This window comes from Antechinus flavipes, chromosome 4 (genome assembly GCF_016432865.1).
Source record: "Antechinus flavipes isolate AdamAnt ecotype Samford, QLD, Australia chromosome 4, AdamAnt_v2, whole genome shotgun sequence".
Taxonomy (NCBI): Eukaryota; Metazoa; Chordata; class Mammalia; order Dasyuromorphia; family Dasyuridae; genus Antechinus; species Antechinus flavipes.
The window spans coordinates 30,997,712-31,069,800 of NC_067401.1; the positions used below are offsets into that span (position 1 = coordinate 30,997,712).

A 72,089-nucleotide genomic window follows, 5' to 3' on the forward strand; every position below is an offset into this window, starting at 1 on the left:
TCATCAAGATAGATCATGAATCATCTCATTCAAAAGATCTTGAATTTCCCAGATCAACACCTCTTTAAAAATATTTTATCCTTTGACCCTCCTCCCCTTCCTTCCTCCTATTCTCTCCCACTAAAAAAATGTTATTCATTAGAAAACTAACAACAACAAAAAAAGGATGATCAGGAAAAGGGACCAAAGGGAAATTTCAAGTAAGGTCACTTTTGCTTTGAAAGAGAGTGTTTCTTAGTAAAAGTTCAGTAGGGGGAGGAGGGGAAACTATGGGCTAAAATGAATCTGAGAATAATTTTAGGTCAAGATGTATTTATCAATTATCTACTATGTTCCAGGTACTGTTAGAGGTTCAAGGAGATAGGGGAAATGAACATTGGACGTGGAGCCAGAGAAACTGTATTCAAATCCCTCTTCATCAAACATACCATTAACTCCTTGAATGTTTGACTTAGGCAAGTCATCTTTCTGAGGCTCAGTTTTCCCATTTGTAAAATGAGAAGATCGGACTGAATGATCTATCAGGACCCTTCCTGTTCTAAATTTGTGAAACTGTGAAACAAAAATTAAACAGTGCCTACCCTCAAAGAGCTTACATTCTATTAGAGAGAAATAGCACACAGAGAACTCATTATAAAGTACACTGTCCCCAAAGTCTTAGTGTGTAGAATAATAATAGCTAGTGTGTATGTGTGGTTTTTACACCACACACACACACACACACACACACACACACACACACACACATATACATAATATATATCTAAAGTGCTACATAAATGCTACCTATATATGCAAAAGATACATTTATATAGTGCTTTATGGTTTGAAAAGCACTTTATAAACATCTTTTTAAATTCTCATAACAAGCCTATAAGGTAGGTAATATTATTTATTGTTATCTATTATTACATTTGAGGAAACTGAGGCAAATAGTAGTTAAGTCACTCGCTCAGGGTCATACGGAGAGTAAATGTCTGAGGCCAAATTTGAATTCAAGTCTTCCTTCTTCTGAGTCTAGCACTCAATTGCCTGTACCACCTACAAAATAATTCTTAAAGGGAGGTAGGAGGATATTAAGAATTTGGGGTATTAGAAAAGGAGTACTGATGTGTGAAGTGGACTTGGGTTTCACTTTGAAGGAATGGGGAGAGGCTCCCGTTCATCCCCGTTTCCCCCAGTTTTTGTAAATAACTAAGGGATGGTACAACTGCATGCAGGATGAGTCTACACTTCCAATCACCTCCCCCATTTCTGGCTGTTACCCACTCACACATGAGGTGAAGAGAAGCTAAGTGTACCAGGGCACAGGAGCCATTTGATTGTTTGCTCTGAATTGATCAGTCAGCCCAGTTAAACAATTGGTTATTTCAGTTAGAGGGAAAATCAGTTGGACTGAATTGATGAATTGTCTGGCTACTTCTCCCATTTGACTTTGTCTACGTTCTTAACAGTGGAACCGGTTGTGTGCAGCCTGAGTGAGATCATAGGGTTATAGCATGTTAGAACTGAGTGAATATTTGGGTTCATCTAATCCAATTTCTTCATGTTGCCTGTGAGGGATTCTTAACCCTATTTCCCTAATTTAATTTAAGTCCCAATTTAAGGAAAGAGCAGGGAATGGAGAGCCATAGCAGAGAAGTGGCTAGAGGGAGCCTGAGTCTCTTTCCTTCTTCAATTCCAATTTGTGACCAAAAGCTGGGAGTCCAAAGATCCACTTAACAACTCTTAATGCTCTCTACAAACTTTTTGCTCAAACTATCCCTTGTTTCCATGAAGGGTTCTGTGAATTTCAATGTCTGCAGGGCTTTGCTGTGCCCTTCCTTCTCTACTTTTCTCTACTTCTAGCTAACTGAATACTGACATCTCTGTCAGTCTTTTTTCTCCATAAAGCTTCCCTAACCACTTCAGTCTAGCCCCCTGGTTTGAGAAAACCTTGTGCAAGAAATATTGGGCAAAGCAACAAGGGTCAGAAAGCATTAAATGTCAAAGGTAAAAGAAGTCAATCACCTCCTTTACAGATTCCTGTAAATTTCCTTACTGAGATCTGGAAAAAGAGTGACTCACCTAAGATCACATTGTTCATAAATGTTGGGATTGGCCTTTGAATCCTTGGCCTCCAGATCCAGTAACTAATCCAAGGTGACTGGTGGAGCTGTGATTAAAATTGAAGTTTGGGAGCAGCTGGGTGGTGCAGTGGATAGAGCACTGGGCCTGAAGTCAGGAGGATTGGAGTTCAAATTTGCCTCACATGCCTACTAGCTGTGTGACTGACCAAGTCATTTTACTTCAGTCTCCTCATCTCTAAAACAGAGATCACACTAGTACCTGAATACTAAAGTTGTTGGGAGGATCAAATGAGACTATATCTGTAAAGTAATTGGCATAGTGCCTGACATTTGGATACTTAAAGATGCTTATTCCCTTTCCTTCCCTTTTCCATCTGTGATGCTCTGATCTCAAGGACCTGCTGTTGCTTTTGTCCCTACTATGTTTATTCTCTCCTGCTTAGGTAAAAAAGTGTTTAAAATGGAAAGGAAGTTGGATGAAACTTTGTAAGCTTGGAAAAGTTGTGGGAGGTCCAAGAATTGGAGCCCTTACCAGAGCTCTTGGGTAGTCAAGCCCAGTTTGGGAGGACAGGTTTACCCTTCTGATGTCACTGTATCTTCTCAGTAAATATCTCTTTTGTAAAAGTTATTGACTGTCACTTGGCTGAATGTCATCAGGGTGCTAATAAAAGGGACTGAGGATATTGAATTTGTAAGTAGTGATTGATTTTGGGACTTGAGATTGAGCCAATAACATTGGAAAAGAACCCCAAATCCCCCAAAGGTATTCCTAGAACCTTGACGGGGAATGCAGGTGGCCTTACTTTGGTGATTCCATTAGTTACTTGGAGCAGGAGATAAGGACCCTCAGAGCTTATTCAGGCTACATGTATAAGAGGCAAGTTTTGTTTAGTTTCTGAAACCGAATGTATCATATGGTATATAGTAGGTAAAAAAAAAATTATATTGAGCAAAATTATTTACAAATTTTGTCTGCAATAATATCCAAAATTGTGCTACACATTTAGTGTGTGGTCCTAATAGGAACTAGATTTAAATCCAAAATCTCTGCCATGCCTAGAAAAAGTCATAAATAAAACAAAGGGGCTGCACTTAACTTTCTAAGGACTCTTCCAGCTCAAAATTTATGACTCTAAAGGTCAGAGGCAAGATTCAAATGCAGAGCTTCCTCATCCTGATCATCCACCACACTACACTGCCTCATTTGATCCTCTTGAAGAAGCCTCATTTGGCCCAACTCCATGTACTTCCTTGCAGTGAAATCTCATCCCTTCTAGGATTCTAGTCTTATCTTCTCTCTTTCAATAAGTCACAGAAAAAGTTCTCAGAAGGAGTTGGGTTTTCCTCCTGTAACGTGGGATGTGTGTTGGGGAGAAGGCCCCAGCACAGTAGCCCCAGCTGCTCTGAGCCAAGCAATCCCCCACCACCCTAGATGATTATCATAAAAGGAGCCCATTGATCTGGCGAATTAGGAAGCCTTCTCAGCACTGGGGTGATTAGCACAATTTACAGCTAAGCAGTTATCAGCTTCATTGCTTAATTAACAATGTAAATATCTTTCTAAATGACATTTTATAATCATGAACAGACCCTCTAGTATTTGCCCTGTTCTGTGCTAATTTCTTCCCAGATGTGTTGATAGTCTATAATCTGTCCTCTGTGCTGACCATCACATCTTGGATCCTATAGGATAAAGCGATTGTCAGGGCCCCACAGGCTCCTCTTTCTTGAAATACCAAAGGTCTGTTCTGTCCTCTCCCCAGCCCAGAATGTACAGTCTGCCGATTGAATTGCCAATTAAAAGCACTTAATTAGTCGTGAAAGGGGTGTTCTGTCATGTTCTGGATTCCCAACTATTTTTTTTTTTTATTTATGTGCTGAGCAGGATAAGTAAGTCATCTTAAATTAGCGTCACATTTTCTCTCTGAAGAGCATGCGAGAAGTGAGCTATTAGGAGGAGAGGCTTAACACAATATTTGCGTACACCAGCCGTGGACTTGCCGAGAATCATCACAAACGCATATGCTACCTTGGCAAATGGGATTACTTTTCAAATTTATTTTGCTTCCTTATCACTTCTAGTTGAATTGATGTTTGTGATTGAATTAGCCGAGGGTCATATTTGGCTCAATGGTACATAGATGTAAAGTATTTGCTGGTAGCTCTAATTTTTAAAAATTTTCAACTCTTATCTGTTACTTTGAGTAACAGTATCATACTATACCACACAACAGTACTGTAACAGTAGCATCCCACACTATTCTGTCTCTTTATCTCAGATCGGAATAGTCTATGTGCAATTAAATCTTTGCCGATCCCTGCATGCAGAAAGGTCAAAGAAATTTACCATTATGGAAAAAGATGTTCAATCAATCCTACATTATTCAGATGCTGTTTCAGCTTTTATAATTATTCAGGTTATTTCTCATCTGTCTTGTTCCAAATGTCTGTCTCTGTGTTGTGGCAAATGCAATGAGCATCTTCAGCTTCTGATCCCAAGGGAGAAAAGATTGTAGCATGAAGGGCTACAAAGGATCTTAACTACCACTGTATTCAATCACTTCCTTTGACATTTTAATAGATGACAAAGATAAAATTCAGAGCCTAAAAACTGACTTATAGGGAGTGAAGAGCAGAGTTGAGATTTGAACTCGGGTTATTTCTCTGAAATTTAGTTCTCTTCTCACTAGACCTCATTTCTTACCTATGTTTAGGAGTAAGGTCATTATCCACAGCTATCTTCCCAATGATACGGAGGCTATTAAACTTTTTACAGCATAGGAGAAAGAGACAGAGACAGAAAAAGAGAGAGAGATGGAGAAACACAAAAGAGACAGAGAAAGAGAGAGACACACAGAGAGAAACAGAGACTGGCAGAGACAGAGATAAAAACAGAGAGATAGAGAGACAGAGAAAGAGACACAGAGATAGAAACAGAAACAGAAAGACAAATAGAGATAGAGCTGGATGGCTAGAAGAGAGAGTGAAGACCAAATGGAGCCACCAGACTTGAAGTAAAAACCAGAAATCATGAATCAGGGATGGCAAAAGGGTGTTAAGATGATGTGGAAAGGACAGATCAAATGAGCAAAAGGACTGAAAGGAGAGGCTTATAGGATCCCAGGTCTTGAGCTGGAAGGAACCCCAGAGGCCATTACCTCCCTCTCATTTTACATATGAAGACCAAGACCTGGGAAAACTGACTCCCTCAGGATTACTCAAATAGATAGCATCAGAGCTGGGAGAAGAATCCCAGATATTTGCATTCTCGAGTCATGGCTTCTGCTACTTTTCCAGGCTGCCAAAGCCAAGATCAAAATAGTAGAGGAGCAGTTCAGAATTAAGGAATCCAAGAGTTCAGGATGGTCATAGAAAAGTGACATGGGTTATACAACATGGTCTCTGGCTTAGCTTTCTGAATGTCAAAGGAAATAATCTTTGGAAGGAAGGAACCCTAAGTTGCCATATGAATGGTGGAAATTATTGTAATTCTTACCTAGTTCTTAGTCATCAAATGAGTATTGTTGCCTCAAACAAACTGAGATGTGGGGAAAACATTCACTTAGAGAGGCCAAAGTCACTCACTTTGTCCCAAACCATCACCAATTGTCCTGGCTTTTGCCTTGCCACTACAGTTTCATGATCTTGGAGGACAGAGAGAGGCTGACTTTGTGTTTCTGGGCCTTGCAATTCATTCACCTTGCAATTCATTTGTAAATCAAGATATCACCTTCATGATGTCATCAGTCTTCTTTGAGAATGAAGGATGAACAACAATCAATGATTATTATTATTCTCACATAAGCCACGTCTCTCTTTTTACTTAAAGAATATTCACTTGTCATAAGATGCAGTATGGGAGTTTCGGCCAGGCAGCATGGAAGGATTTCTGTGGCCAAAGAATCTGTCTCTTAGTGATTAGTCTGCAGATAATGAGCCTCTCTATGCTTACAAAGGTTAGTCCTTGGATAGTAGAGGCATTCTGTCAGTAGAACTGTTTTAAAACCCTTTTGGCTTGATGGAACCTGCCCAAGCCTAGACTTTGAGGATCTGTAGTGTCCTCCACACCATACTGAGTCTGTGAAGGGACCCTTGCTAAACTTCTTTATCACTGTTGTGAAGGATGCTTAGGATGGAACCCACAGGGTGATCATGGTAGTGTCAGAGGAGAGAAGAGAGTATATTTGGGAGATGTTAATGATGATAAAATTGACAGGTGTAAACAATAAATGAGCCTGGGAAACTGGGAGTGAAATTTGAAAAGGGGGATGCCTTTCCTGGTCATCTCTACTGATAGTTCCTTCTCACAGCATCTAGGTGGGGGATAAAGTTCTGGACTGGGAATTAAAAAAGATGAGTTCAAATCCAGTCTCAGATATTTATTAACTAGTTGACACTGGGCAAGTCATTTATCCTCTTTTTAACTCAGTTTCCTCAATTGTAAAATGGAGATAGTGATAACACTTACTTCCCCAGGCTATTGTGAATGAAAATTGAACAAGATAATAATAGTAAAATGCCCACCACCTTATCTAGTGCATTGTAATTGCTATATGAATGTTTATTTTCATTATTATTACTATTATTCCTTCTGGGATTACCTTCCTTTCATACATAGCCTGGCCACCCATTTTTGTCTTTCCCACGACAGTGAGTTCCTTGGTGGGCAATCACTCTAGTTTTTTATTTTCTTTATATCTAGTTTTTAACTAGATTTTATTTTCTTTGCATCCCTTAGCAATTGCTTAATTAATACTTGTTGGCCAAGGCTGCTTCCAGTTTTAAATCGTAGAGTCCATCTCACTCTCATGGTTTGTTGGACGTCCCCTTGTGCTATAATTCCGTGCTTGAGATGTGGGGGCTTAGATTGAGGAAGGTGGCTATGTTGACCATCTGTTAATTGCCCAGGAATCTCTGTCGAGGGTGTGGCAGCTGTGTCTATATAACAGCCAGGCTTGTGTGCCCTCTTCTGGGCTCTGCAAGGGTTGCAGGATGGGCTAACACCTCCTCGGCTTCCTGCAGGCCTGAAAACCAGTTTTTAAAAAATATTTACCAATATCTCTGGTCAAGTTTGATGGGAAAGGTTAAAATAAAGCTCGAGGGATATCCAGCTTTTACTACTCCAGCTGACTTCTTTCTGTTCATTACCATGCCTGATCAGGAGTTAATATGATGCATCTCATGGAACATAGTTTCATTCATAAAGTAGTATGTTATAGTGTAACAGACAGAACATGGAATACGGAGTCCTAGTACTTGAATTCAAATCCTGGCTATTATTCTCATGAAGTATTTGACATTGGTTAAGTAACCACTCTGGAACTCAGTTTCCTTATCTGTAAAATAGAATGAGGACCAGACTTCTTCTGAGATCCTTTTCAATTCTCAATCTAATTCTTTGACCCAAAGCTACAGATAAATGACTTCTTATTTGTGTAGATGTAAATATGGGTTTTAGGAAGTCAAGAGTAGATGGGTTGTGCAGAAATGTTTGTGGCAGCCCTTTTTGTAGTGGCAAGAAACTGGAAACTGATTGGATGCCCATCAGTTAGAGAATGGCTGAATAAGTTATGGCATGTGAATGTTATGGGATATTATCATTCTTTTTTATTATATCTTTTTATTTATAAAACATATTTGTGAGTAATTTTTCAACATTGACCCTTGCAAAACCTTCTGTTCCAAATTTTCCCCTCCTTCCCTTCACCCTTTCCCCTAGATGACATGTATTCTAATACATATTAAAATATATGTTAAATCCTATAGATGCATACATATCCATAGTTATTTTGTTGCACCAGAAAAATCAGATCTAAAAAGAAAAAAAAAACCTGAGAAGGAAAACAAAAATGCAAGCAAACAACATCAGAAAGAGTGAAAATGCTATGTTGTGGTCCCACACTCAGTTCCCACAGGCCTCTTCTTGGATACAGATAGCTCTCTTCATTACTGAACAATTGAAACTGGTCTGAATCAATTCATTATTGAAGAGAGCCACGTCCATCAGAATTGATCACTGTATAGTGTTGTTGTGGCTGTGTACAATGGTTCCGCTCATCTCACTCAGCATCAGTTCATGTAAGTCTTTCCAGTCCTCTCTGCAAATCATCCTCTTTGTCATTTCTTACAGAATAATAATGGCATATTATTCCCTTTTTTTCTTTTTGATCTGATTTTTTTCTTGTGTAGTAAGATAATTGTATAAATATATATACATATATTGGACTTAACATTTTTTTTTACCATGTTTAATATATATTGGATTCCTTGCCATCTAGAGGAGGGGATGGAGAAAAGGGGGGAAATTGAACACAAAGTTTTGCAAGGGTCAATGTTGAAAAATTATCCATGCATATGTTTTGAAAATAAAAAGTTTTAATTAAAAAAAAAGAGTACATGGGTTAAGCAATGTGATGACCGCGTATTTAAAATCAGCCGGACTCAGGAATTCAGGTTAAGAGGAAAATCTTCAATCTTTATTGAAGTGAAGAGGTGAAAATATGGGCAAGAAGGATTGCGATAGCAATATGGGCAGCTGCGACAGGAAGCCAGCTAGCAGAGGGGGATTGGAGATGAAGGGCTGTGGCGATAGCAATGAGAGCAGCTGTGTCAAGACGCCAGCCAGCAGTCTCTCCTTCTGCTTCCCTTTCCACTCCCCTGCCTCCACCTACCAAAAATAGCATTTCCTATACAACACATTAGGACTTGCACAAAGAATGGGCGGGGGCCATTCTTTCTCCAAGCATATATATTAGTAGAGTTTGGTCCAATTACTATTTATCCTCACATGCTTGGGACCTCAGTGCATCAACTCAAGCCTCAGCCCATTACATTACCATCATAGTACAAATAAGTCAGAAGGGGTTGAAAGGGAGGGTTTTGAAAAAGACATGGGATATCTGGGAAATTGGATAAGATTAGTTAAATTATGATGGGATGAATTAAAGGCAGAAGAAATTTGGCCTTAATCAAACAGGTACTGGAACAACTGAAATAGAGAAGAGGAAATGGCAGTGACAGAGTGATAGAGAGGTCATCCTAACTAATGACTGGATGCCTAATATCTGAATTGACCCTTCTGATTGTTTCCTTCCTCTCTTCTAGAAAGGTCCTGACAATTAATCGTTCTGTGGGTGCTGGGATGTCTATACCCTAGAATTGGCTCCTGTCCTTCGAGGAATCATGTAAAACTTTCATGGATAGAATAGAACTGGGTCTCAAGTACTAAGCACTATGGTTTCCTATAACTGATGCCCAAATACTTTGCTTGGGTTCCTCTCCTACCCCTACACTCTAATTTATTTGTTGGTGTTAAGACATCCCTATGCCTGTCGATATATGGGTACTTTCTATTTTTGAGTCATTGCTTGTGCCTTGCTTTATCTTTTAGTTTTTGTATCTTCCTGGTTTTCATTGATAGGAGCTGGACACTGTGGGATGGAAAAGACATAGGGTTGCTACTGTCTTAAATTTATTCCTTTACCATCACTTGCTGTTGCTGAGATGGTTGGAAAAGTGAGTGATTGCCAATTCACAGAAGTCTTTGAGAAGTGCTGGATAAATGCAGCCTGGGGGTAGATGGAAGCCAGGCTGGCTGCTGTTAGGATGGAAGCATGGAAGGAAAGGCAGTGAGTGCCATGAATAGGAAGCACTGATCTGGTAAAGAGTCTAAGCTGGGGGTTCAATACACTGGGACTGCCTATATATTTCTTTCCCTTGTAGTCAATTCAATAGTTATTGATTAAGTACCAGTGATTAAGTGCCTGTGCCAGGCACTACATGAGATAGTAGGGAGACAAAAGTTAGCAGTAGGTGTGGGATGGAGGTCAGTCTGGACAATCACCCCCCACGCACTTAAAGTGACAAGATGGTATACCTGATAACCAGATGAGAATGCATTTTAATTTATCACTAGGTGTGAGCAAGACCTAGACACCTCCACTGAATTATCAATCAGCCAATCAACAAGAGCCTTGAATTCAGAGATTCTTTCTCTTTTTGCACATCTTTTTGCAGAACTTAAGTATTGTCTGGTGAAAGCTATGAACTCCTTGTCAGAATAATGTTTCAAAATACATAAAACAAAACACATAAAAACAAGGGTAGGGAACCTTTATTCTACCAAGGATCATTTGGATACTTATAATATCATTTGTGACCTATACAAAATTATCTACTTATAGAACTCAAAGAGTGGGAGCTTGTTATACTTCGCTTTCAGCTCATCATCACCAGCACTTACCTTAGCAAATAATTTAGTGGACCTTCTATGACTTTCCCCACCCCGATACAAAATTACAAAGGAAGTCAATTATACTGAAATAGTTGTCAAGATACATTTTAAAAAATGTATAGAATGCTAGGTCAAGAATCCCTGCTTTAGATTATTGTGTAAAAATCCTAGATCAATTGATATGCTCCTGAAATCTACCAGGTGAACTGGACTGATGGTGCTCAGGAAATCTGTTCCAGTTGAGAGATTTGGTCCCACCCTGGGAGGCTTGTATACCAGTTCATTGGCAAAGTCAAGAATGAAACATATCAGAAGCTTAGAGCTGGGGGGCTTTAGCCAAGCCCTTGAGAAGGAATAGGTTGACTGCAGAAGAAAATCCTAGGGCTTTAACTTTAGTTTTCTCCTTGACCTGAGGAAGATCTTGTTAACTTCAGAGGGTCAGAAGATTTGGATTTTTTTTCCACTAATACCTTTGCAGAGTTTGAGGGACAGTAATAGCTGGTGGTAGTATCTGTACTGGGAAGTGAGGACAGATTGAACTTGATAAAGACAAGCAGATTCAGGGCTCTACAAATCTCCCAGTCTAGCAGAGGAGCTGGCCCATATCTAAGGGAAACATCTTAGAGACTGCTGCAAAAAAGTGGACCAGGACTTTTGTGATACCTCTTTGTTGTATAAACTAATTCTACTTTTACCTGAACTCTATATATACTAGTGAGGGGGGAAGGGAAGGAACAGAGAGGGATGTTTTATATGAATTCTGTGTAGTACATGCTAGTTTCTAAAAACTATTTAAATCTGACTAATTGCTATCACCTGATCATCATGGTGGGGAGCGTACCAATGGAGGCTTATTAGCTGTAGATTGAGATAGAACTCCCAATATACACAATACCTAGAAATAAATGAGATTGTTCTGCCTTGAAAGGAGGTACATTATAATGGGGAGGAGGGGAAGGGACCAATTCAGATTTTCTGACTTAAAATCTAGCACATGATGCCTGTGACTTGGCTGCTGGAACTTTAGATAGATAGATGGATAGATAGATAGATAGATTGATAATGCTATATAAGATATTATGTAATATAATATATAAAATAATATTACATAATATATAATAAAGAGAAATGTGTGGGACAGTGAACCCAAATTAAAATCAGAGACTCTCAGAGTAAGAAAAAAAGCAAAAATGGATTTATACGACCTCGCCAGAAAGGGCATCTCCCACCTGCAAGGTGTTTGTCAGTAAAGGAGTGCCAAGTACAAACTGCAAAACACAAGATTAAATAGCCGGGACCCAGAAACCCCCACCCCTGCCAGGCCTTTTCTCCCATTGTTTGGGGAAGTCTGGGCTTATATTCTAAATATGGAAATCTATCCTAGAGACAAAAGAATAAATTACCCAAAATGCTAATTGAGGTGGGAGGAAACAGGAGGGGACAAACACCTGCAGTTTTTTAGCTGTAGCTCGACTTGTGATTGCAGAGTCTCAAGTCACAATTAGGGCATAGTTTAAGGCCATATTCCCATGAGAGGATCTTCACTCAGTTTATCCCATACATAAATATAATAGAAAGTTGCAGTAGCCAAGTCACAGGCATCATAAAATACACATATAATATGTATGTACAATATATATATATATATGCATATAATGTATACTATAAAGTGCTAGCAGCCAGGTCATAGATACATAATACATGTGCAATATGTGTATATATATATACATATAATATTATATATAATATAAAACTCCAGCAGCTGTGTGTGATATATACATATCCATATATGTATGCATATGCATGGGTATATTGTGTTTTTCTTCTGCATTCTAGGCAAGCCAGAATGAGAAATGAAAATTTATTAATATGAGAAAGCAGCAATGTCAGGGAAACAGATTCCATCTGAGAGGACAGCCAGAGCTTCCCAGCTACAGGCCGACAGACACGAATGAATAAATTCATTTCAGATGGCATCTGTTGTGTTTGATATTCCAATGTCCTATCTGACACTGAATATTAATCTGTTAGGTAGAGGTAGCAAGCCAGGGCTGACCTTTGACAAAACCAGGAAGCCCAATAACAAGCTCACCTCAGGGCAACCAGCCTTCTGGTATCTCTTATCCTCAGGTATCATTTGTTTCTTATCTCTCTCTGACGCTCAGCATCCTTTGTCCTCAGGGGCTAACTCTTGGACCACCCTTCTAGACAGCCCTGCCAGGCCAAACCTTCTACACATTTGGTTAGAGAGTCGGAATCAGAAGTATAACCAGGTAGAAAAAAGGAAAAGTTTAAGGAGACAAGTAAGGGGGCCTTTAGATTGCACAGTAAAGGGGGGCTTTAGATAGAGCATCATTCCTGACATCTGGAGGATCTGAGTTCAAATTCAGATACTTAATACTTACTAGCTGTGTGACCCTGGGCAAGTCACTTATAAAGTGACACAGTTAGCGAGTAGCAAGTTCCTCTGGCTTCAGTCGGTACTTTTTAAAAGAACAACTAGCATTTCTACAGCACGTTTGTTTCCAAAGTACTTTGCATATCTTTTTGTATTATTGCCCTATTTTACAGCACAGGAAACTGACACCGAGATGAGGTGACTTGCCCAGATGAAGCTGGATTTGAACTCGGCTCTTCTTGACTTCAGGCCCAATTCTCTTCACTGCTTTTTTTTATACTCTACTTTGCCCCTTCTCAAGGCAAAGGACATGGATTCCAGAGTCTAAGGCAGAGTAAGAAAGAGGAGCATCCTGGTGCAGGAAGCAGAAGAATCTGATTACAGAAAATTTGCTTTGCCCCTCTCCAGTTCTCTCTGCTCTAGAGGCAATTTCAGTGGCTCACACAATCAGTTAGCAACTTGTCAGCTTTTATTCACTAGTGCCAGCACTCACTGTGGATGCAAAGAAAAACACAAAAAACAACCCCACTTAAGAAGCTTACATTCTAATGGGAAAGATGATCTGTATATATTCTCTCTCTCTCTCTCTCTCTCTCTCTCTCTCTCTCTCTCTCTCTCTCTCTCTCTCTCTCTCTCTTTGTTTCTGTGTCTCCTGTGTCTCTCTTTGTCTTTCTGTCTCTGTCTCTCTCACATAGAAGATAAAAACAGAATAGTGGATGTGGGACATGGGAAAAGACTTTGGAGTCTGGGAGCTCTGTGTGTGTTACATCCCTACAGTAGCAGGAAAGCTCACTGAGGGTAAGGATTATTTTATTTTGGGCTTTGGTATCTCAGTTACCAGAACAGTGCCTAATGCATAAGCTTAATAGTAGGCTTTGAAAGGGGGCATGGCAATGTTGATAGAGCTCTGGACCTGAAATCAGATATAAATTCAGATCTCATCTTAGATGCTTACTAGCCATCTGAACCTGGGCAATCACTTAAGCTATTTGCCTCAGTTTCCTTATCTGTAAAATGGGAGTAAATAATATCACTTACCTCATAGGGTTTTTGTGAGGATAAAATGAGATGTGTGGAAAATGTTTTTTGGTGTAGTGGAGAGGGTATTCCCCTCAGAATAAAGAAGAACTAGATCAAAATCACACTTTTGATACTTACTGGATTTGTGATCCTGGGAAGGTCATTTACCTTTTCTGTACCTCACTTTTCTCACCTATAAAATAAGAGGGTTGGACTAAATGATGTCTAAGCCAAACTATGATTGTACAAGATATTCTTTCGAAATTTTTTAGGAGCCCAAGAAAAGGTTGCCTAACGTATAGAGGTTGGCAATTAGCTTTCAAAGTCAGAAATGACAAAGTGTTTCAAATAGAAGCAGCTGGATCACAGGATATAAAGGGCTTATGAGGCCCGCAAGAAACCTTCCTCCCCATTTAATATGTGAATAAACTGAGATCATGAGAGGGGAAAATGACATGAGTGGCGATTTTTCTGGTTCTGATCCATTCTTCTTTTGTGGGTTCAAACTCATTGCTCTCTTTTGGGTCCAGTTTCATGTGATTCTTTACCATAATACATTGCATCTATTGAGGAAGAAAAGAATTAAAGAGGGGGGCAAGCTGTAGCACAGTAGAAAAAGTATTATTCTGTAGCTAGAAGCTTATGTTTAAGCTATAATTGCCCAATGACCAATCTTCGCCTCGGGTGACACAACCTACGGAATTGACATATGAGCTGAGGTCATTCCAGAAGGGGGTTCAGGCAATCTTCCCCTAAATTGATCAAAACTGTAGCTTAAATGAGCCACTCTTTCTTAGGAAGCAGATGCTGGAGAAAAGGCAACATTAATTAGGGGAGACCTCATTTTCATGAATGAGGTTATCTCCCGGAAAGAAATGTGGATTCAGGGGGTAGATAATAGACCGTTTAAGCTCCCTGTGGCTCAACTTGAAATTAATGGAGAGAGAAGAAGAAATGGTACTATGTGGTCATAAATAAAATCCAGAAAGTACCAGTCCTTTGGTGGGGGTGGGGGTGGGGGATAGATGAGGGCCTGATATGCTCCAAACCTGGGATCTGCAATTGCAATCAAAGAGCCAAAAGCTCTGAAAATCATAAAAGGAAGAGTTGTGTGTCCAATTACAAAGTGTAAGTTAACCATTTCTCAAGGAAGGGCTAATTCTAGCCTTATTTATCATCACCATTGATGTTACTCTTAGGTCTAATCCATACACTTGATCTAAATGGGAAAACTGGTGGCATTTCTCCCAGTAGTACCCAAGGGGGAAGATTAGTGAGGGTGTGAGGGATTCTACCATGACATAGGTAATGACTATTTGAGTCACTATCCTTTGAGGAAGGTTGTTGATAACTTGATGAGTATCCAAAGGATCCAAAAATCAATCAATCAACCAAATAAATCAGCAAAGAGCCTAGAGAACACTTTTTGAAGGAATTGGGAATAGTTAGCCTGAAGAAGAGAAGGCCTAATGGGGTGGGAGAAACATGATAGCTACCTTCAAGAAAGTGAGAAGTTGTCACCTGGGGAAGAAAAGAGGCTGGTTCTTGTTGGCTCAATGATCAAGAGCTATGCAAATGTGAGATGTACCTGTGTCTAGAGGGCATCATTTTCCCTCACTTGAAATAAAGTCTTGATGACTGGATATGTCACAGAATTTTATTTTCAGGTTTGGGGTGAATAAGATGGCCTCGAACGTCCCTTCCATGTCTGAGATGTCATGGTTGGGTGACCTGGTCTTACTACCTACAACTGCATGACTGAGTAAATCACTTAGTTTCCCTCAACCTGTAAAATGAGAATTGATCAATCATTCAACATTTATTAAGCACCTATGTGCTAAGTGTTATGGATACAAAATAGGCATAAAACAGTTCCTGCTTTTAAGAAGCTAACAATCTAATGGAAAAGGGTTGGACTAGGTGGGTCTCCCTTCCTACATTAGATTTACAACAGTTTGCAATACTAGGTTTCATGTAGATGTCTTCTCCTCTCTCCAGGAATGTGTGTATGTGCACACATGTATGTGTACATGTATGTACATATAGATTATATACACATACACACATGCACACATTTTGTGTTGCAATGGGGGTGTGGGGTGGGTGAGTGCTTATGGCATAAGACTTTCCCTAAATGGTCTGGACATGGCCATCTCCAGGAAACAGTCGCCCCTCCACATTTTCAGATAGTCAGACAATAAAATCCACAATGACTTTATTGTGTTCTGCCCATTGGCTAAAAATTGTATTTTTATCTTTTATCCATCTGGATTGTGCTTCAGCCCTGAGCAACATAACATAGTGGGACCTTGAACCTTAAATAAAAGATGATCATGAAGAGATGTTTATTACCTTAAACTTTGGAAAACAGTTAATCCTATTAACCAGAACACTATTTACTACATTACTGGGTAATTCCACTTATTACTTTAAAATATCTATGATTTCATTGGCTGGAAACTCCCCCCACCACCACTAATCTATAATTTAGTTCTTAAAAAAGGTTTAAAGTTTATTGAGATTATAACCTAGCTCATGGCCATGCAGCTAGTAATCCCCAAACTGGGATTTGATCCTTGCTTGTTTTTTTTTTTTTTTTTAAGCACCAGATGCTCCTATGACCTAGCACTAGGCTCCATTGCTTCATTTAATAGAATTTAAAAAAAAACAAAACAACTTTTAAGTGAGTCAACATGGAAAGAATGGTGGAGCTGCACAGACTGCTAGTTCTTAGGTAAGACTGGGGATTTCGTAGACATGTTTTGTTTTTGTTTTAAATTGGAGAGAAAGTAGGGTATAGTGCACAGAGACAGGAAGACCAAGAACAAACCTGTATGGGCAGTGTAACCACTGGACAAGTCGGGTGACTTCTCAGAATTTTTGCATGTTTAAGAAAGACAAACTGGAGAGAATGTGGCGTGACCTTAGAACCAAGAAGACCCACATTCAAGTTCAGTCTATGGCATTATTAGCTGTGTATCCTCTGGGTAAATCACTTTACTTTTCAGGGGTCTAAATCAGTGGTATCAAACTCAAATAGAAACCTGAGTCACTAAATCATCATTGCAGGTTGCATATTGACTTAAAAAACCACATATTAACTTTATCTATGTTCTATTGTATTTCTATATTTTTATAGATTCCCAAATACATTTTGATCTGGTTTGGGTTCCATCCAAGCACTGACAACCACAATGCATCATGGTGCTCCTCTCCAGGTAAGTAAGATTCTTAACCTAGGATTTTGAATTAGTTTTTTTTCCCAACAATATCTTGATGATTGCACTTCAACATTTTTGATTTTCTATATATTTTATTTCATGAATTTAAAAATATGTGAAGATGTCCACAGGCATCCCCAGAATGTTAAAGGAGTCCAGGATACAGACATAAAAGAATAAGATTAGATTGCTGACATGTATGACTTCTATCACATTACTTACCATTTCAGAGAGAGAGAAGAGAAAGAAAGAACTGACAGAATTTAGAACTCAAAACTTAAAAAAAAATAATGTTAATGTTGTTATTATTATTATTTTGGGAAAACAAAATATTATTTTTTAAAAGACAGTTTCAGAGAAGGGAGTTTCATTAGCAAAAGGAGTTTACTTAGCTGGGAGTTCTCTAGATCCTTGCAATTACTCATCTAAGATCTATCCTTTAAAAAAATATATTTTTAAATCCTTATCACTTCAACCATCAACCAGTTTTTAGTAAGTTACTATTATGTAGCAAGCACTGTGCTAGGCTCTGAGAGACAAAAACAAAAGGAAGCATCCTTTGCCCTCAGTGAGTTTTCATTCTAAGATGCCAGTGGGAAAGATACTAGAGATCTTGGAGATTTTAGCTGATTTAAAAGCCAATAGTAATAGATACTTTAATTTGAGTCTTGCCACTATCCTGTGAGTTAGGTGGTTTGCCCAGAGTCTCACACAGCTATTAAGAGCACCTAGGTGGGGGCAGCTAGATGGCCCAGTGGATAGAGTACCAGTCCTGACATCAGGAAGACCTGAGTTCAAATTTGGTCTCAGACACTTGATACTTCCTAGCTGTGTGACCCTGGGCAAGGTCACACCCCAATTGCTTCAGCAAAAAAAAAAAAAAAAAAAAAAAAGTACTTAGATGATGTACTAGATAGAGCATCAGGCCTGGAGTCAGGAAGAACTAAATTCAAATCCAACTCCAGACACTAGCTGTGTGACCCTGAGCAAGTCACTTTATCCTATTTGCCTCCTTTCCCCCATCTGCTAAATGAACTGGAGAAAGAAATGAAAGACTACCCAGGTACATTTGCCAAGAAAACCCCAAATGGGGACATGAAGAATTGAACAAGACTGAAATAACAATACTTCAACTAAATACAACCTTAAGGCAGAATCAAGGATGAGGTATACCACTAGATCAGGACCCTGCAACTTTCTCATCTTTCCTGCAACCATTTTCTCCCAGCTATTTAACCTTCCAAACCTTCATCAACTAAATTACCCCCTAGAACTTTGTATTCTGATCCTCCCCCAGGCCATTTTCTACCGAACCATATTGAGAATAGATTATTGTAAAACTCTTAAGACTATGCTCTGCACATAAGAGATCCAAGTTTATTCCCTTCCCTTCCCTGAGACATCCCTTTCCTTACCTTCCCAGCTCAGAGATCCCTAATTGAATCAACGTTTCCAGCATCTCTTATACGATGTCCATGGATTCTGTTGTTCTATTGGTCACCTTGGGGAGAACCGATTTCTTGCTTGAGAATAATTTTCTCCTCCCTGGAACCCACTCTTCTAGACATTATTTCCCTGTTATCTTGAGAACAGGAGCATGTATCCTAGAGCTTAGACTATGATAAGCCCTAAATAAATATTCTGCCATTTCTTTTTTCACAGTGCTCCTCCTTATTTCCCCTACCCCTGCTCCATTTTACAGATGAAAAAACAGAGACCCAAGAAAATGAGACCCAGTAAGCATCAGAGAAACAGGGTGACCCCAGAGCCAGTTCTCCTTCCACTGGAGCACACCGCCTGACTTGAAATCTAGCATTTCTGAGAGCTACACCAGGCTGCCTTCTCCCAAGGTAAAAAAGCTGCCATTTGGGACCCACAAACATTTTTTGAGTAGAAGCATGGAATTCTAGAGCTCTGAGAAGCCCTCTAAACCATTTACATTTGGGGATATGCTGGGAAAAGGGAGGATGTACTTAACTCCATGTGTTTTCCTTTTTTCTCCCCAGCACTCCATTTTGGCACATTCATTCTTCACCCCATGCCCCTTAAATGCCAGGCTCTGGCAAGATCTGAGACATGCAAATTGCAAGCGGGTAAATAGCAACTTTGCATAATTTGAATGGGAGAGAGCAACCAGACTCCACTTGGGTTCCCTGGGAAATCGGAGATCCTGCAGAGGAGGGAGAAGCTGAGAGTCTTAAGTGCTTTCGTCAAAGGGTTTATTATGCTTATTAAATCTATTCTATATTGATGAATTCATTTGAATTATTTACATGGTCAGCCTTTGAGACAATGGCTAGGTTTAATCACTGGATGCAAATGTATCCTGGCTTCTTTGAAGCCGAAGGGTGGATTTTAAAAAATAAATTACAAAAGAGATACAACCTAAACTCTTCTGCCGGGAAACATCTTGAATTTTTATTTTGCTCTAAATGTGTGGTTGTAAACCCGTGGGTGTCAATTTAAGTGATGGTGTCAGATTTCAAGAGAAAGCAGGGACATTTTTCTTAGCAAAGCAAATGAACTGCCCTGCAAGAACATGACTTGAACACATAACTCTTAGGTGACAGATTCTTCAAATTTAACATTAAAAAAAACCTAAAAACTTTCCTTTCTTTTATGTCCAAATAATAAGGCAAATGTAATCATGAGGGTATCTGTTTTTCTATGCTAGGGAGTAATACAAGAAAAATCAGTCTGAATATGCAGGGAATAGCTTGGGCTTCATCCATGGGAGTCACTGGGTGAGTGCCTGCAGGGTAGCGGATAGAGAGGTACAGCTTGAAGCCATGTGTTCAAATCCTGCTTCTGACATATTTGGAGTTGGACTCTGAATGAATTATTTAATCTTTAAGTGGTTCAACAAACACCTTGGGACTTATTGGGACCAGATAATGAAGAAAAATAATAGCTAGGATTAAATGGCCAAGCTCTTTTAAGATACTATCTTTTTTTTGGGGGGGGGGGGCGCAAGACAATTGGAGTTAAACTAGCCCGGGCTCACACGCAGCTAATAAATGTGAAGAAGTATCTGAGCTCATATTAATTTCAAGACTGGTGCTCAATCCACTACACTATCTAGCTGCCTCATAAGATACTGTCTTTTGATCCTCGTGTCAATTCTAGGAGGTAGGAGCATCATTATTGTTATTATCCTTGATCTATAAATGGGGAAATTGAAGGGGCACACATAGACCCTTTTCATTTCCCAAGTTACAATTCCTTTCCATCTTGCAAACCCCGATATCCTGTTTAGGAGAACAGTTGGATCATACCCTCTCCATCTGCCCCTCTCCCTCCATTTCTTGTCCCTAGGATATAGTACATCAGGAGGGCATTTAAAACTCTCCACAATACAATTCCCTGTCCAGAATTATTTCATATTTTCCCCTTTCAGTCTTTTTCCTTTTCAGTCAAATAAGACTCTTAGCTGCTCTATTCAACTTCCTTCCCTATCCTCTGCCTAGGGATTCCCTCTGTCTGGAAAGTACCCCTTCTTTATCTCTTGCCCCAGAATCCCTAGCTTTCTCCAAAGTCCAGCTTACGGGCTGTCTGCTGCATGAAGCCTTTCTTGATGTGCCCCAGTTATTAGCACTCTCCTTCTCTTGAAATTGCTCATGATAGGAACTTAATAAATGTCAATGGAATTCAATTATTATTGCCTTGAAAAATATCCTTTTTTAAAACATAAAATCCCCGGATGTATCTTTTCATTTTTTTGACAAAAATTTGAGATTGTGGTCAAATCCAAATTTATTGGACTTCCTTTTTATTTTGATTTGGGAGGGGCGGGGAGGCAGAGAAAAAGTGCATTTTACATCTTTCTGTAGGAAACGTTTTCTAACCAGCACTGTGTTTTGTGAATGGTAGCATCTCTTGTTTATTCCATAATGGCAGAACTGGAGGGAATGAATGACTCTGAAGGTTCGGCCTCTCCAAGGTAAAGGGAACAGCTTGCTTTCTGAATATTTTATGAGGTTTTGGTATTAGAACAATGTTTTTGATTCAGGAACATGGTGATCTGGGAACAAAAGAAGAAGGGATGAAAGAATCCATGGTAAAATTTCTTGCAAAATATTAAGCTTGATCAAACAAAGCAAAAGAAAGATCTGGCGCTTTCAGGAAGGTTAAACAAAAGAGAAGGTATGGAAATCTGTGAGCCTCTCCCTTCCTGCACACACTCCTAATAATCGCTCAAAAAGCTTAACGATTTGTCAATTGGATCTACATTAATGCTGTATCTTGCTTGGGTGGAAATAAGAGAGGCTGATTTGCAAGAGTTCCGTTAGTTTGAATGTTTTAGGAATACTCGATTTATTTCTACATGAGGGAGTTAATCTGAAAGTAGTGCTGGAAGGGACCACCAGCCCCATTAGACAGTGTACAGAATTTGGCATTTGGAGTTAGAAAAGACCTCTTGCTTTGGACATGTGGCTAAGCAAGTCACTTACACTCTGGGGAAAATTATACTAGCCAGTATTTATGAGAGTTTTGCTTTTACACACATCATCTCATTTGATCTTTGCAACACAATCTGTGCAATTATTATCCCGATTTCACAGATGAAGAAATTGGGGCACAGAGAGATCAAGTGATTTTGCCCATGTTTACCAAGGCAGTATGTAATAGAACAGTGATTTAAACCCAGGTTATCTGACTATAAGTTTTCTGATCTATGATGATGTCATCTCCACCCATTTAGTCACTTAGACTCAAAACTTTGGAGAGGATCCTCTTAGATTTTATGCTTACAGGTTCATCCCGTGATAGCTCCGGAAGCCATCCCTTTTAATGTCACAACATCTCAGGTACCTGTAGCCTCCTCCCCACTCCCACTGCCATTACCCATGACCGTCAGTGCCACCACCTTCATTCAAGTCCTAAATAGCTCTCAAGTTTGACTATGATTTTTGTCGTTGTTGAGTGACATGTCCAACTCTACATGACTACTTTTGAGATTTTCATTTCTTCTGTAGTTCATTTTACAGATGAGGAAATTAAGGCAAGTAGGGCTAAATAATTTGCAAAGGATCATATAGCTATTAAGTGTTAAGTGTCTGAGGCTAAATTTGAACTCAGGTTCTCCTGATTCCAGGATTGGTGCTCTATCAATCGCCATCTAGCTGTCTCTGTAATTATCTATGGACAGATTTAAATTCAGGTTTTCCTGATTCCAGGTCTGGGACTCTATCTACTGTATTACCTAGCTGTCTTAAACTATCACAGCTTCTCATTAATTAGTTTCCCTGTTCCAGTCCCTTATCCAGTTTTCACTCTGCTGCCCAAATTATTTTTCTAACATATCACCCTGATCATGACACTCGTTGTCTAAAAATACTTCATTGGCTCCTCATATGTTTTGTGCTTAATACATGCTTTCCTCCATCCATCCACTCATTTGTTCATTCAATAAACAATTTAAAAATTTTATATTCAAAACAGCCTCAAATAAAATAGATATTTCCATATACATAGTGGAATAGAAAAATGAGGATTGTAATAAAACCATGAATCTATACTATATATAGATTGCTCTTCTTTTACAACATAAATAATAAATAATATCATAAATGATGATAAATTTAATTGCACAACTTTCAAAGCTCTCATCCTTGTCTGTGATTCTTTCTAACTTTCTTTTGGTTCATTAAAAAAAAAACACTTCAATTGCCTCTTTCATTTTTCTCTGAGTGTGTCTGCATTTGGAGGGGGGGGTTGTTGGATAGTGGGCACTGACTCTTTGACATTACACACACACACACACACACACACACACACACTTTGCATGGATTGAAAAAAAAATACCGTTAAGGGGAGGAAAAAGAATGCCTTTAGATTAAATTGTTGCCAAACCAGAATTAAAAGTTAACTAAAAAGAAAAAAAGTATCCCAAATTGGAAAAACTTACATCACTGTAGTAAATATAATGACAGATGTGGTTTCAACAGTTAGGGCCAGAGCAGGCATATTAATACATTGTTGGTGGAATTGGGAATTGGTCCAACTATTCTGGAAAATGATTGGGAATGATACCCCAGGAATCATTTTTTTCTTTTTTAATAGTGAGAAACTCTTTATTTATCTTATCTTACGATCAGAACACTGTGTCATGGTTTTCTACTTACTCCTCACTATAGTATATATGATATTTGTATAGTATATATTATGTAAAGTGTTGAATTATTAAACCAGCTAACAGACTTAGCAGTCCATTTTCCAAATAAAAATGGAATTTAAACAATTTATTTCTTGAGGTAATTGGGGTTAAGTGACTTGCCCAAAGTCATACAGCTAGTAAGTATTAAGTATCTGAGGTTACATTTGAACTCAGGTCTTCCTGAATCCAGAGTTAATGCTCTATGCACTACACCATATAACTTATCCTTAAACAATTAAAAAAAAAAAAGAAAATTGCCTGTTCATATCCTGTGACTTTATGAAAAATGGCTCTCAAAAAGCATTTATTGGGTATCTCCTTCATACTCAAGTACTGTGCATTGGTGTTACAAAGATCAAAAAAACAAAACAAAACCCTGGAATAAACCCCTGTCCTCAGGGAGTTTACATTCTATCAGGAAGAAAAAAAGAGAATATAGAGAAGTAAATACAAAATATTACACAAAGTAATGTTTGGTAGGACCAAAAGGGTGATAACAACAGAGCAGATTAGGATAACCCTCCTGTAGCAGGCGGCACTTGGGCATAGCTTTTCTAAGAGGCAAATACCAGGAGGAATTCACTTGTCAGAGACTGTTAAATTGCAAAGCAGAAAGAAGGGCTGAGCTTCAAAAGTCAGTTGGAAAAAAACTGTGTTAATACTTTCTGCTCCCCAAAGGTCATCTCTTCCTCTTCCAAAGGCTACAACATGACTCATTGAATCTAAATGGAGCCAGAAAAAGATGATGAGATGGAGTGATACTTTTTTTTTTCTCTTTTAAGAAAAGAATACTAAATGTATACTCAAGGGTGCATGGAAGGGGAGCTATTTTGTGGAAGGAAAAGCTAGCTGTTCCTATCAAAAACCCTAGAGAAGAGAGAACTCAAGAGAAGCAGAGATAACAACCCAGCTCTCAAATACCTATCTCACCAAGAGCTGCAGCGTCACTGAGCACCGGGTTTCTCTTAGCATAAAGCTTCATCTTTATTTCTTTCAGGATATAAAAGTTTTATTTAAATCAATTCAAAGAAGCACTTTAGCTTTGAACATTAGTGAGCTGGGAAGGGCTCTTTAATAAGACAGTATTATTCCATTTCCAGAGAGTGGTCGTGGAAGCATTTCTGCCTCTGATGAAATCCCGCAATTCTTTCTTCTTTCAATTATAATTATAGATGGGTTTAAAAAGAAACAAGCCTGCATTACTGTCATAGTTATTCTTTTGACAAGTGCTATGGGACCGTGATTTGATGTAATGACTCAAAACCAAAGAGAAGCACAGGGTCTTTACTTGGCAGAATCTAGGATTCCCTTTAACACAAGAGACTTGGGAATAGGGAGTTTGGGACTTAAAAGACTCTGCTTTTAGCACCTTTGAAATTTTGGTGTTAAGGTTCACAGACTGAGAGGGAATTGATGTGTAGGAAATTTGGTTGGAAGAATTTGATTGGGGGAGGGATAAAGAATTAGGGAAGTTTGTGGGGAGGTGAGTAGGGAATTTAGAAGGGAGACGTTGGAAGGAAGGAAACTGGGGGATTGAGTGGTAGAAGAAGCCGGGGAAAAGAAATTGTGGGCAAGAAGTTAGTGTGGTGGGAATAGAGATTATGGTGGGGAGAGAAAATTGGTGAAGAAGAATTTGAGAGGGAGGGAACTGGGGTGGGAAAGTTGGGTGGCAATGAGGGCATTTGTTAAGAGAAGTGGGAGGGGGAGGAGAGAAATAAGTGGAGAGAAATTAGTAGGAAGGGAAGGAGGGAATATATTAGAAAAAGGAAATGGCGGGAAAAGTTCTGGGGAAATGGGTCAGGGTAGGGAGGAGACTAGGTATTTGTTGTCAGGGATAGTGGGAAAAAGGAAAACTGATGGGAATTAGTAACCAAGGCATGTTTATCTCTAAAGTGCCCTTGTCACATGTGGAGAGAAGGGGAGAAACTGGGGGAGAGGGAAGGGAGGTGTTTGGGGAGAAGTGAATGGGGCGAGGAGAACTTGGGGGGAAGGGAATCCGGAATACAATGGGAATGGAAAGTGGGTGCAGGAGAAGCTGGTGGGGAGAACCGGGACGCGAGGATTGGGGCAGGGAAGAGCTCATGGGAGAGAAACTAGGGGATCTGTTAGTAAGGGAAAGTGGAGGAAGGAAAATTGGTGAGAAAAGGGGGGAGGCGAACTAGGGCTTGCTTTCGGGTTTCATTATAAAGGGAACGAGGGAATCTGGAGAAGTTGCTGGGGAAGAGTTAGTGGGAAAGGAATTGGGGAGTTTGGAAGGGAGAAGCTGATAAAGGGAGAACTTGGGGACGGGATGGGGACATGGAACTGGTTGGCTGGCCAAGCTGGCAGAGGGTCCCTGGGCGGGTGGTCCCTCCTACACCTATTCCAGCTTCAGATTTGATTGACGGCTCCTCAGCCCCGGCGGCTAACAAATGGGCTGACACCACGCAGCGGTTCCAGCGAGAGCCCGGCAGAGGGCGCACGTGTTCCTGTCTCTCTCCCCGCCCAAAGCTGGAGCGAGCCTCTCCTCGCACGCGCACGACGATCTGGCGCGCGCCCGCAGGCGCCAGCGCCCTTGTGCGCAGACGCGATCTCGTTCCGCAGTCCTTGTAGCCGTTGTTGCCGCCGCCGTTGCCGCCGCCGCGGCCGCCCCAGTCGCCTTCGGCCCTACGTTCCAAAGTAGAAGGCGGCGTCGCCAGCCCGCGGAGCTAGGTCAGAGCCAGGGCCCGGGGCGGGAGTGGACCACGGTGGGGGGAGGGGCGGGGAGCTGGCTTCCCTTCGCGCGCATGCGCCCTGCCGTCCGCGTGGCTCTCTCAGTGATGATCTTGACCAGGCCCTTTAAAGTTCTCCCGCGGAGGACGCCCTGTGGGGCAGCAGCGCCATCCTGCCCAGAGCTGAGATAGTGCCCCCGTGCGCATCGGGGGTCGGAGAGCTAGGGCCTCTCACCCCGTTATCTTACAGCCGGGGGACCTGGGGCCCAGGCTAGTGATGGTCTGACGCTCAAGAAAAGGAGTAGGGAGCATCACAAGCAAAATTTGAACCCAGCCCCCGGACTCCGGCCATCGTGCTGTTCTACGCGGCCTTAGGCCCTTGCTCCGTGACCTTGTGGGACTCGTAACCTTGGCTCCCAGCGTAGGGTTTGTGGGGCGCCTGGAGAAAGGATTTAAATATAGAATGGAGTTGAAAGCTCTTGCTTCAGGCTCCCTGTTTTAAAAGCAGAACATTTCCCACCTTCCCCTTCATTCTTTTCTGCAACTTCCTGAGAATCTGGCGCAGACGGTCGGTCAGCCCATCAAGGACTTTGTGGAGGTCAGGGGGTGGCCGTGGAGCTGCGAGTCTCGCGCTTTTATGCGAACCTTTCTTTTCAGGCCGCAGTCTGGTCTGGGGCCTGCCTTAGATTCTGCCTCCGACACTTGGTAGCGCGGAGACTCCGTGGCAGCTCCGGACAAGGGGTGGATTCAATGCAGCGCCCTCCCCTGTCCCGCACCTGTTAGCGCAGGGCCTGGCAAACACTGGCTGCCTCTTACCTGTTCACTGAGCGCTGCGTTAGGAGGGTTTGCACCGTATGAAGCCCTGAGTCCAGGCCTCCTCCTCCCCCAATGCCTAAGGTCTGTATTGGGCGCTGGGGGTCCAAAGAGAAAATAACTCCCCTCTGTCCCAGTGAACTTAGATGAGGGATTGACGGGACGCCTCTGGCTGAGGAGATCTTGCCAGAGTCCTTTCCTAGAAAAGGAACGAAGTAAGAAAACTGTGGCGGAGATGAGCTCGGGGCAAATTCTTGGCCAGAGTTTGTGAAGCTGTTAGAAAGCTTGATCAAGGGCTTCTTCAAGGGCGTGCGCTGTGTAGTCAGCTAATCTGGAGGCTCCTGGAAACCGGGAGTGAGCTTAATTTTTAGATTGGGGTAAGTGGGAAGTACTCCCGCTCCTGCAGGATCAGATATCTAGAGTGGAAGGAACCTTAGAGGTGAGCTAGACCCACCCTTCATTTTATAGATGCGGAAACTGAGGCTCAAAGCGAGGTCAAGCCCACTTGTACACAGATAGTCCTGGACCCCTTCCCCCCCTCCCCTCTCTTCCATGCTGCTCTGTTCATACTCACTCTCCCCCTTCTTGGCCTTGGGTGACGTTACTCTCCACTTAAACTTCTTGCTATAACAAGAGTATCAGCGATTGGAAAAGTTCATAAATCTTCGATTTGAGAGAGATTTCGGACTTAAATTTGTGTCGCGCCCTTTGATTTCAGATTCAGTTCTTCAGAAAGAAAAGCTAAACGTTGTGTGGTGCTCTGGAAAGAAGGATGGCGCTGGTATCATGGCGTCTGGATTCAAATTCTGTCTCTTCTCACTACTGCTGTGTGACTATGGTTAGATCATTGCTCCGTTTGGGCTTTATCTCTGTACTGTGCAGCCTGGACCAGCTGGGTGCTAAGATGCCTGCTGGCTCTGCCTTGATGCTCTTGTGATTTGTGGTTTCATTTCTTTTCTCCTGGGTTTATAGCAGTCTGGTTAGTGGAGTCCAATCCTCAGCTAATCCCCACATCCTCCTTTTCTTTCCTTACTGCCTTTTGGCTGATGCTTCCAAGAGAATAACACTGAGAGATTTAATATCCCCTGAGGTAGATGATCCTTTGCTATTGTGCAGGCAGAGAAAACCAAGGAAAATGACCTAGAACTTTGTAGTACGTAAGGACTTCACCGAGGCTAGAAAGAGGCAGGATAAAACCAATATTGGCAGCTGGGTTTTGTTTATTTGTTTGTTTTTCAGGCAAGCTTCATAAACTACATCCCAGGTGAAAACTGATCTCAGATGAACTCAGATACATTTAGTTGGGGGAAACCACAAAATATTGGACTCAGAAGACCTGGACTAGGCATATAACCTTTCTGGATCTTGATTTCCTCATTTGTAAAATTAAGTTTGCAATAGAGGCCCTTTCCAGCTCTAGAGCTTTGATGCTGTGTTTCAGCTGTAAGACTCGAGAGGGAAATCACTTGGGGTGCAGCTGCCCCTTCACTATAGAATGGATCCAGGCTTCCGGATAGATTCATATTTTACTTATATTTGGTAACTAGACGCTAAAAACAACTGTTTCTGTGCTTCTGGAGTATAAGAATTGCCAGCACCCTCTAAATTTTGGTGTTCTAGGGCAAAGTGCTAGTAGTCCTGCCCTAGTTATGAGCCCCTTTATCCTCTAAATAACTCAGAGTTGGTTGTGCTACTATCTTGGGAGAGTAGGAAGATCACTCTAATTTTGGGTCATGGTTTTGGGAACGATGTGGTAGCATCTAGGGCTACTCAGCTCATCACATACCCACATGTTAAATTAAATTAGCATTTTTTTTTCCTTTTTTGGTTCAGATCTTTAAGTGAACGCACATGGATCAGCTACTGGATATTATTGACTGGGACTAAGTATTCTAATTGAGACCAAAACAACCTCCCACTCATACTTGCTGAATTGATTCCTAAGGATTGCTTGCATCTTTGGGTAATATTTCAAAGTTATACTCTCTCCAAATGTTCATTTGGAGGGCTCCAGATGGTAGCCATCTGTTACGTGACTAGCAATTTACAATATTTGATTAGCACTTTATATGGCAAGGGTAGACCTGCCAGTAAGTCTTGCGGGCCACTTTGTGAAAGAGTTGGCGATGGCTTTTGGGTTGGGCACCATGGATCTTTGGGTGGCCCTGGAGACTTAGGCTTATACTGGTGTAGGCCATCTCTGCCTCTGTCAGGCTAAAAGCTGGAATTGGAAGCTAGTAACTGATCACTGATTGTTATGATTAATAGCTGTGAAAACTAAATTAATTCCATCCTCCTTCATGCATTTTCCTTTGAACTGTCACTACCCATATCCATTAGGGAGTTGGATTTATGAGACTGATGTCAAAGCCAGGTCCCGGAGGGCTAGAAAGGCTATGGCTTTCCACAGAGGAGGAGTTCTTGACCTTTGTTGTGTCTCTGATCTTTCCGTCAGTCTGGTATGCTTATGAACCTCTTCTCAGAATGATGTTCTCTTAAATTTCTAACATAAAACATAGAAGATTCCAAAGGAAATGAATTATGTTGGAATACTGGAATTAAATTATTTTTATTAATGAATTTAATTCTATTAATACATTTTGCTTTATTCAGTATTTTAATTTGTAGACTCAAAAGAATCTTTGCTTGTTGTATGAGTGAACAAATGAATGAAAAAGCATTTATGAAGTATGTATCGTGTACATAAGTACATAAGTACCTTCAAGGAAGTTACATTCTCCTGGGGGGAAATGGAGGTAGGCTACTTTGGTCTGGAAAATTAAAGGGATAGTGGAAGAGTGTTTTTGAGGAGGAGATTGACAGCCTTTACCAAGAGTTGACTTTAACAGGGTTTCAGAACTGGAAGTTAGGGGGCAGGGAATAGAATGGAAGCTGGAGAATGGGAACAAAGTGGAGCTTTGGGGCTGGGGTCAGAGTGACCCGGGAAAGATGGTCATTGTAATATTTCTGCTGCTAGTAGGCTATACAAATGGACCATCTTACAATAGGATATAGGATACAATATCTTACAATAGGATAGCTGTAAGCTATCCTGGGCAGTCAGGAGATTGGTGAGGCTTTGAAACAGATGGCCCAAGAGCACCCATTAAAATGGTAACATTCAGTAATGTGTTGAATCAGTCCATTTGTTACATCTGTAAAAGATAAATTCCCTGAAGACTGAAAAGGTTTTGTTTTTGTGTTTGCCTTCCTTCCCTCACCATCCCTGGGCTTTTCAAAACAAACCCCCTTCCCCATCTGTGGTACCTTGCAGTTATTGTCATCCTTCTTTTTTCCAGAGTACTAATGATAACATGATTCATGAGTGATGTCTTGACTTTGGAGTGAATTGGGTTAAAGTGAGACTAAGTTGTGCAGTTTCCTTTCCTCCTCCTCTTTTTTTCTTCCCTCTGTCTCTCCCTCTTTCTTGATTCTCCCTCCCTTCCTGATTTTCTTCCTTCCTTCTGTGTTTCTTCTCTCCTTTCCTTCTCTTTTTCTCTCCCTCTTTCCCTCCCTCCTTCCCTTCCCTTCCTTTCTTCCTTTCCTCTCTTTTTCCTTTTCTTTAGCTCTCTCCTTTCTTTCCCTCCTTCCTTCTTTCCCTTCCTTTATGCTTCTCTTCTTGCCTTCCATCCCCTCTCTATTCATTTATTCACTACATCCTAGAATAGGATGTGGCACATAATTTGCATATAATAAATCTTTTTAAAATAGAATTCTAGGAGAACAAAAAATTACTTTTGGTGTAGGTAGTTTTAGGAACCCTGAATGTTATATAAAATCAGAAAAAAACAGTCACTAGACTTTTTTTTCTTAATTCAGAGCTATACATTGGACTGAGATCTTTTTTTTTTTTTTTTTTTACAATCTATACAATCATTTAATATCTGACCCTTGATTTCTTGTTCTTTAAAGTGGGAAAAATTATTCTCATGGAATGAGAAGATAGAATAACCATTAAATGAGAAAGGATGGTGTGGTTTTTTTTTGGGGAGGGTGGGAGGGTGTCCCAAAATGCTTTTCTAAAGTTATATTGTTGACATTTTATTATTTTCTATATCTCCTGCTAGAAATTTTCTCTTGAGTCCTAAGGAGAGCTAAAAAGAAGTCTCTTTGTCAAAAGCTATGAGATTAACTATCTCATAGCTTGTTATGAGAAAATAAATTCTATGATCATTTGTTATTATAATTCATAATAACAGATTCAGCTCTCCTGAGTTTCCCTACTCACATATTATTCTTTGATCAACGTGACCCAGAGGATCAAGCCCTGGACTTGGTGAGTAGGTTCCTGTCTTGTCTCTGACATTTACTGGCTGGCCAAGTTGCTTGTGTAAAATGAAGTGCTTTGACTCGCTGACCTGCAGCTTTTAATTTCTGATCCTACTGTCTGAGGGACCATGGACTGGACATCCTTTCTGGGTCTCCATTTCTCTATCTCTAAAATGAGGGGTTGGACTTGACCTCTGAGTTTCCTTTCACATTTAAAAGCTTTGATCTTACTATCTCTGTTGTCATGAGCAAGACGTTATTTCTCTAAGGTTCAGTTTCCATCTAAAAATGGCGATAGTAAGACGTAGCAGCTCGATCATAAGGTGCTTGTGTGAGGCTGAAAGGAGACGATGTCGGGTAAGTGCTTTGTGGACTTGAAGGCACTAGATAGTGTCACTTATAACTTCCCTGTCCAGTTGAAGTACAGAGTGTCTCCCTTTTGGGCAGACACATGCCAGGACATACTAGGGCAGCTGCTTTGAGCTGTTAATATGCGGAAGTAGTTGGGCTGGCTGGTGTTGAATCATCCACATTCTCACCCTGCTTTCACTGGGACCACCTTGGAGAGGTAACTAAGGACAATTGTTTTCTCTTCCCTGCATCTCTCACTTGTTCTCCAGACCTCATTAGTTCTTCTAGGGAAGAATCTGTTTGTTTTATTTTGTTTTTTTGAGAAAATAGGAAAGGGAGACAGAAGGTGGCTTTTCTCCTTTTCCTTCTATTTGGCAGCAGTAATCAGTCAATAAGCATTTATATGGCACCTGCTGTGTGCTAGATATTAGAAAACTGTCTTGTGAGGATAATAATTATAATGATGATGACAACAGTACCAGTAATAATAATAATAATAACTAATACTTCCACAGTGCCTGGTAATGTGCCAGGCACAATGCTAAGGGCTTTACATTTATATTTGATCCTCACAACAATTGGGTTTTATTATCCCCATTTTATAGAAGAGGAAACCAACGCAAATAGAGATTAAATGACAGTTTTGGACTTGCTCAGGTTCACATGGCAAGGATGGGTCTGAGACTAGCTGTGAACTCAGGTGGTTCAGACTGGCCTCTCCCCCCTGCAGGCCCACCTAGTTAGCTGCCCGTGTGGCCTTGGACAGCCTCTTCCACGTGTTTGAGCTTCCTTCTGTTCATCTGTAAAATGGTTTGGGTTGGACAAGGGCATTCTGGGGGCCTTTTCCATCTCCACTTCTGTGATCCTGTGAAAGATAGCACTGGGAGAGACCTTAGAGATAGCCAGTCCATTCCTTCCTTGTATAAATGGTAGAGGCTGGGCCTGAGCCAAGCTCCTAGGTCCAGCATTGTAAGGAGCTGAGACCCCTGGCTCATCTGATAGCTGGTCCCCCTTACCCCATGGGGATCCTTTTTCTCCTGGCCTTGGGGCTTCAGCGGGGTAGGAAGGGCTCCTCTTCCCAGAATTCCTTTTTAGAATCCTGAGGTGTCCAGGAAGCCCAGATGTGGCCGCAGTAGGGGGCAGCCCTGGCCAGTCTCAGGGACAACTTTTCAGCTTACAGGAGGATTTGGCTCAATCCATAGGGGAGGGGACAGGGAATCCTGGCCTGTCACACTCAAGTGGTTCAAGGTGTAAGAGCCTTTGACCTCAATCCTGATTCTCTGGAGGTCTCTGATCCATTTCCATCCTTTCACAGATGAAAGCAAACAGAAGTTGGGGGGAGGGCCAGTAAAGTGACTCGTCCAAGGTAACATGTTGGGCCCTTTCTCAAAACTGAGGGGCCCCAAATACTTAGGTGCTGTGTGACCCTGGCCAAGTCACTCCCCCCGCCTGCCTCAGTTTCCTCAGCTGTGAAATGAAAGTCACACCGGCACCTTCTCTGGCAGTGTGAGATCACATGAGAGGAGCACTGCCTGGCAGTGGCCACAGCAGCTGTTCCCTGCTCCCCACCCCCTCACCTTGGGTCCTCTCTCCCGTCCTCTCTAGGGGAAGAAGGTGACGCTGATGGGCCCGTTGCCGGGCGCCGAGTTAGTTCAGAAGCCGCTGCAGCTGTACCGTTACTTGCTGCGCTGCTGTCGCCAGCTGCCCACCAAGAACATCCAGGAGCACTATAAGCATGCCGTCAGACAGGTGGGAGAAGGACCCCATGCAGGGAGGCAGCCTCCGTTCTGCTGGCGCTCTGCTCTGGGGGGGCAGACTGCCTGCTATCCAGTGGGCCCCAGCCCGCTCCAACCCCCCACCAGCTCCTTCCTTCTCACCCTTGGGGGCCCAGCCTTCCTGCTCTTGCTCACCCAGGGCACCATGGTCCCCTACTCCTGCCTCTTAGCTGCCCGCAGAGCTCAGTTCAGGTGTGACCTCTAACACGAGTGCTCCCTCACCCCCAGTGACCTTGTTACCCTCAGTCTGAATGTCTGTGACTTTGATGAGTACGTGTTGTGTTCGGAGAGAAAGTCAGCTTCTAGAGGGCAGGGACAGTGTCCGGCACACAGTAGGTGCTTAATAAGTACTTGTTGATGGATTGATTTGTATACAGCCAATGCTTAATAGGCTGTTGTACTTCGCTGCCAACAGTGTTTAACTTCAAGCTGTCTTCCCAGCTTTTCTGAATATTCCCTCCGCCAGCAGTTGTTATGAGCTTGGGAAATGTCTACTCGTTTTCATGCCAGCCAAAGGCAGTCACAGTTACAAAGTTAAGCTGCTGTCGGTGCTGCTGCCAAAAGCAACGACAACAACCCCCAAACCCAGACTCGGAAGCCCCAAGGCCCACCCCTGCCCTTGCTCAGTGCTTCCTTAGTGGGCTGCATTTAGAAAGCTCCCTGCAGTCCTTTTGGTCCAGATTGTTCACCATGGCTTCATGTGCTCATTCCATTTTCTCAGAGAAAGGACTAAACATTGTATCTAGATCTTAAATTTATAGACGACGAAACTGAGGCACCCAGAAGTCAAGTGACTGACCCAGTCATACAGCCATTCAGCATCAGAGATGGGATTCAGTCCCAGGGCTTGAGCCAGGAGATGGTTCCCCCAATACCCTCTGTCCCTCCTCCCACCCCCTGGCAGCTGTGAGCCAGATTTCTGGAATTTGCTGACCCTAAGGCCAATAAGCCTCTTCCGGTCAGATTTAAACACAGGTCTTCCTGCTGCCCATCCCCTGTGCCACTATTGGGGCACACTTTAAAGAATCATCTCTGATCCATTGACAAAACATCAGAGCTGCAAGGAACCTTCAAGCAGCTTAGAGGGGTGCGATGGATAGAGTTCCAGGCCTGGAGTCCGGAAGAACTGAATTCAGAACCTGTGACCTGTGCAGGTCACTTTTACCTGTTTTCTCAGTTTCCTGAATTGTAGAGTGGGGAGAAGAACAGCACTCACTTCCCAGGGTTGATGGGAAGACCCAAGAGATGATAATTGGAAAGCGCTCTTATTGCTTTGTCATTTTGTAGACCTGGCACCAGAACTGAGATCTCCAGATTCTGGTCCAGGACTGTTTCCATGTTGCCTCTCCTGAAAATATTTAGTGCGGGGTTGCTGCTCCCTCCCTCATACTGCCCGTGTGGACCCTTCCCCAAGGGGAAGTGCTCTGGAATACCTGGGAGGCCCTTTGGGGCTAAGGTGCTGTCCTAGGTGCTGACAGAGCAGCCTGCACACTCGGGCTGGCTATCAGCTGTGAGGGTGGAACTTTCACAAAATCCTCTGGAAGACTGTGGGATGTCATGGTCCTCATTTAAGAGCTGGAAAAGACCTTATAGGGCATCCCCCCCATTTTACAAGTGAGAAAACTGAGGCCCAGAGAAAGGAAGTGAATTGCTGGTGGTCACATTGCCCATAAATGGCAGGCCCAGACTTGAAGTCCAGCGGCCTTTCTGATACGCTGCGGTCTTCTTTGGCCGCTTGTCCCCCACTTCCTTCATATTATCTTGGCACTGCAGTCGGGCTTCTCCTCTCCCGCCTACCCACGGACACCCACACCAAGTTTATTTTTAATTACAGGATTCCACACTAAGTAATAACAACAATAATATTAATTATGTCTACATAGCTTGTATTTAGAATTTGAAAATCTCATCTGAGCCTCACGGTAGCTTTGTGGGACAAAGATATAATTTCCATTTTACAGGTAAGGATACTGAGGCTCATAGGTGCTAAGCAACTTTACTCATAACTTTGCATCTTACAAGTGTAAGAGGCAGAATTTGAACATAGGCCTTCCTGGCTCCCAGGACCAGTGCTCACTTCAGTATATTGCTTTGCTTCATGAAGGGAAGGCCCCTCATCAATCCAGGATGGGAGTAAATGGGCACTGAGCAGCCTCAGGTGTCTTTCTGTGTTGTAATGTGGGCTGAAGGAATGAGGGATTCATGCTCTTTTTTTGTTTGTTTTTGACTGAGGCAATTGGGGTTAAGTGACTTCCCCAGGGTCACACAGCCAGGATGTGTTAAGTGTCTGAGTCCTCCTGACTTCAGGGCTGGTGCTCTGTCCACTGCACCACCTAGCTGCCCTCTAGGGGTTCATGTTCTTATTAATTATTATGAGATAGCAAAGAGAGCATGAGTTATTAAGAGATTGGAGCCTTGTAATTTCCTATTGGCCCTGACTACATTTCCTAGTGCTCCTTTTCAACCCTTCTGTTAAAAAAAAACAAAAACAAAAACAAAAAAAAACCTGTTGAAATGAAACCAAAGGGAAAGTGACCCTAAGATGTCTCTGGGCCCACATCTAATTTTCTTAGAACATGGCTTGGCTCTCGGGCACATGGCCCAGCCCACAGATCCTTACTTTCATGGAGAATTCTCCGTATCTGTCGCGGTCGAGTTACTGCTTCGGCGCAGGGAGATTCCACACTGGGAGCTCCCCACACTTTTAAGTCTGGGCTGAGCCCTTCCTCTCACCACCAGTGCCCTCAGACCCAAATTTCCTGATAAAGCAGCCATCATTACAAGTTCCACTCAATGATGTCTTCTTGTGCTTCCATCCTCCAGAGTTTCCGAGTCCATGCAGATGAAGACAACCCTGAAAGGATCCAACAGATTATCAGAAGAGCTATTGAAGACGCCGATTGGGTCATGAAGAAGGTGAGTTGGGGCCTCCGGTGTGCTCAGCCCCCTCGACAGAAGCCATGGTGCAAGATGGGCCTGGGGGACACTCCTCAGCCACTAGGGGGCACCCCTGCTGCACCATCAGCCTGGGCCCTCGGAAGGTTGTCACCAAGACTGGAGACGCAAAGCTGAGGGTTCCCTCAAGGCCACAGAGCCAGCACTGCCGGCCTGGTCCTGGGGTTCGGAGTCGGCTCCTAGGGCAGCCCTCCACCACCAAGGGGCGCTCTTGGCTTGGACATAGGCCAGTCAGCTTGGGGTGCAGCTGCGGCCCCCGAATGAGCCGGGCCCTGGGCGTCCTCCTCTCGTAAAGTGGGGGTCACCCCCTCCCCTGCTGTTGGGAGGTCAGATGGAAAAGGTGCAAACCCGGGCTCTCTGTGCGCCAGGAAGCCCCGAGGTCAGGTCTGACTCGCTGACCTTCTGTACGGAGGTGGCTGTTGTGTCCTCCTGGGCCGCGGAGCATTGTGGGGAAACGCCACACTGCTGTGCAAAGGCCGGCAGCTGTCCGATGGTGCCGACCCAGTCCAGGCCCGGTGAGCAGGAAGGGGAAGAGGAGGCGTGGTCCTGTCTGTGGGAATAAGCTAAGGAACCAAAGCCTCCCCTTCCCCTGGCTAGCCTTTCTCTCATCAGCTCGCATTTAATCAGCCCCTTCTGGGTGCCCAGGCCCGTGCCGGGGGATGAGGACATCACCTCCTTTCCCCCCCATCTGCCCCGATTATTAGGGGAGAGACGGCTGCAGGTAATGGGGATGAGGGAGATGGTGATAAGAATACTTAGCCTCCTCCCACCTCAGCCCGGCAGGAAAGGTCTTTAATCAGCTTCTGTCCGTCTGACACGCGGATCAGGCCAGAGGAGTGAGTGCACTGGGGGAAGGAGCTCCCAAAGAGGGCTGGCCTTCGCCTTGGAGAAAATGGTCTTAGAGAATGACTTTGTCACCGAGAGGCCCCGGGGTCAGCCAGCCAGCATGGGCCACGGGCCAGACTCGAGCTCCCAAGGCCAGCTCTTTCCTCTCCAGCAAACTGCCTCTTAGGCTCTGAGACTGCTCGGGCAGCAGCAGAGTCCTCGCTCTCATGGAACTCCCGACCTGAAAGGGGAATTAATACAGAATCAACCCAAGACTGGGAGGGAGGCCAGTGGCAGGGGGGAGGGGCATCACTTATTTGGCATCTTAGAGCTTGCGAATCATTTCCTTACAACAGACTTGTCAGGTAAGACCTAGTGTGAGTAATATGTCCATTTTAGAGATGGAAAACTAGGTTGGTGAAGTAGTATCTCCATTTTGCAAACAAACTCAGCTCATAGGATCACAGAGCTGGAAGGGACATAAAAGAGTCCATGGAGTCCAGCAGTTCATCTTACAGGCATGGAAGCCGAGGCACAGAGCTGTTTGCTTTGCCCCAGGGTCAGGGTATCTTATATCTGAAGTGGAGTTTGAACTCGGGGCTGCCAAGCTCAGGTCTCCTGCCCTATGTGCTCGGCTCAGTGCGGAGTCACAGCCAGGGGGGAGAGTGGGAGTGGGACATTCAGGACCTTTGAGCTTGGCAGGGCAGGGACCCTCCTCCTGGGCCGTGATCGTGCCGTCCTCACCTCCTCATGCTCTGTCTCCCTCTTGCAGTATCAGAAGCAAAACTAAAACACTTCCAAGGACTCTGGGGCCCAGAGAGCAAAACCTGGGTGCCGACAATGGCGGCTCTGAGATGCCGGCAGCGCTGGGATGCCCCATCGGAGACACCTGTGAATACAGAGAAGCCCGGCTGACCCGGTGCCGGCTGAAGGGGAGACGCCTCCAAAGCCACGCTCGCGGGTTCAGCCTCCTTCGTGCCTGGCGTGGCTTTGGGCTGCAGCTGCCTCCGGGGCCACTCAGGGGAGGGAGTTTGCAACTTCATCCCTAAATTTGGCTGCCTACATTTGCTCCTCAAACTCTTATCAGCAATCTAGTTAGAAACAAGGAGACAAGTATTTATTGAACGTCTCTTGTGTGCCAACCACTGTACTAGGGAGGAGAAAAGAGAATTAGAAAGCTCTTGCCTTTCTTTCCCTCATCCCTAGTGATTAGCACAGTGCCCGGCATAAAGTAGACCCTTAATAAATGCTTATTGATTGACTGACTGATGTCAGAGTCAGTAATTCTTCCATTCTAATCCTTGTATGCATGTTTGTGTGTCTTCCCCTAAAGAACCCAGGTTTTCTACCTCATGTCCTCCCACCCAGAAGAAGGGATATCGAAGCAAGGAAAGAGACAGGTTGCCAAGGGCAGCAAGAGCTGAGAGAGAGAAGGAAAGAGATGGAGGAAGGATTTAGAAGCAGCATGAGTGCACCAGTCATTTCTGTGTGTCCCATTTAGAAAGACTTGGCTTTTCCAAGCTTTTTTCTCAGTTGAATCTCACGACAGCCCTACGAGAGAAGGGGGGCAGGTCTCTCCATTTAACAGAGAAAAAAAATGGGACTTGGTTAAACAATTTGTTTGGGGAGGTTTTGAATGAGTTTCTCCCAGTAAGTGTTTTTTTCCTTCATTTATTCATACTCTCATGTATCCATATAATGTGATTTTATTAAATAGCGTACAAGTGAAGTTGTAAATGAGTTAGATTAGATATTAAAACAAAATTAGTCCCCCTTGCTTTATCGACCCTGCAGGAAAACACTTATTGCTGATCATTGAATATGGAATTAAGACTGAGAGTTGAATTCTTAATCTTTTTTATGTCTTGGACTCCTTTGGCAGCAGGTTGGTCCCCTTTTCGGAAATAATTTTTAAAAGCATAAATAAAATACATAGGACTACAAAGGAAACTGATTATACTGAAATAGTTACCAAAATATTTTTAAAAATCAAGTTCATGAATTCCCAAGTTAAGTGCTCCTGACTTAGGGGGCTATCATCAAATTACAGACACTAGTTTGCTGGATTTTGGGGTTGAGTGGGTGATGCACTATGGATTATTTATTTCATTTTTTTAAAGCTTCATCAGTTTGGGGACTCTCCTGCATGGAAACTCTTTCCCCTGATGCACATGAACACTACCTCTGTAACTGGGGTCTTAAAGAATTATTCGGAGAGCAGTGAGAGAAGTGAAGTGACTTGTCTAGGATTACACATCCAGTGTGGGTTAGAGGCAATACTTGTACCCAGGTCTTCTCAGTCTCATGCATTTGAACTCATAGTGTAGAAGCTGTTTCAGACATATCTTCCAGGCATGAGACTGGGTTCTTCACCGTGGCAGCTGTGTGACAGCACCCTGAAACCCCTTTTCTCCCTCCTTCCCCTCCCCCCCAGCCAAAACACCCATACTTCATCTTTTGCTGGAATTGTATGACTCTAACTTATTCTAACAAACCCTCCTATGTGAAAGGGGGTGGGGGGAGGAAAAGGAGAGGAGGAGGTAAAGAGAAAGGTCACTTAATTTAATAGGTGTCAGCCTAGAAGTTCACCTGAGATGCAGGTCCTTAGTCTTTTGTGAATCATGGACCGTTTAGCACCAGTCTGGTGAAACTTATGGACCCTTTTATATATATTTTTAGTAATGCTTTTAAATGTATAAAAACACAAGATTGCAGTGAAAAACAGTTCTATTGAAATTATTACCAAAATGTTTTTTTTCCATCTATATTTATGTATTCCTGAAATTTATCCATAATTAAGTGCTTCTGATCTAAAATATAATTAATTGGGGTTAATTAACACCCAATCTGGAAACTCTTACCTAAGGAACTGAATATTTGGAGTGATGAAAGAACAAGAGGTTTTGGATTCTGGCTCCTTTGGCAAGAGGCAGAAGGGAAAAACAATGAAAATCCCTTGTTGCCTTTTTTTTTTTTAAATAGGGTACATTGATGCCCTTTGTTTTCAATATCAGTCCTTTTGAGAAATGCCTTTCCCGTTCTCCCCATAATTTAAAAGCATTAATAGAAAATATCTAAAACAATGGCCTCATTGATAGTGTATTCAACATTCTGCTCCAGTAGTCTCCAGTCTGAGATTACTTCCCATTTATAACAAATGTGTATCTTGTGTGTTTGTATGTTGTCTCCCCTATTAGCGCTCCTTGAGGGCAGGGATGTTGTGTGTGTGTGTGTGTGTGTGTGTGTGTGTGTGTATGTATATATATATATATATATATATACATACACACACACATTTTATATATATAAAATCATTATTTTTGCCTTTGTTTATGTCCCTGCACTTAGCACAGTGCCTGGCAAAGAGTAAGGGCTTAAATGCTTATTGACTGACTTGTCATTGAGGACCAGCATGACTGTCTCATTTGTGAGGATCACAGAGAGTAGATTTAGAGGCAAGACAGTTTACCTTAATTTCAGTCATGATGGAGCTGAATAAGTCATGTAGCCAAGGTCCTCCTTTTACAGCAGAGGAAATTAAGTACCCCTGCTTTGAGTGTCCAGAAGTATTGGTCGTGGCACTTGACTTTTCACCAGCTGCACAGTAGCTCCTTCAGTGTCATGTTCAATGCAAAAGCTGGTGAAGATGCCATTTTGAAAGGTCTACAGTCATTTTCTGAAGAGCACATAGTAACATAATCCATACCTAGGTGAATCGTGGTTATTTAGCAACCCACATGAACAAAAAAAATGGCAGTTTTGACAGTTTGAGAATCTACTCGTGGAGTTATGTGGGTGGATGTATGGAGTTATAGCTGTGACATAAAAGGAAGAGAAGAAATTTGACAAGCCACCAAACAAAGTAGGAGAGGGAATGGAAGAACTGCCATGGTGATATTGGAAGATTAAAGTGATTGACAGCCATCCTTTAATGACCATTGAACCATAGCTGATGCACCTGATTGGGTATGACATAAAAGGAATAGCAGGTGATGAAGATTCACTTTAAAGAAGTCTAAAATTCTGTGTTCAAAGCAGTTGAGATATATTTTTGTGTTCAGTAGAGATAACTTGGGGTTTCTTTAGCTAAGAGGGCCAGTGGGAAGGAAGGTAACGCCAGCAAAGAAATCCAGATTCTGAAGGGGGAGGTGAAAGTGTGTTCTCTGAAACAGTCACATTGGAGCCTAAGATTATAGGTAGAGGTTTACTAAATGATGATTAATTAGTGGAAGAAATACATGTGTAAGATGTGGTTTTGTCTTTACAATCCTGGAGAGCTCCATCAGTTTCCAAAAAAGTACCGTCTTCCAGTACTGAAGGAAATAAGGTCAAAGAAGAGAGAATGATTATATGATGAATAGTTTGACAGCTGCTCCCATTCCTCCAGCCCCACAGGAAAATGCTACAAGGGAATTTTCTCAGACTGATTCTTGACCTTTTGGTGAAAGGAGTGAAACAGGTTGGAAATTATTTTACACAGAACAACTATATCCATTTGAAGTTCAATGAAAAACAGTGTATCTGGCTTTATTGTCCTATGAAATTCTCAAAGGAAATTCTGTATCAGTCTCCATGTGTGACATTGTGGGTATTTTTACATTGTCTGGGAAAAAATAGTCACGTAATTCATATCTAGAAGAATCATTTGCTTGCATATTGCCACCTTAAACTCAAAATAAATTACTATTGCATAATAAGATTATTATGGATTCTTCATCTGGAATCCATGAGTCATCCCCCCTTCATCCCCCTCCAAAAAAAGAATTTATGAATAGGTTGGTGGGGGGTATGAATTTGAATAGGAGAAAAACTTGGTTTCCTTTGTAAGCCTATGTCAGTTATGTGGTATATTTTAAAACATTCTGAAAAAGAGTGCATAGATTTGGTAAAAGAGTCCAAGACACCAAAAATGATTGAACCCTTGCTCTAAAATGATTTTGCAACTAATTATACTATTGTTTGTGAATTCTTTTTTAAAAAATTAGTTTTAATTCAAAAGATAAATGAAAAATGTCCTCCATTTTGATTGAATTTTTTTGAAAGTCGATTCTAATTTAATGTATTTAGCATATTTAATGTCCTTAAATTCAGTATATTTAACTTAGAATGTGATTCTTATCTTTTTCTGTTTTAGGTTGTCATGGAACTTTGTCTATAAGATGGACTAGTCAGGGGAGTAGGAGGAAGTGGAGACATCTTAAGTTGTTTCATTTCCTTTTTTTTTTTTTTTTTTTTTTTAAACTTTGATCTTAAGAGATGTCCAAAAACAGATTTTTCTTTTCCAAAAGTTTGAGAAATGCGGGTTTCTGTTTGAGAAATTGGGTTAAAGGAGAATTTAGGGTGAATAATAGTGCTTCCATGGTTTTGAAAAATTTGCTCTCTATTCTTTAGTTCTGAAAAAAACAAGCTTATAGCTTGTGTTATTGTGATTCTGAATATGTAGTTAGTTTCATTAATCATTGATAATACAAATATTTCCTGCCCCCACCCCATCTGTCTCATATGCTTTTACATTTTTCTTGTAAACTTGACCTGAACTTAGCTACTTCTCCTTTGGCCCAATCATATTGAAAGTCCAAGTCTGTTCTCTTTTCCACTCTGATAGGAGTTAGTGAGAAGAGCTCTCTGTACTCTCTTGCCTCATCCACACATTTACAGTAGTACATTTATTTTACTGAGATACTGTGACTTAGGTTTATGTAGAAGACGACAGTACAGCAAAAATCATCTTACACTTTGGTAAATCTTTTAAGAAATAGTCTTTCCAGTTTGGCAGTTCATGGGTGACAGTACAAATTCAATTAAATTTGTTGGAATTTCAGAGTTAAGCTTTTTTTTCTCTTGGCTATATTGATATATATATTTTTTGTAACGAAAAAAAAAAAAAAAAAAAAAGATTATTTGCCAGTGGAACCAGTTCATTTATGGTAAGTTAGCTATAAGCCAAGAATCCTGGAATCCACAGACTTCTAAAAAGTCAGTGGGTAGATTTCAATAAACTTGGGATGGAAAATCACATCATTATTTTCATTAACTTCAAATTGAAATTCAACATTAAAAAAAAATTGAACTTAGGGTCTGTAGGCTTCATGAGATTGCCAAAGTGCTCCACAACACAGCTTTGCTTTAAGATCATTTAAAATGAGATATTTGGTATTGCTTCTGTGTCTATGGAGTGGGGGGGAAATCACTTTTTGGAATATTTGAGGGAAATATCTTTTAAAAGCATCATTCTTCCAAGATTCAGCCTTTATTTCAGAATATAATTTCTTTTAAAGGCATGGTGTTTAATTTCTCGATATATTGGGGCAAAAAAGGAGAGAGAATATGTTAATTGTTCCCATAGATAAATATATAGCATAAAACATGATGTAACTAGAACTGTCTTTAACTTAGAAATACTTTTTGTCGTGTTGTTTGTATATAAAACATGTTTTGGACAGCCTTTGTAAATGAATAAGCATGTCTGAGAATGCTTACAGAACAAAGGCTGGGTATAATGTTTACATATATATTGCTATGTAGACATTATTGATACACACACATACAAATTATACACACATAATATGTCATGATGACATACTAATGCTGAAATGGTGTTTGAATTCTAAGAGTGGAATGGGGATCTTTTTCTTTTCCACTGAAAAACTGACCACCACAACCATGGAAAAGCAACTTGAAAAATTGCTTTAGTTTATCTGGTACTGTGACTAGTGTGTCCAGTATCTAGGCATAATTTTGATTTTGAACTTGGAGTTCTGATCACCCTTTTGGCTAAAGCAAGATGTCTTGTGATAAGTCTGGAGGAGAGATTCCACTGTAAAAACAGTTTAAAATGTGGTGAGTTTGTACATGGGGATGCCTGAAGATTATGTTCAGTGCTTAGATACAAGGGCTGGGGGGAGGGGGGATGGGGAATGGGGAAATGGGAGTGGGAGGGAAGGGGAAAAGGGAAAACATGTTTTGTGAAGTTAATAAATGTGCTTATTGTCTCTCATTTTTCTACTGTCATTATTTGAATGGAGAAAGAATGACATTTAAGCTTTTGAAAATATTTTGTAGTTTCTTTAGAAAAAGGCCTTTGAATTCTGAATATTAATGGTTTTTTTTTGCTATTGCTGAAGATGTTCTGAAGAAATATTTAAAGATTGAAGTGCTGTCATTTAGAATTTTTTTTAATGCTAATGTATAAAATTTACAATCCTACTCCCTCTGTGAGATGTTTTTGAATGGAACTTACTCTAGATTTTTTACAAAAGGCATAAAAGTTAATGAGCCTCAGTTCTATCCTCAATAACTACTAAGAATCAGTTTCTCTTGTTGCACCCAATGTTGCTTCCATTTAAAATTATGATTATTTTTAAAATACTAGATTAATAATGATTAGGCTGTGCAAGACTGCTTGAAAGATATTGGGTACATTTGAGCAGTATGTGGGATAGAATGAAGATAAGAATAATAATAATAAATGTTAGTCCAGAGGGGACACATAACCTGTCTAAGACCACATAAACAGCTGCTGGTGATCAGCTTGTGGTCCCATGATTCTGGCTTCTGAATTCTAGGAGATGAGATTGGCTGCCATTTGAGACCATTACTGGTTTTTCCATTATTCAGAGTTTGGCTTCCTTTCAGTGACTTTTTTTGTTTCATTTATATGAATTATATTATTATATTACTCGAGTTCTGCTTTTTTCACTTTTCATCAGTTTATACGGTTCTTCACATTTTCACTGACTTTCATTGGTGCAGAGCATCTTCCAGTGAGGAAATTCCTTCTACCAATGGATAGTGATAATTGTCCAGCTACCTATGGGTTAGTTTCCTGGGGAAATAAGAGCTTCAGGGATTTGCTTAGGATCACCCAATCTCTGTGTGTCAGCAGGAGGACTTATACGCAAGTATTCCAGATCCCATAACCACTGCCGCATGCTGCTACTCTTTGTCCAACTTACAGAGCTACTTGCCTTGGCTTTTGCTACTTTTTTCTCTGTCAAGAAGAATGATCTTTGCACAGAAGATGGCACAACAAAAGTGCTAATGGAGTTGATATCCACAATAAGTAAAGAGTACCTAGCTGCCCTAGTTGAGGCCCCTCTTAATGAAATCCCTGAATATTGAAAGAATTGGCAGATAAGATTGCTGAGCCTCTGTCAAATGGTATTTGCAAGATCATGGAAAAGGGAAGTGGATCACAAGACTTTCGTTCAATTGTTTTTCAGTTGTGTTGGACTCTTTGTGACCCCATTTGGAGTATTTTTGGAAAGGATACTGGAGTGGTTTGCCATTTCCTTCTCCACTTCATTTACAGATGAGGAACTGAGGCAGACATCCCAGTGTCACACAGCTAAAAGGTATCTGAGGTCACTTTTGAACTTGTGAACTCAGACCTGACACTTTTCCCACTGCATCACCTTATCTGCCCTTGCCACAAGATTGAAGAAAGTCAAATGTTTTAATTTTCAAAAAAGGAAAGAGAACAGAATCTGTAAATTATAGGCTAGATTCCTAGAAAAATCCTAGAACATTTTTAAAAAGATGGTTGGTGAACATCTTAAAAAGAAACTGGTGATTGCTGACAGCTAACATGGCTCTATTAAAGTGAAGACCTGCCAAATTAACCTCATTTTCTTTTCTGGCAGGACTACTAAATGTATAGACAAAGACAGTGCTGGAGATTCATTTTGTTTAGATTTTAGCAAAGTTTTTGATAAAAGCATCTCTTATTCTTGTGGAGAAGGCTGTGAGATGTAGAGATGATGGTACAATTAGATAATTAGATAAAGATGGCCAGAGTAGGAATAGTTAATACTTAAGTGTCATTTTGGCTGGGGACAGAGGGCCTCATGGACGTGTTCTTAGCCCTACGCTGTTGAATGTCAGCGACTTAAAGACACAGATGGCTGTCTCCCAGTTGACACCAAATAGGAAGGGCCAGTTAAGACAATGGACAACAGAGTCAAGATTCCAAAAGATCTTGACAGAGTAGAAAAGTATAAACAAGAATCATTAATTCAGCCACAAGGTCCCTATGGCCCTCATATTGATTTAATTTTCAAATTAATGTTTATCTGTGTTTTATTACATTTTAATTTATTTTATTATTTCCCAATTACATTTTAATGTGGTTCAGGCAGTCTGTTGGTATTTGATACTTCTGATCTGGAGCTCTGGGCTGAGCTAAGTAGGATGAAATTAAATGGGAACAAAGGTAAAATTTTATACTTGGTGCCTAAAAAAAATCAGCTACACAAGTTCAAGAAGGAAAAGTGGGAGAATTGTAGAAAAGGGATCCTGGAAGCTGGGTGAGATATTGCCTATTTGGACAGACTGAAGCTGATTCATTACTTGAATTTGGGAGTTCTGAGCTCATCAGGGCCAAAGCTGATTGGTGTAGCACCAATATAGTGAGGGGACTTAAGTAGAGGAGGAATCAGCCCAAGTAAGAATAAGTCAGAGATTTCACGATGACCCAGTCTCAAGAAAAGAAAAGATCTGGGATTTTTTAATAGATTGCAAACTCTGTAAAAGTCATTGGGAAGGTGGGAGGTGGAAGCCAAAAAAACACTAACGTGCTTTGAGTGACATTAAAGAGGGTCCCTCAGGAAGAGGGATGCTATTATATCCTTATTAGACCTCATTTGCGGCCTTCTGCTCATTTCTGAGTGCCATGGTTCAAGAAGAACATTGATAAACTGGAGAGTCTATCTCCAAGATGAGTCAGTGGCAGGACAGGGTGGCCAAAAAAGCTGATGCAATTTCAGGCCTTGTTCAGAGATACCAGGGTCCCGATGAGTCAGGTGATGGTGTCACCATACATCCCGAGATCCAGAATATTGTCTTCAGTTCTGAAGGCCATGTTTGAGGAAGGACAGTGATGAGCTGAACAGCCAGCCAGAGGGAGCGAGTCAAGATGGTGAAGGACCTTGAGTTTATGACATACGAGGGTCAATCGAAGGAACTGGAAACTACAAAGTGATATGAAGCAGTTCTGAGTAATAAAGTCAATTCAAAATAACATGCATGGTGACTATAATCAATCCAAAAGCATTTATTTAGTACCTACTATGTGCCATAAGACAAAAAATAGGATAGTGTCTGCCTTCCCCGAGTTCACAATCTAAGTGGGAAGACAACATCCGAATAACTAAGTATGAACAAGCTATGGGAAGGATACATTGGAGAGAATTAATGGTGGGAAGGCTCAAGAATTAGGGACATTGGGAAAGATTTCTTGTAGAAGGCAGGATTTTTGCTGGGACTTGAAGAAAACCAAGGAAGCAGAGGTGGGAGACAGTATCCCATGGATGGAGGGGAGTTGGGAGATGAAGCATTTTGTTCCACTTAGAGACTGATGTCACCAGATGGAAGAGGATGTGGTGAGATGTGAAAGTGTAAGAAGACTAGAAAGGTGGAAGCAGGAGAGGCAGCTTCTGAAGGGCTTGCAATGACAGGAGGTTTACTGTGATTATAAAGATTCAAGTTCGTCCAAAACCCCGGGATTCTATTAATGTCGGGAATTCTTGTATGAAACTTGCTCCCCCAAGGCATGTCATAGTCTATCTATGACTTTGGAGATAAGTTCTAGGGAGTTACCTAGGAAAATGTGGAAGCTAAACTCCTACACTCAGTATTGTTGAGCGACTGTGCATCAGAAATGGGGAGTTGAACTCAGATCTCTCCTAACTCCAAATCTAGCAATCTAGCCTGTCATATGGCATCTGCTACCTTTATGTAGCAGCAACAAGACCCAGAAAAAGAGAAGATTAAAAACAGTTGAGGGGATCCCAAAAAACAAAAAGGATAGTTCTTTTTCTAAACAATTAGCATACTTAATCCTCTTAAAGGAACAACACATAATTGAAGTTTATGACTCCATGTATAATTGTTGTTTATTCTTAATTGTATTTGTGTATACAAATTCTTATTTGAATATTTGGATTCTGTGTTTCTTAATAGTTGATAAGTAAATAAAAAGAAAATAAACATTTTCTCTTTACTTTTTCCACTTTCCCCCAAAAGTCAACATAAATCTACCACAATACTTAGTACATAGGAAAGTATTTGCTCCTTCCTTCCTTCCTTCCTTCCTTCCTTCCTTCCTTCCTTCCTTCCTTCCTTCCTTCCTTCCTTCCTTCCTTCCTTCCTTCCTTCCTTCCTTCCTTCCTTCCTTCCTTCCTTCCTTCCTTCCTTCCTTCCTTCCTTCCTTCCTTCCTTCCTTCCTTCCTTCCTTCCTTCCTTCCTTCCTTCCTTCCTTCCTTCCTTCCTTCCTTCCTTCCCTCCCACATTTTCTATCCAGGTGAGATTAGCCTGTCACGTAGGCTGTTCTGTAGAATGAGGGGTCTGGGTGAGCTCTGGGGACACAGGTCTGTGTTTCCATGACACGGTGAGTTATGGCTGGGTTGATTTTGATAGCCTTAGTCCTAGGAGCAGACTGTTAGAATTCTCACCTTCCTTTCTGCTTGGGAGCACTTGGCTTGACTCGTAGGCTCCCCCTAGTGGGCTTTTTGCTGCAAATTTCTCCCCATTGGCTTCTCTCCGGCTCTGTTCCCTGACAGCAGCCCACAACCTCTCTTGGGTTTTTATTGTTTACCAAGCAGGCATTTAAAATAACAGAGGCCAAGTGGCTGACCGAAAGAAGTGTACACAGCCGGATCTCTGACTTGCCTGGCTCTGCCTCAGTTACTCCTCATGGGTCTCCGTCTGCTGCTAGAATCCCCAAGACAGTTGCCTGCCCACCAGCTGGTGCGCCTGTGGCTGGTGCTCCCTGATGCTGACTGCCTGCATCTCTTACCAATTACCCAGACTTATGGCATCATTGGCTTTTGAGCTGAAAGAGACCTTAGCACCTATTCCAACTTTTCCATTTCACAGATGTGCACACTGAGTTTTAAGGGGAAGCAGCCAATACAATAATTCAGTTAATTGGATTCTCAGAAGCATTATATTCAACCTAAATCTCAAAATAGACTCCTCAACTGTGAAATGGATGAAAGAATCATTTCCTCTTAAAAGAACTCCAGGCATCAGTGAGGGAGCTCGGAGGAGGCCCCATCTTAATGTCTCTTGAACTTGTCTGAGAACTGTAGGGTCTGGTGTCTAGTAGGCACTTAATAAATGCTTATGGATGCCAGAAATGAATGAATGCTCTTGTTTTGTCATGATCCTGCCAGTACTGAGCTTGGTAGCTTCTAATTCTTGGTATCAATCCGATACCAAGAGAGAGCTCTTCCCATAATGCAGTGTTCATTAGTATTTTTTATTATTAGCATGGCTGAGCATTTTCTTGTGATAATTTAGTTTCCTTTTTGAAGAGGATTAAATCCTTCTCTTTGAAAGCTGTTTTGCAAAACACGTGAAAAACATCCTTTTAATAAAAAACACTGATGATAATAGCCATGATTACACTCAGTAGATTCACCATAGCACTCTTTTTAGTGCTCTTGTTGTGAAAATGATTTAAAAGGAGTATGACTGATAAATGGTACAATGCAAATCGCCCTGGACTTGCAGGCAGGAGGATTTCTGCCTGACTCAGTTTCTTCATATATAAAATGGGAATAATTGTAAGATCTACCTCTCAGGATTATTATGAAGATAAAATGAGGTAATTGTAAAGTGCTTAGCACAGTGCCTGGCACACAAAAGCACTTATTACAGGCTTTTGGGTATTTCATTAAATCTTTGGATTCCAGATGAGTTCATCTTTTCTAGCTAATAATGTTAACAGGTGATGGGTCCCAAGGATGATATGGTAATAACGGTTGTAACCTGTTTAGTTGAAGATCACATCAATAAACCTCCGTCATCTGGAATTCATGAATACAAAATGCTAAAAATAATTTTAAAAGTCTTCTGAACATGGGTTCATAGATCTGGAACAAGTCTTTAGTGGCCATCTAGTCTAACACCTTTATTTTAAGAAGGAGGAACCTAGAACACAGAAAAGTGAGATGATTTTCCTGTGGTCAGAAGTGCTTAACTGGCAGAGAGGGCCCTCTGGTTCTTTGCTCTGCTTGACTGACTTATTGACCCTTTACTTTACCATGTTGGATTTCTTATTTAACACAGTCACCGTGGGGGTCTTCCTATTTTTTTTAAAATAACTTTTTATTGATAGAACCCATGCCAGGGTACATTTTTTTTTACAGCATTATCCCTTGCACTCACTTCTGTTCCGATTTTTCCCCTCCCTCCCTCCACTCCCTCCCCCAAGTGGCAAGCAGTCCTTTACATGTTGAATAGGTTACAGTATATCCTAGATACAATATATGTGTGCAGAACAGAACAGTTTTCTTGTTGCACAGGGAGAATTGGATTCAGAAGGTAGAAATAACCCGGGAAAAACAAAAATGCAAGCGGTTTATATTCATCTCCCAGTGTTCTTTCTTTGGGTGTAGCTGCTTCTGACTATCTTTGATTTGAATTAACTCTCTTTATTGAAGAGATAGTGGGGGTCTTCCTAAGCTTTACTACCACCTGTTGAGGATGGGTGATCAGTGGCCCCATATGGGATTTTCTTGGCAAAGATACTGGAGTAGTTTGTCATTACTTTCTCTAGTTACAGAGGAGGAAACTGAGGTAATCAAGGTTAAGTATCACACAAGAACACACAGCTAGGAAGTCTCTGAGTGGCCGCTTTTGAACTCAGATCTTCTGCCTCAAGGCCTCCCGCCCTATCCACTGCACCATCTTGTCCTCAGAGCACAGCTAACGGAGTTCGAAACCCCTTTTAGCTCCAAACCGGTCCTAGAATACTAACCCTTCCACCATGCACTTACAAGCTTTGGCCTCCAGGTGGCAGTGCGGCGCAAAGCAGTTTGTCTATTGTCCCGTCTCACTGCCGAGTCCGGGATGAGAGCGGAGCATTCCCGTAGTCCCTTAAGAGAATTTGGAATCTCCAAAAAGACAGGAACATCCTCCTGGGCAATTTTGGAACTTGCTGTGGACTCATTTGGATGGACACGTTCTGAGGGAGGTGCAGGGCTGAATTTGGAGTCAAAGACCTGAGTTCAAAACCAGATCTGGTACTGGACACTTTGATTTTCTCGCGGATCAGTTTCCCTCTCTGTAAAATGAAGGAACATTCTGGGTGTCACAGAATCCCACAGTTTGAAGTGGGGATATGCTAGTTCTTGCTTGGCCCTGCTTGCAAAAGAGCTGATCGTTAAATTTTTGGTATGAGCGAGCACCTTGAAAATCAGCAAATGATACAAATCAGGGCTTGATTTATGGTTTCATTGATTGTCAAGATTTAAAGCGGTGGAGAAAAATGCTAATTGAACCGATTCTACTTCAGAGTGTGTTGTGCATGCATTCTTTTTTTTCCCCCTGGAAAGCTAGTTGTTAAACATTCACCAGTGTATCACTGGTTGGAAGACACCTCCTGATCATATAATTCAATCAAGGATCTTTGCTACAATGTACTCAATCTAACTTTTGCTAGAAAGTCACCACTTCCCTATTAGATCCACTGTACTTTGGATCGGTTCTCACCAGTAGAGAGATTTTCTTTCTATTGTGTAAGTTTGTCTCTCTGCTCTTTGAGACCAAGCAAACCAAACCTGATTTTTCCCCCACTAATGTTCAGTTCATGGCATCAGGTAGTCCAGTCCCCTCATTTTACAGATGAGGAAAATAAGTGCCATTTTACCCAATAGGTCATAGATCTGGAAATGGAAAAGATCAGATAAGACATCAAGTCCAGCTCCTCCACCTTACCGAATAAGATTTAGAGATATGACTAGCTTGTGCTCACACAACCAGTAAGTATCAGAGATGGATTTGAAATGAGACCTTTTTGACTCCAAGACCACCATTTTAGTCACCAGTATCTGTGGGTGGTTCTTAATTAGGGTCTGTCAATATTTATTTTTAGTATTTTGATAATTGTATTTCAATATAATTGATTTTTTTGGTAATCATATGTATTTTATTTTATTTTATGCATTGAAGAGCCAAGAAGGGGTCCATAGTTTTGACCCTAAATTGCCAAAGGGGTCCAGGACACATGAAAAGGTTAAGTATCTTGTACTAAGCAATGATGTCAAAGGGCTTATAGTCCTATTTTCTAGCCTTTTTAGACCTTTTGGAATCCTGTTTCTTCCATTCAGCAATTTATCTATCCTTCCTGGTTTGAGGTATCAACAAAATGAGAAGTCTGCTATTTATATCTTTATTTAAGTCCCTGAGGGAGAAACACACACACACACACACACACACACACACAGAGAGAGAGAGAGAGAGAGAGAGAGAGAGAGAGAGAGAGAGAGAGAGAGAGAGAGAGAGAGAGAGAGAGAGAGAGTCATATGACTATACTATTAAAATGTTTGACATTAGACACTTTAAAAAATGCATTTTGATTTTGTGTTCCAAGTCATATTTTCCCACCTTGTTGATAAAGTCAATCATATTGGGCCTTTGCTTACTAAGGATTATTTAAACTGAATTAAATAAGCATTTGTTGAGCTTCTACTAGATACCAGTCACAGTATGAGGTGTTGGGAATAAAAGAACAAAAACAGTATTAGTAAATGCTTATTGAATCAGATTAAATTGAATTCTATTTTCTTCATTCTGCATCAGTTCATACAACTCTTCCCATGTTTTTTTCAGGTTCTTCATATTTGTTATTTCTTGCAATAGTACTATTTCATAGATTATAATTTGCTCATTCTCCACTTATTGGGCACTTAGGTTGTTTTCATGCCTATGTTATAATAAATAATACTGCTATGAATACTTCTGTAACTCTGGGTTTTTCTTTGCTTTCAATAACTTCCTTGCATGCAGTCCCAGGAATGAAACTTCTGAGACAAAAATATGAACAATTTAGTAGCATTTCTTGCATAAAACTAAGTTGTTTTTTGGAAATTGAACTGATTCAGAACTCTTCTAGAAAGACATTTATGAATGTGACTATCTTTCAATAACTCCTCCAACAATGAGTTCTTAATTCTTGGTATTTTTCTGAATTTGATGCCCCGGAGGTGGTATCTTGGGCTTGTTTTTATTTAATACATTTTTCTGATTATTAGTGATTTCAGATCTTTTAAAAACCATTCATATCCTTTGACCACTAGTCTATTAGGTAATAATCTCACTTTTCTATACATATCCTTCCATTCTCCTTTCTCTTCCAATTCTTAAAGGAATAGGAAGATAAAAGGACATGGTAGGTGTGGGGAAGAAAATAATACTGTAGTTTCATGATAGGGTCCATGTATTCCAGAATAGATCCATACCCTTTATTTTAAAGTATGAATTTTCTTCTATAGATTAGGAGTCGTGTCCATTGATCTGAGCAGCAACTCTGCAGAGTAACTTCAGAAAATTCTTCTGATGGTTGTAATGATAGCCCAAAGATTTCCAAGACTGGGGGTCCTATTTCCTTTTTTTAAATTTTTAAAAATTTTTAAATAACTTTTTATTGGCAGAACCCCTGCCAGGGTGATTTTTTACAACATTATCCTTAAAACTCACTTCTGTTCTGATTTTTTCCCCTCCCTCCCTCCACCCCCTCCCCCAGATGGCAAACAGTCCTTTACATGTTGAATAGGTTACAGTATATCCTAGATACAATATATGTGTGCAGAACCTAACAGTTCTCTTGTTGCACAGGGAGAATTGGATTCAGAAGGTAGAAATAACTCGGGAAGAAAAACAAAAATGCAAGCAGTTTATATTCATTTCTGGGGGTCCTATTTCCACATAGAATAACGTGGCTTAGTAGAAATAGCAGAGAAAGCTGTAAACTAAAATTGATTACTTGGCTGAGTAACTTTGAATGAGTAAGTATACCTCTTTGGGCCTCAGTTTACAAAAATGCAAAATGTGAAGAATCATTTGTGCCTGGATTCCTCACCAAAGTGTTGGAAAGATTGAAATTCAGAAGTATAAGAATGCATTGAAATGAAACCATCTTCTAAGAACTTACAATGTGCTGTGCACGGGCGTTTAAACAAAATCAAAACTGTCCTTGCCCTCATGGAATAATTCAATATTTGCACAGGTAGGTAAATAAGCAATTTGAGGAGTTAGAGTACACAAATAAAAGAAGGAAATCTAGGCAGGCTTCCCATAAGAAGTGATATCTGAGTTGATCTCTACATGAAGATAAACATTTTGGAAGGCAGAGGTGAGAAGGGAATGAATTCCAGCCTGGGCAATGGTATGAAAATAAGGAAGGGAGTCAGTTTTGGGAATGTATCTAGGAGAACAGTAGTTCCCAAAATTTTTTGTTACTCAAACCCTTTTCAACAATAACAGCAATAAAATATCTTGTGAACCATTATGGTAATTTAGTTTACTATTCATAATATTATTTTCTGTTTATTCACTAAGTAGTTATAATAACAATAATTTTTACATACCAAAGCTCCCAATTAAAATTTACATTATATAATTATTATGATGAAACATAAAATGTTGTCTTGTCCATAATTATGAAAATTCTAAATGTAAAATCATAAAAATATTTACAAAATAAATATGAACATTTTCTATAGGGTATTCCATAAGTTTTAAAAGAGATAATCCACCAAGACCTCATAGGTTTACTATTATCTGCAAGATTTCATACTAAATCTCTTTATTTTGCAAATTTTGTGGAACATAAATAATATTTTTAATGAAATAAGTCACAATTTGAAATAAATTATGAGTTGCATGATGTAATAAATTTCAATGCTAGACTCTTCTTTTTAAACAAAAGTTTTCAATCTTTGGCCATATATCAGATGCAATTGTTTTGGGGGAAGACAATCAGGATTAAAGAATTTGATCAAGATCATACTGCTAGTAAGTGTCTGAGTCGCATTTCAACTCAGCTTCTCCTGCTCCAGGGCCAATGCTGTATCCACTGCGTCACCTAGATGTCCTCTCCTCCCAATGCAGTTTTATATCTGGTTCTGCAATGAGTTTATTAGATTTATGAGATTTTGTTTTAAAATGAGAATAACTTGAAAATGCTTGCTCACACAAATATGTCATAAAAAATGCTATAAGAATTTTATAAGTGCTCTTACCAAAAGAAGGAAATAAGTTTAAAAATAATTTAGCCATCTAACCAATAAACAAAAATGATTAGTTATAATAGAAAAAAATTTACTTTTCTACTGGCTAATAATAAGCATTGTATTAAATATACTTTAAAGTTTATTGCATATATTGCTTCATTTTTAGTAGTGTTTTCGAAGCAATAATTTTTTTTTCAGATGTGACATTCTTCCCTTTTACCACTGAAACACCAACTAGACTCTCATAGAAATTCTACTGAATGACTGATTAGTGTCACCAACCAGTGCATTTGAAAATCCACCAGATAGAAGAATACTTTACTACGAAGAAGACAAGTTTAAATTAGAAAACAGCTTTAATATTGCATCGAGAGGCAATATGAGATTTGTACATGCAAAATATATGATGGTCTGTGACGGTTTCAAGATAGTGCTTGTATTTTTCATGTCCAGCTGTTGCGGGCTGATGGGATCTAATTCTGACCAGCAGAATAGATTGTATCATCTGAGAAGACGAGAACAACACAAGGAGATTAGAGGCAACAGTATGTCAGTGAATACCTCCAGTTTATTCCATTGCCCAAGCAGAATATATATGTTTTCAAAGAACAGCAAAGTTATTATTAGTTAAAGAAAAGCATACATTTTTTGCAAGCAATACTTATTTTATGGTAACTGTTTTATGTTTTTATGTTTTATCTCCAATTGCCAGAATCATATAGATTCCAATATGTCTTACTTAATGGTAAGATTGATTTGTAGCTCTTTATTCCTTTAACTCTCAAAGTGTGTAATACACAGCTGCAGGACTGTGAGAACTGATCTGCCTTTATGTGCAAATCCCTGATAATCTTTTTACTGAATGGGTTTCACACTACGCATGGGTCCTCAACATCCAGCCATTGTGATTTTCAAATAGCCAAGGATTTGTGCTGCAAATAGTCATAAGGTGTTCATAACATTTTAGGTATTTGAATGTGCAGCTAATGAGATAGGAATACAAGGTAAGAGAGGAATGAGGCAAACACTGTGGTGCAGTTATTGTTTATCCTTCATTTTTGATGAAATGGGAAGATGTTGCTGAATTGGATTTAAGTGAGGGAGGTCTGTACAAAGTCACCGATTTCACTTTCTCCTCTAGAATCATATGAGTCAATTGGGGCATGGGAGTGCAGAAGCACGATATCCCCCAGAATAGGATTTCAGGAATCTCCTTGAATGATCCATCAAGTTTTGGGTGTTAGAAATTTGCTACAAAGATAAGAAAGACTCAAGAGTGTATGAAGTAAGTTGGTTTATTTATAGTTCTTGCAAGAAGCAGATGATGGTCCAAATGGCAGTCCCTGGAAAGCTAATTTCTAGTAGACACAAAAATGAGCCTTTTATTGTAATGCCAGAGAAACCGAGGCAAGACAGAAATTGGTTTTTAATCATTTTAATGTGGAGAGTTTTAGACTAGTTGAGACTAGCTGGCTGTATGGGACTCTTGTCCAAAGCATTCAGCAGCGAGCAGTTAAGTCAGGAAACTTTTATAGCTACACTTTTATAGGGGAAACAAAGGTAGATAAGGGAGGAGAGGACATTGGGTGAGTGGACAAGCCATAATTCTGGGAAAGGATCACAACTTCTGACAGGATAAAGGTCAAGATAAGAAGATTGAGAGCAGGAGACAGTGAGGCTAGAGTGGAAATACTCAAATAGAGAGGGAATTTTCCCAGCAAGGATTGAGATAAGACACCAGAAGTTTTATGACTCAATGGTATGTTGAAGCCTTTTTTCTGACTCAATTTCTCCCAATCTTAATGGCAAGGAAAAAGGAGTGGGGCTATAATAATTTTCTTGAGGGCATAATAATTCAGGGCATATCATTATTTCCTGTCTCCAAAGAGCTAGGTCCCTCCCTTGTCATCCCATTGGCTGAGTGTAATATTCTGGTTAGTTTTCTGCAGGTCTCTGGACCAGCCTTTGTTTCAGCAGAATAATCAATCAACATGAGAATAGCCAAGAATAAAGTCCAAATTCTTTATTATCTCCTTCACAGTCTTTTCTTCTTGTCTGGGGCCCAGGCTAGCTTTCTGGAGGTCTTTCAGACAGGACTTGGTTTCAGTGGAGAAATGAAGGACAGGCCAGCCACCACAAAGGTGGGAGATAGAATGAATGTCTCTGGCTGAGTTTGTTCTAGCTTATATACTCTATTATAAATTAAATCATCACAGGTGTGAATCTTGTAGAACTATATTAAGTACTAAGTACATGTACTGAACTAGAGAATTATTAAGCACTATGCTAAACTAAATAGCTATTATCTTATCAATTCCACTGAGTTAACATCTTGTTGTAAGAATTTCTCCAGAATTCTGGCCCATTATAGCTGAGGATGACAAAGTGAACAGATTTCTCAGCCTGCCTATTGTATGTTCTTCCTTGACATGTTCCCCCTCCTTTGTTAAAAAATGTCAGAAAGCTCCTCTTAATTACATTAATATTAATTAACTCATTAAGCATACACACTCAGTGCTCACAATTACTTTTCACCCTTTTCTTGTTTTTGGTTGATTTTTATCACTTTATCAGTTCAGTGGTTCAATATCTTGTTTTGTACAATTAACTAGGTCAGCTGATGTGACCTTTCTCTAAGACTTTGTCCCAATATGGAAATACAGTTCTGTAGGTTGCTCACATTGGGTTTAAACTCCTCAAATTTACAAGGGTTATGGGCCACTGCCATGAGTTGTCAAATCAAAGGAAAATATTTTGTTATTATGCCATTGACTGGCAGACAATTCTAAAAGGGAGTTGGCAATTAATAAGAGGAAACACTCAGTTCTCTAGTGGATCTTACCATTAACAAGATGCCATTAAGAGGGAAGACACCATAAAGGCAGACTGACTAAGTTCCTAACGAACTAACCATCGCGACACTTGGTAAATATATTAAGCCCTAAAAGGAGTTAGTGGCCTAAAAAGAGTTAGCAAAGAAGTGGGATACCAATAGGTTCTTTTATAGGAGAAATATTACCTTGGGAGCAGGAGATGGTTAACAACATAACTTGGCCTTCTGGTTGAATACAGTAACTGTAGGGTCAAGATAATTTTGTCAGTGCAAGGAATTTGACATGGAATTCAACAAGGGCCTACTGCACTTAAGGAATACAAAAGGCCTACTTAAGAACAAAAAGTTTTGAGATAAATCTGTCAATACTCCTCCCTGTATACTTCAGGGAGTGGTTTGACTTCCTGATTTGTATATAATTATTCAGATCCTCTCCTGTTAATGCTCCCCCCATGACCTACCTAGCTCTGAAGTCCTGGTCCTTTGGGGTCTTCTTCACTCCATCAGATCCAGTGGCAAGATCCAGATCAGGTTGACTGAAGATGGCTCTGTATACAATGGGAAGTTTTGGTCTTTCTTAACTTAAAGTTTTTCCCAGGCGTCAGTTAGTCTGAGGCAACGTCCGTTCAGTGATTAAACCTAGGTAAAAAAAAAAATGAAACAAATAATGGTCTCTTAACTTTATTAAAAAAATAAATATATAAAATAAATCTGGAAAGGGAAGACTTTCAGAGTTTCTGGCCAAAACAGAAGCAATTGCTATTTAAACTGACTCTGAGTCATTAGAACCCAAGAAATGATCAAATGAGAGAAACTTGGGCTGGTACCTACTGTTGACCATTCATTGAGAGCCAGAGGAATTTGAGCTTAAGGCACGGACCATAAAAAGTCTAGTCTGTAAACCCAATATATCTTGCTAGCCTCAAGTGATCAAAATTTATGTTTCTTTGGAGAGAATACCACCAAGTAAGGGGAAGATACTCTATGTGGACTGAGGGAGAGAAGGAAGATGAAGGAGGGAAGGAAGGATAAAGGGAGGAAAAGAGGGAGGGGGGAAGTAAGGGGGAAAGGAAAGAAAGAGGGAGAAAAGGAAGAAAGAAGGAAGGGAAAAAAGAAGGGAAGGAAGGAAGGAAGGAGAGAAGGAAGGAAAAATGGAAGAAGGGAGGAAGGAAGGAAGAAGGAAGGAAGAAAAAGGAAGGAGAGAGAGAGAGAGAAGGAAGAAAAAGGGAGGGAGGAGAGAAGGAAGGAAAGAAGAGAGGCAGAGAGGGAAGAAGGGAGGGAGGAAGAAAGGGAGAAAAGGAAAGAAGGGAAGGAAGGAAGGAAGGAGAAAGAGAGAGAAAAAAAGGAAGGAAGAAGGAAGGGAGGGGAGAAGGAAAAAAGGAGGGAAGGAGGGAGAAAGAAAGAAGGAAGGGAGGAGAGAAGAGAAGGAAAGAAGGAAAGAAGGGAGGGAGGGAGGTAAAGTAGAAAGGAAAGGAGGGAGGGAGGATAAAAAGAAGGATGAACAGAAGGAGGGAAAGAAGGAAGGAAGGAAGGAAGGAAGGAAAGAAGGAAGGAAGGAAGGATAGAGAGAGTAAGAGGAGGGAAAGAAAGAAAGAATGGAGGGAGAAAAGAAGGAAGGAAGGAGGGAGAAAAGAAGAAAGGAAGGAAGAAAAAAGGAATGAAGGAAGGAAGGAAAAAAGGAAGAAGGAAGAAAAAGGAAGGAAGGAGGGAGGAGAGAAGGAAGGAAAGAAGGAAAGAAGGGAAGGAAGGAAGGAGGGAGGAGAGAAGGAAGAAGGAAGGAAGAAGGAAGGAAGAAGGAAGGAAGGAGAAAGAGAGAGAAAAAAAGGAAGGAAGAAGGAAGGGAGGGGAGAAGGAAAAAAGGAGGGAAGGAGGGAGAAAGAAAGAAAGGAAGGGAGGAGAGAAGAGAAGGAAAGAAGGAAAGAAGGGAGGGAGGGAGGTAAAGTAGAAAGGAAAGGAGGGAGGGAGGATAAAAAGAAGGATGAACAGAAGGAGGGAAAGAAGGAAGGAAGGAAGGAAGGAAGGAAAGAAGGAAGGAAGGAAGGATAGAGAGAGTAAGAGGAGGGAAAGAAAGAAAGAATGGAGGGAGAAAAGAAGGAAGGAAGGAGGGAGAAAAGAAGAAAGGAAGGAAGAAAAAAGGAATGAAGGAAGGAAGGAAAAAAGGAAGAAGGAAGAAAAAGGAAGGAAGGAGGGAGGAGAGAAGGAAGGAAAGAAGGAAAGAAGGGAAGGAAGGAAGGAGGGAGGAGAGAAGGAAGAAGGAAGGAAGAAGGAAGGAAGAAGGAAGGAAGGAGAAAGAGAGAGAAAAAAAGGAAGGAAGAAGGAAGGGAGGGGAGAAGGAAAAAAGGAGGGAAGGAGGGAGAAAGAAAGAAAGGAAGGGAGGAGAGGAGAGAAGGAAGAAGGAAGGAAGGAAAGAAGGGAAGGAAGGAAGGGAGGAAGGAAAGAAGGAAGGAAGGGAGGAAGGAAGGAAAAAAGGAAGAAGGAAGAAAAAGGAAGGAGAGAAGGAAGGAAGGAGGAAGGAAGGAAGGAAAGAAGGGAAGGAAGGAAGGATAGAGAGAGTAAGAGGAGGGAAAGAAAGAAAGAAAGAATGGAGGGAGAAAAGAAGGAAGGAGGGAGAAAAGAAGAAAGGAAGGAAGAAGGAAGGAAAAATGGAAGAAGGGAGGAAGGAAAGAAGGAAAGAAGGAAGGAAAAGGGAAGGAGGAAGGAAGGAGGGAGGAGAGAAGGAAGAAAAAGGAAGGAAGGGAGGAGAGGAGAGAAGGAAGAAAGGGAAGGAGGAAGGAAGGAAAGGAGGAAAGGAAAGAAGGAAGGGAGGAAGGAAAGAAGGAAGGAAGGAAGGAAGGGAGGAAAGGAAAGAAGGAAGGGAGGAAGGAAAGAGGAAGGAAGGAAGGAAGGAAGGAAGGAAGGAAGGAAGGAAGGAAGGAAGGAAGGAAGGAAGGAAGGAAGGAAGGAAAAGGGAAGGAGGTTGGTAGGTAGCTGTGTTGTATAACTGGATCTGGCCAGTTAAGTCCTCAGTGGGGCAGTTACTATTACTCACAGATTGTTGATTGTTGTTCATCATCTGTTCTCAAAGAGGACCATGACAGGTGCAGCGTACAGAATGCAAAAGACATTATCCACATAGATCTAATCCTTCCATTGGGAATTGGTTTGCATTTGCGTATTGAATCCTTACGTTTGTTTGGAAATGATTTGCTAATAGGTTGGTAAATGACAAGAACATATTCTTAGTTAAAAGTGGTCAGTTTAATATAATTGCTGCACAAACACAAAAATCATCATGTATGTAATCATGACAATTTTAAATTGCTGAAGAAACGATATAATGTTTTAGACATGTACACGTGTCTTGTCGCAGAGAAAAATATCTGTAACACAACCGGGTGATTATTTACTGCTGAAGATAGCATTAAAGAATTTTTAGCATGAGCTCCTTGGAATATTACCTCAAGCACCTAAGGGATTGAGAGCCCCTGGGAACCACTGTAGTAGATGAATATAAAGGTTGTGAAGGAGAATAATGTGAGATAAAACTAGAAGAATTAGTTGGATTCATATTATAGAGTCAAACTGCTTGCTGCAGTTTACAGAGGAGGAACCAGGCCTGAGATCACATAGACAGTAAGTAGCAGCATTTGTATTCAAGGCAGTACCAGACTCCATTCAACCCCAGGACGTTGTCTATCTACCATATGAAATTTACTACATAGATAAGGAAATCTCAGGAAGATGATCACTATGGATAGCTGAATCCTGTCGGTAAAAGAAGTCTATTTCCTTTCCATAGAAAAACTGAACAAAGAGAGGAAGGAAGCTAGTCTGAGATGAAAAACTCAAGAAAGAGAAGGTATATGCAGATAGTTCAGAGTCATTCAGGAGTGCAACCTGTTTATCACCCTCATCTCCTCATTTTCTCTTACTCTCCAGCTCTCTCCATACCCAGTCTGTGGCCAAGTTCTATTGTATTTTGCTTTCATCACACTCTCCTATCTGTCTCCTCTTCTCTGACATTGCAAACTCACGGACATCATCTCCCGTCTGGATTGTTACAATAGCCTGCTGATTGATCTCCCTGCTCTCTTTATTTCAATCCATTCTTCCCTTAGCTATCAAATTAGTCTTCCTAAAACACAGGACTGACCATGTTCCTTCCCCACTCAATAAATTCATGGCTCCGTATCTTCTCCAGGATCAAATATAAAATGCCCTGTTTGGCTATTAAACTCTTTATAATTCAGTTCTCTCCTATCTTTCCCATCCTCTTATACCTTCCCCATTCCACATACCTTTAAAGAGCTTCCTTGCTCCATACACATCTCTATTCTGATATTGTCATCATCTATGGCCCTATTCCTGAAATATTCTCCCTTCTCATCTCCTCCACCTCACTTCCTTGGCTTCTTTCAAGTTTCAGCTAAAATTCCACCACCTGCAAGGAACCATTTCTGGTTCTCCTTAATCCTAATGCTTTCCCAATATTTCCAATTTTTCCTGAGTATATGGTGTATATAGTCCCCAAAGTCTCTCTTTAATAGCTTAAAGTTATACTAAGACTTTTGAACACCCTGTATGTTCACTCTAAACATAGAGTGTTTCCTCCATTAGACTTGGAGCTCTTTAAGAACAGAAATTATCTTTTGCCTTCCTTTATATTCCCAGGTCTTAGCACAATGTCTGGCATACATTAGGCACTTAATAAATAGTAGCTGACTGACAGACTGACAGGATAAATTAGAAATAATCACCAAAGAAAGGAAAGAAAGAGGAGAACAAAGGAAGCAAAAAAGGAAGGAAACAGGCATTTATTAAGTACTTACTGTATACCCAAGCTCTTGCTAAGTACTGCATATACAAATATAATTTAAAAAAAAACAATTTCCTATCCTCAAGGAACTTATATTCCAATAGAGGAGAGGGCAGTAGAAAATACATAAAAATAAACTGAAAGGGGGGAGCAGGCAATCTAGAAGCTTAGAATATCGGAGATGAAAGAAACCCTCTGGTGTCTGCACCATCTGGTCTAGTCATTTTCATTTTTTCAAAATAAGTATTATTTGTGCTCTTCAAAAATCCAAACAATTTCTCAGTTGACACCCTGATTCACTGTGATAAAGAAAACCCTAAATAAAACCCAAGTGCAAAGTAACCATACCTAAGAGCATTTGCACATTTTTTACTGAGTCCCAGACTGAACCCTGTTTTGCTTCTTCCTTTTGGTGGAATCGAGACTGGTCAGTGTAATCAACCCAAGTGTGGCAGCATCATTTTATTTTCATTTATATTATTGTAGTTATGGATATTTGTATTTTAGAGGAATGTCTTTATTTGTCATTTTTTAAAGGCAAAATTATATTTCATTACATTTAAGATGAGATCTAGGATTAGCACCAAATAATGGAGTTCAGTAGCAATTCACATGTGAAGAATTCACAAGGACCTTCTCATTGTCCAAAAAATACATTTATTTTATGAGAAGAGATTACAGACAAAATGAAGAGGTAAAATAGTCACTAAAAGTGGTAAATATGAATAGATTTAGGAGGGTGCAGAAAGGGGTTTTAACAATTAACTAGGGAAAAAGACAAGTTCCCTAGTGGAACTCACAATTAACTAAGAGAAAGGGAATATGCCATTGATTGGCAGGCTTAATCCTAAAAGAGATTTAGCACCCTTAAAGAGTTAGTTAGCTATCACAAGTAGAAAAACAATTTGAGGAATGGGGGAGGGGATGGGAAGAAAGACTGCCAGACAGAATGTATTGGCTGGCTAATCCAAAAGCGATTCTGCAAAGATGGTATACGCCATGGGCAGATTTATAAGGGAAATTTAACTTCAAAGATTTTGACATAACTTGGTTGTCTGATTGAATAAGGTCAGGTGGGGTTACCTAAGACCTCCACAGGGGTGGGACTGTAAGGCTGAATTGATCCCCATCAGTGTCCTTCCCTACTTGCCTCAGGAAGTAACTTTATCAGTACTTCAGGTTTTCTCTGCCAACCCCACAGAGAGACCTAGGACCTCATCATTTGTGTGCATTCATTTTCTCAGTTCAGTCATTTCCTCAACTGATGGACATTCTTATTTTTTGGTTACCACAAAGAGTGCTGGGATGCATATTTGGATATATTTGGGATTTTTGTTGTTGTTGTTGTTGCTGATCTATTTTGGATCACAGGATCATAGATCTAGACCTGGAAAGGACCCTAGAAATGATATAATGGAATGCATCTAACTTTCTGTGATTTTGTTGGATTTAGGGAATTCCTGAAAGAGGCAATGTCTCCAGATGAGAAAAATAAGGTAATTCAATTCATGCCAATCATCAAGCAAGACACATTTATTAATAAATAGACACATACATATAAACATGTAATACATAATATCGATATTGGAAAGCATATTTTTGGACACTATTAATTTAGTGTCTTCTTTTGACTGCATAGTTTAAAACCACTAACAAGTAAATTTGATAATTACTATGCTGGAATATAGATTGGGATTAAATCATTCTCAACCCCACTTATTTCTACTTTTTTCATTATTTACTTTGGAATTCTAAAATTTTTGTTTTTTTAAAAGTGAATTCCCATTATTAGCTTGTTTAATTTTATAAAGTATCACAATAGCACTAAATCTGTAAATTAATCTAAGTATTATTGTCATTTTTTGTTGTTGTATTGGTAAGACCCAACCACAAAGAATGAATCTTTCCCCAATTATTTAGTTCTTTCCTTATGTAAAGAATGTTTTATACTTATATGTCTTGAACATGTCTTACTATGTTAATGCTGATGTTTTATTCATTTGTAATTATTTTGGATGGAATTTTTCCTTCTATGTTGTTTCCTTTAGTCTTTTGTTCAGTTCAGTGGGAGGAACAAGCCCAGAGAGGGTCTCTCTGAAAGTCACACTGCAAGTTATGACAGAGTGGGTCTATTAACTCCCCAGACAGCATTCTTTTTCACTACATCATAACTAATTCCCTCTGTTACTCTTTCCATGTAACAATTAGGAATACTCCCATAGCACGCAGAACTTGGCCTGGAGGCAGAGGATTATCTGCCTCATCTAGCCGGAAAAATACTGCACAGCCAGGTGGCAACATCGCTAAAGGACTCAAGATCATTGTTCACTAGAAACTATTTCAGGAATAAGAAACTTCCTAGAGATTAGCAACAGCTAGGGTGGGGGTAGTGAAAAGAGCAGTGGGTTTGAGTCAGGATGTGTTAGAGTTAGATAAGAGCGAGCATTTAAGATTTGCAAGCATTTTACATATGCTCTCTCATTTGATCTATATCACAACCTATGGAAATTTTTGTTTTTGTTTTTTTTAACTTGTTTTGTTTACTTATTTTTGTTATTGTTGTTGTTGTTTTTTTACTTGTTTCTGACTCTGTGACTCCTTTGGGGTTTCTTGGAAATATATTGAAGTAGTGTGCCATTTTTTTCTCCAGCTCATTTGACAGATAAGGAAATTGAGGAAAATAGGGTTAAGGATTCCTTTTAAATTTCAGACCACTATTCCTATCACAAAACCCAGTTCCTGCTCCTAGGGAGCTTTCATTCTTACCTTTTTTTGGGGGAGATAACTCCAACTCTGAGCACCCACTGATGTCCCTATGGATCTGTCTCAATTTTTAATTTAAGTTTCATTTCTCCAATTTAATTTTTATAACTGTGGAAATCAAACAAATATTCATACATTTCTTACAGTTTTCCACATTCACTTTAACAAAACCCTTCCTTCCAAATTTTTCTCCTTCCTTCCCCACTCCCTCTCTCCTAGACAGCAAGTAATCCAATACAAGTTACATATGTGCAATTCTTCTAAACATACTTTCACAATTATCATGCTGCACAAGAAAAATCAGATATCCACTTTTTTTTTTTTTTTTTTAACAGATAAGGAAATTAAGGTTGAGATTAAGTAATTTGCCTAAAGTTACTGGGCAAAGTAAGTAGCAATTACTGACTCTGTCCTTATTGACTGTGTGACCCTTCACGTCTCCAGGTCTCAGTTTCCACATCTGTGAATTGATAAGCGTTTTACTGAGTGAATTCTGAAGGCTGTTCCAGTGAATTCTAAAAACTCTCTCTCCCTCCATCCTTCCCTCTATCCCTCCTTCACTTCCTTCTTTTTTGTTCTCTCTTCCTTCCTTCTTTCCTTCCTTCCTTGATTCCTTCCTTCCTTCCTCCCTCCCTCTCTCCCTCCCTTTCTCCCTTCTTTCCTTTCTCCTTCCCTCCTTCCCTTCATCCCTCCTTTCCTTCCTCCCTCCCTCTCTCTTTCCTTCCTTCCTCTCTTCCTCCCTTCCTCTTTCCTTCTTTCCTTCCTTCCTTCCTTCTTTCCTTCCTTCCTTCCTTCCTTCCTTCCTTCCTTCCTTCCTTCCTTCCTTCCTTCCTTCCTTCCTTCCTTCCTCCCTTTCTCTCTCCCTCTCTTTCTCTTTCTTTCTTTCTTTCTTTCTTTCTTTCTTTCTTTCTTTCTTTCTTTCTTTCTTTCTTTCTTTCTTTCTTTTCTTTCTTTCTTTTCTTTCTTTCTTTTTCTTTCTTCTCTTTCTGTCTTTCTTTCCTATATCTATGATTCCTCATCTGTGAATTGATAGAGATTGTACTCAATGAACTCAAAAGCAAAGGCAAATCCAAAATTGAGATAGTCCGGTCAATTCCCAAACTGCTTGGAACTGGATTTCTGATTGATCCTATCTAGAAAGCCACCAAAAGTCTATGGTGACATTGAGAGCCCAAGCTATGGCCCCTTCAGGATGAACTTTTGACTAGGGCTTGAAAGTGGGGAGGAGGCAAGGAGAAGGATATCCTCAATCCTTCCCAGTGGTTTCTGAGAGATGAAAAACTATTATGGAACATGCTCCTTTTTCAACTTTCATTTTATTCTTCCAATTTTCCTCCTATTGGAAGCAGAATTGAGCTCTGTAGGTAAGAAAAGAGAGGGATAGAAATAGCAACTGGACCTGTGGTTTTGCTGGTGTAAGAATTCCTTGTCATGATCTCACTGGTGTAGGGAATTCCTGGTTGAGGCAGCTCCTTCTGTCAAAATAGGCTGGCACTTAGTCTCAAATATAGTCTAGACTTGCCCAGATTGTCTAGATTATCCTTTCTGAGGATAGCTCCTTTTGTCTACTATACCAGGTGAGAAAAGGTCATGGAATTAATTACAATCAACAAGCAAGAAATTGTTTATTCAGCACCTGTTGTTTGCCAGATACTATTCTATTTGCTAAGGATATAAAGATAAATTCAACAGAACCTGATTTCAAGGAGCGGATATTTTCCTAGAATGGGAGTGGCCTTCAACCAATCAGCAAGCTTTTATTGAACACTATATTCCAGACACAAAATAAAACAATCCCTGACATTAAAGAGTTAACGTTGTCTTATGGGCAGCTGGATAATGCAGTGGATAGAGCACTGGGTTTGGAATTAAGAAGACTCATCTTCATGAGTTCAGTTCGACACTTACAAGCTGTGTGACCCTGAACAAGTCATTAATTTTGTTTACCTAATTTTCCTCATCTGTAAAATCAGCTGGTGAAGAAAATGGCAAACCACTCCAGTATTTCTTCCAAAAAAACCCCAAATGGGGTCATGAAGAGTCAGACATGACTGAAAAATGACAGAATGGCAGGAAAATTGCCAGTTTTACTTTACCCAAATGTCATTACCTCTTACAATGTGATTTTTATTTCTGTTGTTAAAGTCACTGAATTTATCCTTTGACTCTGTATCACTTCATCTAAATCTCATGTTTTCTGAACTGGCTGTATCTGCTATTTCTTAGGAAACAATTATATCCTACTACATTCATGTCTACCCAGCCCTTTTCTACCTGAATATTCACTTTGTTTTCGCAAGTCATGATGCTATAAAACTTTGAACCTATTGGTTCATTGGTACATTTTGGTTCTTGATGTCAAAATACATACATTTTTGGATATCAATTTGTCTTTTGTGTACATCTTTCCTTCTTTCTTTCCTCCCTCTTTCCCTCCCTTCTTCCATTCCTTCTTCCTGTCCTCCCTCCCTTCTTCCTTCCTTCCTTCCTTTCTTACTTCTTTTCTCTCTTTCTCTCTCCCTCCCTCTTCTCTGTTCTTTTCTTCTCTTCCTCCCTCCTCCCCTCCATCCCTCCAACCTTCCTTCCCTTCCTCCCTCACTCTCTTCTTTCTCTCTCTTCTTTCTGTCTTTTCCTTCTTCCTTCCTTCCTTCCTTCCTTCCTTCCTTCCTTCCTTCCTTCCTTCCTTCCTTCCTTCCTTCCTTCCTTCCTTCCTTCCTTTTCTTTCTTCCCTTTCTTTCTTCCCTTTCTTTCTTTCTTTTTTCTTTCTTTCTTTCTTTCTTTCTTTCTTTCTTTCTTTCTTTCTTTCTTTCTTTCTTTCTTTCTTTCCTGTATCTATAATTTCATCAGTTTGAGGAGCTTCTACTGAGGAAGTTCCTGTATTAATAAACCTTGTTTACAATTTATATTCTTAGAGGCTGTGTGGGACTAAATGCCTGCTCTGGGTCACACAGCCAGTATGTATTAAATGTGGGACTGGTTTTCCCGTTCTTGGATTCAGATTTTTACCCACATGCCAGACTGCCTTTCATCTCACACATGGCAGAGAGTTGATTGAATTAATGAATTAAAGCAATGCTTTCACTGCAGTTCAGCTTTGATAGCCTTCTTGCTACTCACCCATTATCTCTGAGACTCCCCACTTCTGCCTCTTGAAATTATTATCTTCCTCCAAGGTGCAGGACAGGCACCTCCATGAAATCTATGCTGATTGCACTCCCTCTCCTTGGTTCTTACCCCATGGAAGTGATTTTTCCCTCCTCAGAACTATTCCATATTTCATTTTGTATTGTACTTGCATATGCCTTAGTCCCTCTAAAAGTTCCTTGAGGGCACAGATTGTGACATATTTACCATTGTATCAACAGCAGCTGGCATAATGCCCATTGAGGACCATGGTTCAGAGTGAGTGTACATGGCAATTATTTCTATTCTGGCTAGACATTCTGAGGGTCTTTCCTCCTGGACTGATCCTTTTGGGAACTCAAACTAGTCTTTTGGCTCACTTCTTACCTACTCTTCAACTGAATGAGTATTACCTCAGACAAATTGAGACTTGGGAAAGACCTTAGCTTAAAAAGATATCTTCTCTGCTTTCAGACCATTGTCAATCCAGGTCTTAACTGATGTCTTGACACTGAACCCAGATACCTCTGGAGGATAGAGTGAGGCTACTTTGCACAGCCTTGCTTCACGTAAAGACAGGTCACTACTTGTCATTTGCTTCTAATGTCATTGCTTCTCTGAGGACAAAGGACGAACAGCAACTATTAAGAAGCAGATAGGTAAGTAGATAGAGTATTGATCGGTGCTTACTATTTTCTAGGTATTGTAATGAGCCCTGGAAATACAAGTTTCAGCAAGGAAGAAAGTTCTTGCTTTCAAGAAGCTTTTATAATCATGGGTGAAGATAATACATAATGGAGAAAGTCAAAGGGGAAGGAGAAAATCAGAGGGTATACTGGTCTGGAGATATCGTGGAAATCATTTGGATACTAATCAAGATAAACATGGAAATTCATCTATCAGATAGATGGACAGATCAGACCAGTCCAAGGTTCTGGTAGAAAGTAGAAGAGGAGATCTGCTGGGAATTGAGTTAGTCAATAAACAATTATTTAATGCTGACTATGTGCCAGGCATTGTGCTAAGGGTACAAAAAGAACAAAAGATGGTCCCTGCTCTCAAATAGTTCACAGCCTAATGGGAGAGACAATAAGCAAACAACTGTGCTTATAGAGGTGTGAAATGGAATAGTTAATGATTTTACTAATCACCTGGATTTGCTCAAGCTCCCTTACTATCCAGAAGAGACTGGACTGACCTGGGAATCAGAAAAAAACAAAATGATCATTCCTTGCTGGATGGATCACAAGTCTCTTGCAGCATTTGTGTTTGGGAAGTTCCTTGCAGTATTAATATATTGAATTCAGAACTTCCTCTGCTATGCCAGATAACCAGCTCACACTGATTTATAATTCCCATTCCAAAATCAAACCAGCCCAGAGAGGACCTGATAAAGACCACTATGGGATTACACCATTCTCCTGGTGTGATTTTTGTGATTTTTGTCTTTATAACCCTTCCCATGTATACAAATGTCTGCTTACTTAAGAGGCACAATGCCAGGGATACAAGCTATTTTGTCTTTAAAAAATGGAACTCTGGGGGGAATGATTGATATTAATGGTATCTGTCTGTGACTCAGACAGGACAATGGAAATTTAGAGAATTGGGATTCTTTTCTAATAGCAACCTGACATGGCACCATAGGACTTATTGTTCCTGAAGTTCTGATGTTGACATGTGAGTGAGTCCCTTCCCCAAATGTCCCACTCCCATCTTGGACTCTTGCTAGTTTGGTCATAGTTCACTCTGGCTCTCTTAGCCTCTTAGGCTCTGGGGTTGGAGACCACACCATGATATATGTCTTTTCCAAAGGCTGGGGGATATCTTCCGGTAATTGGTTATGGGTCAGTCAGAATCTAATTAAGCAGCCTGATGATCTTAAGTATTGCCAGTGCTGGTATTAGCCAACCAAAAATAGTCCTGTATTTCATTGAAGTTCTTATTGATGGGGTGCAGCTCCATGGAAAAGGTTGCAATGAACCTGGGGCTTCCTAACCTTAGCAGAACCATCAGATAAACAATCTGTTTATAAATAACGATAAGGTCTCCTGGCCTTGGAGTGGTCCCACTATAAACATAGCTGACTGTCAGATAAACAATCTGTTGGTCAGCGATAACCAAATTCCTTGATTATCTATACAGTGAATCACTATACAGTGAATAGATCATCCTTCAAACCTTTCAGTAGGCCATAAAATTAGCAAATAAATAACACGAAGCTTCTTTTGGATACTAATCAAGATAAACATGGAAATTCATCTATCAGATAGATGGACAGATCAGACCAGTCCAAGGTTCTGGTAGAAAGCAGAAGAGGAAAAAACCTAACGTTGTTTTATAAATTTGTCTTTTTTCTCCTTCTTTGCTAAATCCTTTTGGAATTTAGTCTGCTTCAATTAGCATTACAATTATAATAAAGTTTGCTCCTTGACTTGGAGATGGATTCAAACCTGTAAATTCTTTTGAGTCACTTCTTTATACAGGTCTGAAACTCCAACTTTTTGAGAACTCCTTTGAACCTTAATATTTGATAACCCTGTACGGGGAGAGTCTGGTCTTCCCTGGCTTCATTCCTTCCTTGTTATGGTAAGCCCCCCCATTATTTTCTGCCTTAATCCTATAGTTTGCACAACCCACCCCCCTGGGAAGGCTTGTCTGGGTCATCTTGAGCTTCACACTCAATAAATTTTCCTTGACTAAGGATGCCCAGACTTAGAAATTCTTTTTTTTAACCTTTTTTTTTCATTTTTAAAGATTTATTTTATTATTTTTTATTATAGCTTTTTATTGAACATATGCATGGGTAATTTTTCGACATTGACCTTTGCAAAAACTTCTGTTCCAACTTTTCCCCTCCTTCCCTCCACCCCCTACCCTAGATGACAGATAGTTCCATACATGTTAAACATGTTAAAGTATCTGTTAAATACAATATATGTATATATATTTACACAGTTATCTTGCTGCATAAGAAAAATTGGATTTAGAAAGAATGTAAAAATAACCTGGGAAGAAAAACAAAAATGCAAGCAAACAATAACAGAAAGAGTGTAAATGCTATGTTGTAGTCCACACTCATTTCCCAGTATTCTTTGCTGGGTGTAGCTGGTTCTGGTCATTACAGATCAATTGGAACTGATTTGGATCCTCTCATTGTTGAAGAGGGCTACATCCATCAGAATTGATCCTCATATAGTATTGTTGTTACTGTGTATAATGATCTCCTGGTCCTGCTCATTTCACTTAGTATCAGTTCATATAAGTCTCTTCAGGCTTCTCTGAAATCATCCTGCTGATCATTTCTTATAGAACAATAATATTCCATAACATTCATATGCCATAACTTATTTAGCCATTCTCCAACTGATGGGAATCCTTTCAATTTCTAGTTTCTTGCCACTACAAAAAGGGCTGCCACAATAGCCCTTGTGATTTTAAAAGGTCTGCCAAATTTTCATTTGTAAGATAATTCATTGTAATAATAATAATATATTATATTATATCAATACATTAGTTAATTAATATATTAATATATAATGATATACTAATAATAATTTGATATGGATAACAATTATGTCCAAACCTACTGTGATGAGTGAGACTTCAAGACTCTGGATATATTTTTTTGAAGTTTCATTCTTAGGTTTGCTGTGTCCTTGGAGTGTCTGAAATGGGTACATTCAGAGAAATAGAGGCAACAATCAACATCGGCCACATCTGATATCTAAGGCTAGTGAATATCTGTCCCTAGGAATAAATAAGGTAGAAAGGTTACGTAG

The 72,089-nt window shown here is 40.4% G+C and overlaps 1 protein-coding gene and 1 long non-coding RNA gene across 5 annotated transcripts; both read left to right on the top strand.

The window, feature by feature from the left end:
- The first annotated feature begins 16,375 nt into the window (after positions 1 to 16,375).
- On the top strand, positions 16,376 to 19,196 carry LOC127562113 (uncharacterized). The gene is made up of 4 exons (XR_007953612.1): positions 16,376 to 16,454; positions 16,860 to 16,938; positions 18,644 to 18,791; positions 18,948 to 19,196. It is a non-coding gene; the product is annotated as an uncharacterized LOC127562113 (long non-coding RNA).
- Positions 19,197 to 25,615: 6,419 nt separating this feature from the next.
- LYRM9 (LYR motif containing 9) lies at positions 25,616 to 43,395 on the top strand. 4 transcript variants are annotated; one of them, XM_051992348.1, is made up of 5 exons: positions 25,616 to 25,789; positions 30,801 to 30,877; positions 32,827 to 32,970; positions 35,820 to 35,912; positions 37,549 to 43,395. In XM_051992348.1, the coding sequence occupies exons 3-5, from the start codon at positions 32,845 to 32,847 to the stop codon at positions 37,564 to 37,566; spliced, it is 237 nt and encodes a 78-aa protein (XP_051848308.1). In that variant the 5' UTR covers positions 25,616 to 25,789; positions 30,801 to 30,877; positions 32,827 to 32,844; the 3' UTR covers positions 37,567 to 43,395. The 4 variants fall into 4 exon arrangements, with proteins under 4 accessions (XP_051848308.1, XP_051848306.1, XP_051848305.1 ...); XM_051992347.1 differs by lacking the exon at positions 25,616 to 25,789 and adding an exon at positions 26,374 to 26,685; XM_051992346.1 differs by lacking the exon at positions 30,801 to 30,877 and having other exon boundaries at positions 25,692 to 25,789.
- The last annotated feature ends 28,694 nt before the right edge of the window (positions 43,396 to 72,089 follow it).

Coding starts and splice junctions, on each gene's coding strand:
- LYRM9 (XM_051992345.1), top strand. Junction 32,971..35,819: donor ATAAGCATGCCGTCAGACAG/GTGGGAGAAGGA, acceptor TCCATCCTCCAG/AGTTTCCGAGTCCATGCAGA.